Genomic DNA, 72,089 nt, shown 5'->3' on the forward strand with positions numbered 1-72,089 from the left:
AAGGGAAAAGGTTTCTTCTGGAGTGGGGAGGAAACACAAAACAACAACAAAAGAAAATGTTTCTTCTTTTTTGGATGAGAATAAGAGTAGCCTTTGAAATTTAAAATTGATCTTTGTCAATGAGTCATTTGGAATTCAGGATCAGGCAAACTAGCTTGAGAGGCTGGGGTACTCGCCTAGTGGAGAGACCTAACAAGTAATATTTAAATAATGTAGCTGCAGCCTGAAGTCAAGGATACCAAAGATATTGGCAAAAGTCAACTGGCTACCATCATAAAGGTGTGCAAAGGTCAACTATGGAATCAGGCTGTGCTGTTTATTGCCCCTGTGGCCCCGAGAAAGATACTTAATCTTTCTGTGCCTCCGTTTCCTTCTTTGCAAATGGAGATAACAATGGTACCTACCTCATAATTATTGGGATGATTAAGTGGGAAAATGCATATAAAATGCTTAACTGGGCCGGATGCAGTGGCTCACGCCTACAATGCCAGCACTTTGAGAGGCTGAGGCAGGCGGATCCCTTGAGCCCATGAGTTTCCAACCATTCTGGGCAACATAGCGAATCCGGACTCTACAAAAAGTACAAAAATTAACTGGGCGGGGTGGTGTGTGCCTGTGGTCCCAGCTACTCAGGAGGCTGAGGTTGGGGGGATCACCAGAGCCTGGGAGGCGCAGATTGCAGTGAGCTGAGATCTGCCTGGGTGACAGAGTGAGACTTTGTCTCAGAAAAAAAAAAAAAGTGCTTAACTGACTAATCTAATGTAGTGCCTAATAAATGGTAAGCCAGTGTGACCATTATTATGAAATTATCAGTATGCGCTGATTACAAAGATCAAGGGAGGCTGGGTGCAGTGGCTCACGCCTGTAATCCCAGCACTTTTGGAAGCTGAGGCTGGTGGATCACCTGAGGTCAGGAGTTTGAGACCAGCCTGGCCAATATGGCAAAACCCTGTCTCTACTAAAAATACAAAAAATTAGCTGGGCATGGTGGTGTGTGCCTGTTATTCCAGTACTCAGGAGGCTGAGGCAAGAGAATCGCTTGAACCCGGGAGGCGAAGGTTGCAGTGAGCCAAGATCGCGCCACTGCACTCCAGCCTGGCGCCAGAGTGGGACTGTCCCCCTCCAAAAAAAAAAAAACAAACAAACAAACAAAAAAAACAACCAACCCATCAAGGGAGCAGAGAATCACAAGCTGAAGAAGAAAGCAGCATGGTGGTGCTGCTACGTTTTGAAAAATCTCCTACAACCCTGGAATTTTCCACTAGGTACTTGGCTATGGTTATAGTTCTCTCTCCATGGCAGTCTGTAATGGAAAAGACTTTCAAAGATTCAGAGAAGAGACTCAGAAAGGACTCAGAAAGGTGGAGGACTGAGCAGTTAAGTGGAGGAATGGGGCTGAGAGATGAGCACCAACTTGACCCGGGGTAAAGCTGCGTGGTCAGCTTCTCCCGCTGGCAGGTATGGATAGAACAGGAAGCGGACTGTGCTTCAGCAAGGAGGAGCTGGGACTTGGTGATACCTGATGATCATTAAACCTACGAATTTATGCCAATGTTAAAGACCATTGGACATTATGGTGGGGAGTGCTGGCTCACACCTGTAATCCCAGCACTTTGGGAGGGCAAGCGGGGCGGATCACCTGAGGTCAGGAGTTCCAGACTAGCCTGGCCAACAGGGTGAAACCCTGTCTCTATTAAAAATAGAAAAATTAGTCTGGCGTGGTGGTGGGCTCCTGTAATCCCAGCTACTCAGGAGGCTGAGGCAGGAGTATCGCTTGAATCCGGGAGGTGGGGGTTGCAGTGAGCTGAGATGGAACCACTGCACTCCAGCCTGGGCAACAGAGCAAAAACTCCATCTCAAAACAACATAAGTAGGCCGGGCGCGGTGGCTCATGCCTGTAATCCCAGCACTTTGGGAGGCCGAGGAGGGCAGATCACCTAAGATCAGGAGTTTGTTTAAGACCAGTTTGGCCAACATGGTGAAATCCCATCTCTACTAAAAATACAAAAATTAGCTGGGTGTGGTGGTGGGCCCCTGTAATCCCAGCTACTCAGGAGGCTGAGGCAGGAGAATCGCTTGAACCCGGGAGGTGGAGGTTGTAGTGAGCTGAGATTGTGCCACTGCACTCCAGCCTGGGCAACGGGGAGAGTCTGTCTCAAACACACACACACACACACACACACACACACACACACACAATAGGCCATTGAACATTAAAATGGCTTTTGGATATTTTTTAAAAGACTAAATTTTTCATCTTTCTGTCAAGGACTTTCCTGACCATCCTTTTTAAATATGCACCCTCCAAGTTTTCAATCCCCCTTCCTTACTTTGTTTTTCTTCTTAGTAATTAGCTCCCTGTAACATATTCTACTACTAGAGTTTCATGTTCATTGCTTGTCTTCCTAGTATGTAGATATAAACTCCGTCGAGCAGGCTGTTTTTGTTCTTGTTGTTCACTGCTATCTCCCTAGCACTTAGCCCAGTGCTCAATCAGGATTATAGCAAGTGTTCAGTAAATGTTTGTTGAATGAAAGGAAAAATTCTCATTTAGCTTAGGGCATTTGTAGTGGGGCAACCAGATGGCTTCAGGAGGCACCTCTGAAGATTCTGCGTTGCTCAGATTATGCATAAGGAATAAAATATCGTTAACAATTTGGTTTTAAATTTTCTGTATCCTTTTAACTCATCACGACAATAAACACATGACATTAGAATCCTCTGAGTGATGTGTGAGCTTCTATGACTTTATTCCACATGAATTTGGGCCCTGCCAAAGCTTTCCAAATTTTGCAATTCAACAGTTGCTATTTAAAGAGGGGGTAGGGATGGAGGGGGAAAAACTCCAGAAAGCAAACGTCCAAAACAGGAGTGGCTAATAACAGCCACTATGTATTGAGTATTTACTGTATTCCAAGCACTAGTCGGCTTTTTTTTTTTTTTTTTTTAAATAAAACTCTTCCAAGTTAGATATTATACCTGTTTTGCAGATGGGCAGATCAGGGCCTCATCTTTAGTAATAAGTGGAGCCAGGATTCGCATCTTGTTTTGTCTGAATCCAAATTTGTATTTCTCCAAAATTTCAGATTGCCTTTCAGTGTAAGCTTCAACCTGTTCCCTACAGAACAGAGAGGAGATCTGTTATTTTGAAAAGATGGCAAGTTAACACTCGGTCTGCCCTGCCTCACAACTGAAATGTTTGCAGCGCCCGCTGTGAGCAGATGTGCTGGGTTGCAGTTACCCTGTGATGTTTGTGCTCAAACTGAAGATCCCTATCAATGCAATGAGTAAGACATGAGTTTGAGAAGAAGCAGTGATGACCTTCTTCTTCACTCCTCCCGCTGATGAATTTCTACATCACTGTGCGTGTCCTGTGCTTTGCAGTCATTCCCTAGGAACTCGAACACTTGACCCAAAGATACTGCTCTTACTAACACTACATTTTAAACTCCTCCTCTGGACTCACTCCCAGAGCCTGCAGCACAATCTTTAAAACCTTGTCAATGATGGCAAAATCTTTTCCTTTTAGAATGGATTTGATTTTGGAGACAGCCATTCGGAGCTACATCCAGTGAATAAGGTGGGTTAAAAAGCCAGGTACTATTTTGAGTCAAAAACAAGTTGTGAACAGAATGCAGAGATACTGGTTTTGTTTTGTAGTTTATTAAGCTGTCTCTCAAGGATATTGTAAAAAGGGTCTAAATGCACTTTGACTAATGTCTGCAATGTTGCCAAAGTGCATCAACTATCGAGGGACTGCTTTGAAGGGAAACGGTCATTTGACTACATTTGCTCTGCTCTGACAGGCTTTTTTAAAAAAAAGGTGTATCATAACTTTAGAGCCACAGCTTGAATTATCACTTCGGATGCTATCATCTTCCACAACAAGACCCTGTCTTCTTACGAATTATGGCTCTGCAATAAAAAGAACCAGGATGTGAATGTTTGCTAGATCAACACAATTATCCAGGGCAAACAAACCAGAATGAACACAGCAGCTGAGAATCCTGAGAACCGAATATTCACGGAAACAAAAAGCAATATGTTATGATACATTAACATATTTAAAGAGAAAATAGATGATGAGAATAACAGCAGGGGAAATGATGTTTTTATGGTTATAGCAGTAAGAGGGAAGCTAGAAGATGCTTCAGACGCTATGATCTGGTTAGGCAGGGAGTTTTTACAGTGAATTAAATGCATGAGGAGGGAACCACCCGAGATTTGTAGCCTGTGGCATTTTGAAGCTATTTCAATATTCTGAATTTAGAAAGTGTTTATATCAATGTATTTTTACACTAAACGTTACATCAGAATTAAGATCATTCTCTTAACCTTTTGTAGTTTCCATCATGAAATCTCTCAATCAGAAAGAAAGGATATTTTGTTTTAATACAGTTGTTCATCATCCAGTGGGGAGCTGGGTGAGAATAACTGCCATATGACTAATGGCCTGGGTTTGAAATTCAGAGCCTTCAGACAAGGTTTCAGTACATATTACCTATCTTCACAACGCACTGAAATATTTTATTAGGTGGCATAAATGAGGGTCCGTATAAACATTAAAAGCTACCCACTGAATCAAAATCATTTCAGTTAATATGCCAATAGCGAGGGGGAGGGAAAGGCATCTTACTAACCCAGCGTTGAAATAATTTAGTAGATGAATCACATCTCAAGGTTTCTAAGATTTACTATTCATACAATTACAATTGTCATTAAGAGTTTTCGCTGGCGTAAGTGGCATAACAGCTTTGCAATGAGCAAACATAGTGCTTATGCATGAGTTCAGGGTACACAGGTAGTTGTCATATTATTTTAAAAACCTCAGTAAAAGAGGTCTTTGTTCACAGGAGACTATTAAAGTAAAAGTAAGCTGTTCTTTTGCCATATCAGAGAACATTTCTGATGCAGGTGGTTTTGAGAAAGTCAGTCGTTGCTTTTTCACCTTGACCTGACTGGGACCATTTGCACAGGGAATCCTGGAGGGGGCATGTTCAGGGCCAAGAAAATGGGCCTTGGGCCTCGGGGCTCTGGCTGCTCCTCCTTGCCCGCACTGGTTCAGTTCTCTCTGTGGGGAGGCAGTGGGAGTGATAGCCAGAACAGATGAATGGGGTGAATCTGGGTTCTGGTTTTCGTAGGCCATAGGGTCTTATGCAAATCATTTAACCCGTTGAAGTCTCTGTTTCCTTGGCTGTTAAAACAGGGTTTAAAGTGTTTACCGTAAAGGGCAGCTGTGAGGCTGTGAGATGGAAGAATCAATCTACTGGTCAGAAAGCGGTTGTTGAATGACTGTTCAGTGCCTGGGATTTCTGAGTGAGCAAGGCTGGACCCCGAGCCCTGGGACCTCTGAAGTGAACACCACAGGGCCATTTGGTGAGTGCTCCGGCTGTGTTAACACAACGTGCAGTGGAGCCCCTGGGAGGGCACCTCACTGGGCTTGCAGGGGAGGTGGGTGGTGGCTACAGATGGCTTCCTGGAAGATGGCTCAGAGGGGGCCTCTGATTCCCGGTTAGGGACTGCGGACCCACGGTTTCCTTCCTCCTGCCACTCTGAAGTCCCCAGGATTTCCCCCTACCCCATCCCAAGGACCGACCACACAGCATCCGAAGGGACACGCTATGGGGCTCGGGTGCGGGTGCGTGTGTGTCTGTGAATGTGTGCATGTATTTTCAGCGTTTGCTTCCTCCTCTCACCGCTACCCCTGTCGGTTAAAAGTCTGTTAAAAGAATGAGAACAAGAGAGAGAGAGAGGAGAGGAGGGGCGGGGTGGGGGAGGAGGGGAGTGGGGAGAGAGAGAGACACCAAAAAGACATTTTCAAGAAAGGAAGAAAATTAGATGGTGACCCCCTGTCCCCTCTGTCTAAGAAAATCCTCTCTGAGATTAAACTGTGTGAAGATTAGAGGCGTGTAAGTCAGGAGTAGGAGGAAGCCCAATGCTGGCCTGTACGAGATCATCTAAAACTGGCAATTCCAGGCACAGAAAGCCAGTTCTTCAGAAGCAGAAAGGTGGTCAGCCATGGGGTGAAAGGGACAGGGGTCTCGCAGCCCAGGCATGACAGTGCCCTTCCTAGTCCCTTCCAGGATGGGGTGGGAGTGCTTGTGCCTGAGGACACACCCAGTCCATCCTGACTCTGGAGTATGTCTCCACTTTCGTGCAGAAAATGGTACAAGACCTGAGGCCTGGAGCTCATGATAAATCATGCTGGTGGCGCTTCTAGCTTTGTTTCCCAAAGGGCAGAGCCTCACCTCCCTTTCTACTTAGGAGATGGAGGGGGTCTGTCCGTACAGGAAGCCGTCCTTGTGTGACTCCTCTGCTTTCTGAAGGGGAGACAGTGTCCCCCTTAAAGGACACTGGATCTCTTGTTGGAGGGGCAACCAGTTTTGAACTCTTTGCCTCTTTAAATCTTTTAGAAACTTGAATGAGACAAACTTTTTATCCTGAATTTTCTGAAGCATATCTGAAGTCATTTTCTTTATTATTATTATTATTATTATTATTATTATTGCTGAAGTCTCACTCTGTTGCCCAGGCTGGAGTGCAGTGGTGTGATCTCAGCTCACTGCAACCTCTGCCTACCGGGTTCAAGCAATTTTCCTGCCTCAGCCTCTTGAGTAGCTGGGATTACAGGAATGCACCACCATGCCCAGCTAATTTTTGTATTTTTAGTTTCACCATGTTGACCAGGCTGGTCTCGAAATCCTGACCTCAAGTGATCTGCCCTCCTCTGCCTCCCAAAGTTTTGGGATTATAGGCGTGAGCCACCGCACTCTGCCTATTATTATTATTATTATTATTATTTTAGAGACTTGGTCTCGCTATATTGCTCAGGCTGGTCTTGGACTCCTGGCTCAAACAATTCGCCTGCCTCGGCCTCCCAAAGTGTGGGGATTATAGGCGTGAGCCCCTGTGCCCGGCCCATGAAGTCATTTTTCATCTCTGGATAAAACTGGAACATCACAGCGGTGTTGTGGGGTGGCACACTCTGTTAATCTCCTGCTGCACTCTCCCCGCTGCATGCCCTGGAGTTGCTTTTAGTGAACAATTTGGTGAGATGCAATCAGCATACATGGAGGAAAAGTGTAAGGAACCACCTCACAGACTTGTGGCTGGCTGCGTGGAGTCTAAACATGGTGTTTCACTTCAGCCATGTTGTCTCTCTATGGGAATCCAGGGGGCAGAGTTCCTCTTTAATCTCAGCACTGGGGAGCCAGGGAGACCTCATAGTTCTGAGCTCTTTGTTTATGTTTCTCCCGTGGGCAAAGAGTTTTCTCTGTGGTGGTGTTTCCTGCTTCATACCCGTTGCTGAAGAGCGCAGAGCCACATGGCACACATTCTCTGTAATTAACCTTACCCCCCCGTTTCAGTGTCGCTTTTGTCTTCACTTCTCTTGGCCTATTTTCATATTTCTTGTTTTTAATTGTTTCATTTTGCTAAGGTGTAAGTATTTCTGCAAGATGCTCTAAATCCTTTGATGAACAAAACCAGAAGTAAATAAAATATCCACAAGCTTATGTTCTGCTCAGCCGATAACATCACCATGGTGATCTGGCTTTCCACAGAGGATTTTCCCTTTCTTTCCTTTCTTTCTTTTCTTTCTTTCCTTCCCTTCCCTCCCTTCCCTTCTTCTGTCTGTCTGTCTCTCTCTCTGTCTCTCTCTTTTTGAGACAGAGTCTTGCTGTGTCCCCAGGCTGGAGTGTGGTGGTGGATCGCAGGTCACTGCAACCTCAACCTCATGGGTTCAAGCAATCCTGCCTTGGACTCCTGAGTAGCTGGGACTACAGGTGTGGTTGCCCAGCTAATTTTTATATTTTTGTAGAGATGGGATCTCACTATGTTGCCCAGGCTGGTCTCGAACTCCTAGGTTCAAGCAATGCTCCCCCCTCAGCCTCCCAAAGTGCTGGCATTACAGGTGTGAGCCACCACCACTGCACCTGGCCTCCCACAGAGGATTTTCTAGGAGATAATGTGCTCTTCAGAAGGCTCAAGGATCTCAGCTGGCAGATTGAGTTCTTACTATGCATCAACAAATTGACACTTGGGTTCATATGAAAGTCTTGTGAACTTGGTAATTGTGTGTCTATTGATAAGAATGCTCACCTTGTGCCATTGATTCCCTCTACAACTATGCTGCAAGCACAGTCATCTGCTTTCACTTCTTTGAACATGCCAACTTCTTTCCTACCTCAGGGCCTTTGCATGTACTGTTTGCCTCTGCTTGGAATGTTCTTTCGTCCTTCTCATCCATTAGAGTGGCAGCAGCACTTTAGAATAATCAGAGGGGTTTAAAATAATATTGATGTCCGGTCCCCACCCAGCCCAATTAAACCCAAATCTTTGAGTGTGGGGCTGATGCACTGATAAAATGAAATAAAAGGCATGGATTTGATTTTATCCTTATGGCCAGCAGGTATTTTGACCAAGCTATCACCGTGAGCGGTAGCATCAACAGTTACTCAGGGATTCGGGGCACAGGGGGTTGTGACCACATCACGAAAGTTCCATTTGTTGGGTTAGGCGTTTAGCCATAACCTAAGTAGTTGCAGATGGTCTCTACACCTGGATTGCCCATTAGGACAAAACAAGTAAACTTGTGTTTTTAGGCAAATAATGAAACTCTGAGGAGTCTGAAAAAGCAACTCATCGCCAGGTACCTCCCAGCCCAGGTGCCCATCCACACAGGTGTGAACGCACGGCAGGGGCTGCTTGAACTCTCACTAAACCTGCGTCTGTTCTTTGCAAAATATTATTTGACAGTTTTTAATGCAGCAAAGCAAGGCAGACAACCCACCTCCTGTTTTCCCCGAGCTGATGTGAGGAAAGTTCTAAGGTGCTGTTTCCTAAGCTCGGATTAACCAAGACAGATCAGTGGCATGGACTCTTTGTTTTTGGTAATTTTACTTCCATGAGGAATCATTTGGACTCTTCAGTCTTCCATTCTTCAGTTTTACGTAGGGCTTTGCTGGAGGAAAATGGGGTGAAGCGGGAGAGAAATACAGTCTCGGAGTGGGGTGGGAGATAAATTCAACGCAAACCCAGCGGTGCAGCAAAGGCCTTATTCTGCCTCTGATCTGGGGAAGTTTCATATTCTAATGGAGAGAAACGCACGTGCACACACACCCCCCTAAACCCACACAAATGAAACCCCCTCTGCGGAGAAGCCAGCTACAGGAAACTGACTTAGGCACAGGAACTTGCTAATCTCTTTTGTCACATTCGGATTGCTCCTGCTGCCTCACGCACACTAAACCCAACCATCTTGGGGTGGACTCCCTGCCAGCCCAACTCTTGTATTTTCAGTTCTTCCAGTGTGAATCAGTTAATGTTCTCGGGAGCGAGGGAGAGGTTGATCCTAGGAGGAAATCAACCACAGTGACAAGGCTTGGGCCGCTTTTGTTTTCACATCCTTTTGCTGAACAAATTTGATTTCCGGAGTCAGTCATTTTACTGTCAAGAAATTCCTTCGGCATTCTGCAACAGGTAAGGATTTTGCTTCTTTAAAAGTATTTCTTTGGTGTCAAAAGAAATTTTTCTAATTTTGTTTAGGTTTTACTCTAGGCCAAACATTGTAATGACTCTGATCTACCTGCTATAAGGTGTAGAACTAATTCATAGTGGGACGGCCGGGGGGTGTTCCTTTGATATTCACTGCCCCTCACCACAGTCCTAACAAGATTTTTGAAACATTAAAAGTTACAACCATTGGCTTTTTGATTTTCCAGATATTCTAGAGAATGCATATGCTTGTGACTGACGGTGGCTGGGTTCAACTGTATGGGTAGTTTAAATACTACCCAAGGTTTGATGAAGTAAATCTAAAGACTAAGTTGTGCAAATCTGAACTTTAAACTTGTCTAGTTCAGAAAAGAAACAGAACAGAAATTCTAAATGACGTAGATTTCAATCTGGAACTTCTAGCTTGTGTTTTTCACCTCTCGCCAATGCTAATGCGCATTTCCCAAAAGTGCTCTATGATGTATAACATGTAGTTTTTAATTAAATTTAGTTTTCTTCAGAGGTGGTTTGATTTGGAGATATGCTACGAGGTACCAGTCAGTAGCCTGAGTTGTAACTAAACAAAGTTTGGGAAATCACCGATTTTAGGTGCTTTACTAAATGAAAGGTGCCATTGAAGTACTCAAGCAGGCAACAAGTAGTTGGTGATCCCTTACTGATTCTAAGCTGGTGCTGTGTAGGATATAAGAGAATTATTTTAAAAATCTCTACTTCGAAGGGCTGTATAATCTAGTAGTCGTGATAAGAAGTAAAATTTAGGAAGCAGTGCAAGATGAGAATTCAGTGATGAGTGGGGAGCACAGGCTTGAAGAGTTCTGTGAATTCCGTGCAGGTAGTCTGGGGGCAAACTGGAGTCGTCCGGAAGATCTGGGCTTTGGAAGGATGCGAAGTATTGGTAGAAGAAGAAGGGGAAGGTGATTTCAGACTAGGAGGACCTTGTGGGCAAAGGCACAAAGGCAAGGCTGACGTGGAGATGATAAGGCCAGTTGAAGAGACACTGGAGAAGAGAAGATAGTTTGTTTTACACATTGCAGGAAATCAGATTAGACGGTTAGGGTGTGGATGCAAAAGGGAGGACCTTGCAGGCACTGGGGAGAAGTGACCCCATTCAATAGTCACTGGTCTCCCTCTGCCCTGGGCTGCGCCTCCTCGGCTCTCACGGCACTAGCAGAATTCCATGTGAGAGGAAGCTTGTCGAGTGTGGCCTCTTCCCACTGGGGCTGCTTTCTGCATCCGTACACCTGACTGTGGGCCTCCATTTGCCGTCTACTGTCTTCCCTTAGGACATCATTTACGCAGAGAAAGGTTCATGTGGCTCGGGGTACAGGTAAGACCTCCACCTCTGGTTTCTACATTTTAAGGAGGCCCTTCAATTATCCGGGAATTAAAGTGGTCTTCCTCTTGGGAGGACGAGTTGGTTGATGAATGATAAGCAAGTCTCTATTCCTCAAAAGCCAGTGCCCAAATTCCATGAAATATGTGTTACTTTCTTTGCATGTCTAAATGAGATGACACGGGTATGCTTCTGTTCTTTTTCTGGACGTTGTTTAGAGAGTCAGTAGATCGTAATAATTCAGACACTTTTTTTCTGGACCATAAAATATCTGAACCCATATAATTACAAACATACAGCATGGTGAATAAGAACCCAACTTTTGAACCAGATCGCTTTGCATCGAATCCCCATTCTATCATTTCTGGCTGTGGGAACCTCAGACAAGTTACTTCACTTCTTCAATGCTCAGATTTTTTAAAAAATTCACAAAATAACTCTAATAACACTAATAATAACTGAAAATACCTACCTCACAGGGTTGTTGCAGAGATCAAATGAGATAAAAACATGTAAAGCATGTAGCCTAGTGCCTAATTAAAAAAAATCTCTCAATAGATACAACTCTTACGATTCTTCTTAAGGACTTGGCTATTGACACAAATGAAGGTGTTATGAGCCCTGGCTTAAGAGCAAGAAGCCTGCAAATCCCAACATTCCCCTAATCCCAACATTCCTTTCCAGGGAAAGTGGGGGGTGACAGGTGGAGGCTGGGGATTAACATTTTTTGAGCACCAAATATGGACAAGGCACAGGGTTGGATGTTTTTCTAGTGGGAATACATATGAAGAAAGGAAAACAAGCTTGGAAACTGCTATTTCAAGCCTTTCTGTAACAGTTTCTCTAGCTTATGAGAGAGGTCCTCCGAGTAGCTGCTGCATTACTTGTGGGTCTCCTTGTTTGATGTTGCTCTCTGAATGTTTGAGTGGAATTCTAGAGGTGATTTTCATTAGAGGCAGAGAGCGCGACCTTTCTTCCTTGCCCAGTTTAAATTAAATTATTCTATCTTACAATGTGTTAATTTTGGTGCTAACACACCACTAAAATTCCATTTCTACTTAGGAGTGGGGATCATTGTGGCATTAAGTGCTTATTTGGGTTCGGGATGCTTGGATCTGGGTGAAAGCCAAGATTAAAAAGCATCCTGCTTCCCCATTCCACTCTCTAGGTTATAAATATTTTTTGGATTAAAAGCCTCCTATAAAAAATGGAAATCCACCTGGTGTGTTAATTGTGCAGGGGATTCCTAATTATGTGCGCAGATGACTTGAGTCAAACGGTGGTAGTGTTCCTTCTAGAGTCCCACTGGTGTCCTAAGGGAGGAGACTCTGGAGCTTTGTGTATGAAAAGGGATGGGCACAGGTCAGGATGGGGTGCACAGGTGGAGGCTGGGAGGCAGCATGACAGAGTGGGAGGCTGGGGTGGGCAGTGAGAGCAAGGAGGGTGTCAGAGATGGAAAGGATGACCCCAGCGGGGTGGTAGGGTGCCAGAAACTTAGGGCTCCTCCGTGGCCCTGTAGCCATTTGACTCTAGCAACTGCTTGAATGCCCTGAACAACCTTTTGACGACTTGCACAAGAAGTTGTCATGCTGTTGCCCGGATGTGGACAGTTGTTCAGCGACAATGATCATGTTTCTGGTGTTTCAGTGTGGAATAGTGGTTTCTAAAGCTGGCTGGACAGCAAAACCACTTGGGGAGCTTTTAAGAAACTGAAATTCCATGTCTCATATCCCAACCCTCACATGAGATCCAGGAATCTGTGTGATTAAAAAATGCAAGCCCTAAAACAACTTGGAAAGTGGTCGTTTTACAGGTGGGGATTTAGGAACCAAAAATCCAGAACTCTCCTACCAGGGCCCCAGAAACTGTAAGCTGACTAGTGCTGAAATGAGGCAAATTGATCTATTCTCTATTGTGATTAATATCTTTACACAGAAAGTATTTTCCTTTGTTTTGAGTTTATTCCTTGGGATGAGTTACTGGGAGTAGGGTGACTGGGTCAAGGGTGTGAGGATGTTTAGCTCAGTCATACCTACATTTTAACGTGCAAACATAGGGCGCCACTAATTTAAAAACCAAAGTGTTGTATACATGTAGAAGCTACATATTGTTCCGGGGCAGTCCAAAGAGGGGAAGCTGCTTTCAAGCGAGAAAGTGCCAAATCACACTCTTTTCTGGTAAAATAGAATGCTAATGAATTGCTTTTGGAAGAAATTTCCAGAGCATTGCTAAATGTTCAAGTGTTTCTTAGAGCACAAGTTGAACCTTTCTTATCTCTGCACTCAGTTTCTCGTAAAACTGAAGTCACAGTGACCTCTTCCTCATTTCATAGAAAAGAAAACCAAGGAAGAGAGTGGTTAAGAAACAGAAGATACGGGTCTCATCACATTTGCCTGAGAACTACATATAGTCATCCATTCAGTGCCTCATTAAGTAAATAAATGATCGAATCGTTTGTATACATGACCTCACGGAAAAAACACCGTACAATGAATGCTTGAGGGTGGGTAGACGGAATTATTCAACCCAGACAGGCATTAGATGTTCACTGTATCCCCCTTTTTTTGCATTAGATTTTGTTTATTATTTGCATCATCTATGGACCTAAAAGCATGCTCATTGTTTGTCACACAGATGGGAACAGGGTGAAATTTCAATTAAAAAAAAAAAAAGATGTGCTCTTGCAAAATATCAAGGGAGATGTTTACAGCGGTATTCTAGAACAGGCTTGCTTACAAGTGCTGATTGTCATATTTTCAGAAATTTTCCAAGCCACTGAAGTTACTGACTTCTCTTTATCTGTATTATGGAAATGCTATATAATAATGTGCTATCTGAGCATCTCTTTTCAATTTTGCATTCAGCGATGTCATGTTGGTGGCTTGAAACTGGCTATGGTAAAAGTATTTACACTGTGAAAATCAGCAAACACAGTAAATCAGGCTCCCCACTTTTTTTTTTCGGGGCGTGTGGGGGCAAGCATGTTGTTAAACATTTACTAGCATACTACTGAGGAACTGTGTAAAATACAAATATGGCGATTTGACAATATGTACCAAGAGCCATTAAAGTGTTCATACACTTTGATCCATTCATTCCACTCCTGCAAATTTATTCTGAGTAAATAATTCAAAGAAGAAAGAAATAATATGCATGAACATATTCATCGTATTATCATGTATAGCAGCAAAATCTGAAAATAACCGAAACACTAAGCAATAGGGGTTCTGGCAACAATAACTCCATGAGATTTTTTCTTTTTTTTTTTTAAGACACAGTCTTGTTTTGTCACCCAGGCTGGAGTGCAGTGGTGTAATCACAGCTGACTGCAGCCTTGACCTCCTGTGCTCATTTGATCCTCCTGCCTTAGCCTCCCAAATAGCTGGGACCACAGGTGTGTGCCACCACACTTGGCTAACTTTTTATTTTTTGTAGAGACAGGGTCTCACTTTGTTGCCCAGGCTGGTCTCCATCTCCTGGGATCAAGTGATCCTCCTGCCTCGGCCTCCCAAAGTGCTAGGATTACAGGCACGTCACTGAGCACAGCCCGTGGGTTGTTTTAAAGTCATTAAAAATCATAGTTATGATGGTTATGAAAATATATTTGATATGATATTAGGTTAGAAAAGCAGAATTAAAATTTTTAATTACATTCTGATTTTGTTATGAATAAGAATTAAATGTGAGCTGTAAAAAAAATGGCAGCATTTGGTATGTTAGAATGGTGAAATAGGAGAACTTGTTTTTATTTCGTTTATTGTGGTCGTGGTGTGTGCATTTAAGAAATTTGGAGAACCCCCGTTAATAAGTGATCTTGAGTAGCTGTAATATTTAGGAGGAAGGCTATGAGTTTTGTGAACCACATGGGGCTTACCTTTAACCGATAGATGTTACTGTGAATCCCTGGGCAGGGTATTGTAAAGGGAGTTTGGAGCTGGGCAGTGTGAGCTGTGGATGCTAAAGGGGTTTCTTTAGAGCAGCTTAAGGAGGAGGAAGAAGTAAGTAACTGTGTCCTGAGGACTTGCTAAAGTAGACTGCAAGGCCTGAGAAATAGCCCAGAGAAAAGCTACCATCAAAGGCCAGAGAGACGGGGGAGAGAAGGTTTCTTAGGAAGAGACAAGGAGATGCCGATCTCAGAGGTAAACAAGATGGATAAGAAAATAGCTCCATTTTGACCCGAAAAAAATAGGGGCTGAAACCAGAGAAGAAATGATTTTTGTAAAGCAACGGTTCTCAAGTTTTATTTATTTATTTATTATTTTTTGAGACGGAGTCTCACTCTGTCGCCCAAGCTGGAGCGCAGTGGCGGGATCTCAGCTCACTGCAAGCTCCGCCTCCCGGGTTCACGCCATTCTCCTGCCTCAGCCTCCCGAGTAGCTGGGACTACAGGCGCCCGCCACCTCGCCCGGCTAGTTTTTTTGTATTTTTAGTAGAGACAGGGTCTCACGGTGTTAGCCAGGATGGTCTCGATCTCCTGACCTTGTGATCCGCCCGCCTTGGCCTCCCAAAGTGCTGGGATTACAGACAGGCGTGAACCACCACGCCTGGCCGGTTCATTTTAGTGTGTTTAAGAATCACCTGGATGAGTATGGGAAGAGTTAACTAATTTAGCATCCAGGTTCCATCTCCATGCATTCTGATGCGGTTGGTCTGGACGTTGGCAGGAATGTGCATTTTTAACAAATCCTCCCACCCTATGAAGACTGCGATGTGAATTACCTGAAGATTACACTTTGAGAAACACTAGTGGAATAAAGGTAACAGTTTGGTTTTGTCCAGGGAAGGTATATCTGTGAGTGTGTGAGTGTGTGTGTGTGTGTATTGTGGGTGAAGTGGTTACTTAAAGGCTCAGAATTGAAGGACTTATAAAAGGGGAATGAAAACAGAGAAAGCCCAGAGGGACAAGTTATTTATTTGTTATAGAAACAAACAGCACAAAACAGGAAGCTGTACTTATGATATTCCTTAAAGGAATATAGTTTGTGGCACAAAATTCTCTTGCATATTTAAACAGTTTTGTCTGGCATCTGAACAAATTAAAAGTAGCCATGGCCAGGGGAACTACGAGCACAGAGAAAGAAGGTCATGGGGAGAGTCTGGGGCCCATAAACAGTCTCTTTCCGGCCATCGAGAGGTGGTTGTTAAACCCGTAGTAGAATATGGGAGTGCTATGGACAGAAAACACTCTGGACCTTACTGTATGATAACATTATGTTAAAGAAGAAAAGAAAGTATATTTTTTGATGAAATGTAGTATTTTATATACAGAACTCAGCACTAAAAATAGTCATAACAATTAAACGTACGCCATAACAACCTTATATCACAAAATAAACATATGAAAGTGAATGACATTGCAGTAGCCACAGTTCTGAGATTATCTGCTTCACCTGGCTTTGGAAATTTAGTGATTGTAATAGCTTTCAAATAGCCTTCAATGTCTTGTGCTTTTCTTACGGTGGAGATGATTCTTTTACTTTAATCACATTCCGCATCATCAGGGCCTCTAATCTCTCGAGACATGGTGTGGTAAATCAAGGATAAGTTAACGACCCATCTTAACACTGGAGGCGCAACTCACAGGGTCTGTTGGATGTGCAAGGGTCTAACGCCTGAAATCAGACCTCTTTCTACAAGCACGCCCTAACTATTCTATTCCCCACCTAACAGGGTTTTTTATGGACTGATTGGCTTATGCTTTGGAGCAATGTTTCCTAATCACTATTTTTGGTCACGGATTCGTTTGACGATGTAATGAGAGCCAAAGACTTTCTCATACAGGGACATGAACATTTGCTGCAGAGGCTTAGGGGATATAAGGACCCTCTAAAACCCATTCACGGACTCTCAGGGATCCAGAGGCCTCATGTGAGGAGCTCCGGCCTCAGCAGAGGGATTATTGCAGAGGAAGTTCTGGTTATTACTGACATCAGATTAAGCTCCTAAAGACTGAAATGCTGCTTCTCCAACTGATGGCTGAAATGAGGGTAAGATGGCAGATACATGTGTAGATTTATAGCATCAGATCCTTAAAATGAGTAGCATGTGGGGCTAGAGTTGGTTCCCTTCAGATAACATGATTAATGCTCTAAATTGTTAGTTTTGAATTCTCTCAAGTGAAGCCAGGGTTGGTTCTCATTTGGGAAAGCAGTCTCTCAAGATGCCACTTTAATGTCTTACTTATCAGCTCGTGATGCCTTGGGTGGCACAAGAAATGCAGGCAGCGCCAGGTGAAGTGGCTCACGCCTGTAATCCCAGCAGTTTGAGAGGCCGAGGCAGGCAGATCACCTGAGATCAGGAGTTCAAAATCAGCCTGGCCAACATGGTGAAGCCCCGTCTCTACTAAAATTACAAAATTAGCTGGGCGTGGTGGCACATGTGCCTGTAATCCTAGCTACTCCGGAGGCTGAGGCAGGAGAATTGCTTGAACCCAGGAGACAGAGGTTGCAGTGAGCCGAGATAGTGTCACTGCACTGCAGTCTGGGCAACAAAGCGAGACTCAGTTTACAAGAAAAAGAAAAAGAAATGCAGGCAGGTTGTAAACACTGGTTTGGCCAACTCTAGAGTGTAGTGAGTAGTGTGGGGTCACCTGATGCCCCTAAGCAACATACTGGATACCAGCCCGGCTGCTTTTAGGGTGAAAGGCATTAGCATTAGCCAGTGGGTAACATGCTTGCTTCTGAGTGTAAGAGGTAGTTGTCCTATCTGAAGCTGAACATCTGGTTGGGCTTTGATAACTTTGAAGATAGTTCTTTTCCTTTTGATCACAGAAGCCCAGTTGGTCATCTTCCATTAGTGGGTATCTGACCTGCAATTTGGGGAACTGAGTGTTTTCAGCTGAAAGCTTTGTTCATTTCCTGTCCTCCCAGACTGTAGTATCAGGCACGGTATGGAGACTTACCCCAAACCCGTCTGTTTAAATTAGCCAACCCTGCTGGAAGTGGTAAGATGAGGCCACATTCTCATGTCACGGTCATACAGTGGATTGACACAGGATGAGAAAGAGAAACGCACTCCCATCTCCATCCCTCCAGAGAAAAAGAATGTGAAATTGACTAATTACGTTGTGAGTCAAGGTTCTCTTGGTGTGAGATAGCATAAAAATTGGAAATCTGTCTTTGAGATAGAAAGGGAAAATCTATAACAGATATGTTCCTGTAATCAGTGTGCCTTAACTTCTATAACCATTTTAATTATTGCACATCCATGACTAGGTTTCTTGCAAGTTTCAATATCTATTTTAATAATAATATTGCATCATACAGTCACAGCCCTCAAAACGCAAATATTCCATGTACACCAAAGTTTGGTAGCAAAGTCTCTCTACTCCTCTTACCTCCTGGAGATTACTTTCCCCTGCCAGGTCATTATGTCTAGCAACCTAATGCAGAGAATGGACTGGCACACATCTTTTCCTTGGCTCTTTTCCTTTCTTTCAGGCAGGACCCCTACTTTTCATTTGTCTTCCTTCCAGGTCAGGCTGTCACCTTCTTGAGAGCCTCTAAACATACAACCCTTACTATGAACCTTTTTCTCCCTTTTTCGCATTTTTTTTCTCAGTTGCCACAAAAAATTCTCCTGGTCTTTGTTCCAGTTTTGAGCTGAAAATGATCCCAACTGTGGTTGAGAAGCATAAGAATGCCTGTAATTATTCCTTCTAACAAGGAAAAGGAAACTCAATATATTTAGAGTCAAATTTAAATGATGTAAAATCAACTACAAAACCTTTAAGGGACCTAAAATCCCCTTTGGTATACTTTTCTTGATAAAACCTGATTTTCCTCAAGTTCTACTATTTGGGCAGTAACTTGCTGAAATTTATATCAATAATAGTCTTTCTCTGTCTTCTTCACGTGATAAGGAAGTAGGAGAGAGGGTTGGAGGCACATACAGGAAATAGGAGGGGAAAAGCCAGAAAAACCCTTACTTATTGACAATACCACAATTTCCTATATGTGCCAAAACAATATTGTCATATATTCCTAAACACAGAATATCTGTCAATATCAGAGAAATGTCTATAATAATATCTACTTTAGAAATATAATAGCAATGGATATTTGTTGTAGCAAATAAAGCATATGACTTTTAGGTTAAATACACTTGTATACATCTTATTTGTGAGTCTTTAAGTGTTTATGTATTAAAATTGCCATCAGGCCGGGCGCAGTGGCTCATGCCCGTAATCCCAGCACTTTGGGAGGCTGAGGCGGGTGGATCATGAGGTCAGGAGTTCAAGACCAGCCTGGCCAAGATGGTAAAACCCCATCTCCACTAACAATACAAAAATTAGCCAGGCGTGGTGGCAGGCAGATGTAATCCCAGCTACTTGGGAGGCTGAGGCAGGGAATTGCTTGAACCTGGGAGGCAGAGGTTGCAGTGAGCAGAGATCGCGCCACTGCACTCTAGCCCAGGCAACAGAGTGAGACTCCGTCTCAAAAAAAAAAAAGAAAGTTATCATCCCAGTGTTTTCCCTCCAAGATGTGCAAAATCTACGGAAAGAAGCTTAAACATTGACATTGCTTCCTAATGTGATAGAAATACAGCTAATAACTTAAAGGATCATTTGAAGTAACAAAAGGCAACTATGAGTATTTTATCTGAGTCCTATAGTTATCTTTTCTTTTTTCATCCTCTACATTTCAGGAAAAGCAATTGAAATGTAGATTGTGGCAGTGTTTCTATTACATTCTAGAGCTATGAAAACACATGGATAGTTTTCAGGATGCAACAGGAGGGCTCTACGTAAAACTTGGGTCCAGAGTTCAAACCCCAAACTAATAGTTTTGGATTTCCCCAAGTACTACCCACTTAATATGTCACCAGGAAAGACCCATCACACACATATATGGAAGGAAAAATTAAAGTTTCTCCTCCAGCAGGGGCTAGATGCTTGTGGCTTCTGTTTAAAAACTAGATGGTGGCCGGGCACTGTGGCTCACGCCTGTAATCTCAGCACTGTGGGAGGTCGAGGCGAGTGGATTATCTGAGGTCAGGAGTTTGAGACCAGCCTGGCCAACATGGTGAAACCTGGTCTCTACTAAAAATACAAAAATTAGCCGGGCATGGTTGCTCACGCCTGTAATCCCAGCTACCTGGGAGACTGAGGCACAGAATTGCTTGACCCCAGAAGGCGGAGGTTGCAATGAGCTGAGATCATGCCACTGCACTCCAGACTGGGTAACAGAGTGAGACTTGGTCTCAAAAAATATTAAAAACAAAAACAAAAACTAGATGGTACAGTTGTGTTTTTTAAAAAATCACCAGTGTTTTCAGCCTGTGTTTCTATCTACTTTTTTTTGGACCTGTGACAAACCAACCTTATAAAGTTATATTATCCTCTAGCTTCCTCTGATTTACTTGTCCTTTCTTTGGAGGACTGAAATGGTCATACTCTGTTTATTTCCCTACACTCACTCGGACTATTTGGAATTTCAATGTTAGTGCTCCTTCCTTTATAAATTTTGTCATGATTGGTTTTATTTCTCAGCAGGTACATAGCTCATTATTTTATCCATTAATTATAGTTACTTTTTGTTTCCTTTGCCAATTTTGGGATTGCTTAACAACTCTTAAGAACTATTTCATTAACAAACTAGTAACCAATGTAAAATGCAGAATAAATAACAAGTTCAGTTGCCTTTATAGTCTTTAAGGTTTGCTTAGAAACTTTAAAATTATAATCAAGTTTTTTCTTTTCCTACAAAATATTGGCCAAAGAACAATTTATGAACAATATCATCAGCCAGTCAGGAAAACGAGCCAAATAATCCCTTCTTCTCTCCACTTAATATGCTCTATTCTAAATTATTATTTGGAATTGTTTTAGGAGATTTTAGAAAGGCCTCTTTTCAGAAAAATTGTGAGTTGTTAGGCAACAACATGAATGATCAGCTTTAAGTTGTTAATGGTCTTTTACCACATTTAAGAATTATTCCTAAGAAAACAATGCAAGGTGTTTTATTATAAAAGCAAGACTTCTCAACCAAATGGTGTCTGCTAATAATAGAGAAACCAAGAAACAACTTAAAATGCCCAACAGAAATGTATGAGGTGATAAAGGTGACAAAGTGAGACCCTGTCTCAAAAAATATATATATATAATATTTGTATTTATAATATAAAAGGCCTATATATGTATTCATTATACTTGAATTCAGAATATGGGAGGTAAATAAAATGTTAAAATTATCTAGTGTGTATAAAGATACATGATTTAAAATGTTTTTCATTTTTTTCCCTGTCTTTTCTATAAGTAGCATATATTGTTTGTATATTTAAAAAAAGGCCAATAATCTTTATTAAAAGAATGTCAGTTTTCGGTGTGAAGTTAATAATGAAATTAATTAAAATGATTCTGGCATGATACTTTTTTTTTGACATTTTAAAAGAAACCTAATGCTTTGAAAGCCCTAAGTCTATAATTAAATTGTATCTAATAAAATTTAGAGGCTCTTTAGATTTAGAGGGGTTTTGAGTTTCTCAAAGCATAGAAAACCACTTTTAGTGAGAGATGTTGGAATTATCAGTTAAGTTTGTGAGTGGTTTCTATTTTTAAAATATGAGATAATTAGCATTAGCTAGTATCATAATTTAAGCAAAATATAAAATATTCAAGTGATGAATACAGATGATTATTTCTCCATTTTAACCTGTAAAAAGGTTCCCAAAGAGATTTTTTTTTCTTTTTTCTTTTAGTGAGACAGGATCTCACTCTGTGGCCCAGGCTAGCGTGCAGTGGCACGATCATGGCTCACTGCAACCTCCACCTCTTGGGCTCAGGTGATTTTCCCACCTCAGCCTCCCGAGGAGCTGGGACTACAGGAATGCACCACCATGCCGGCTAAGTTTTGTATTTTTTTGTAGAGATGGGGTTTCACTATGTTGCCCAGACTGGTCTTGAACTCCTCAAGCAAATTCACCCATCTTGGCTTCCCAAAGTGCTGGGATTACAGGCCTGAGACATGGCGTCCAGTTAAGAGATCCTTTAAGAAGCACATTTTCCTTATGCATCTTAAATATTCAATTAGAAAAGAATTGACTTTCAAATATTTTGAAAGACATATCTCCTAGGTAAATCATAAATATATCCATTTTGTGTAAAGTAGGAAAATAAAGGAAAATTATCTTGTATCTTTTCATGACCATTTTTCTACACAGTAATACCAAATATCTAAAAGTTTGTTAATTCCAAATGCCAAATATTAGTTGGAATACCATATAACTCTTTGAAATGTTGATTTGTTTAGTGAAAAATACTTTTCCTCTTAAATGGGAGTGAAATCTCGTGTCTGATTTGTGTAATATTCCTGATTACATTTGTGTGTGTGGGGGGGGTGTGTGTGTGTTTCTTTCCGGCTTGGTTTACCAATAACTCGTGATCATAAGAGGACAGCTATTGCTTGTAAGGCACCCAGCTGATCAATTAACATGCTTTGTATAACGATTGTATAATTGAAAGTGATACAATACCTACCAACGGGAGGGCTTAAAGCAACCAGGATTCATTTCTCCACGTAACAGGAAGGTCGGAGGTCTGTGTTTCCGGCCCTGGGCTAATGGCTCAGTGAGACTGCCTACCATTCTGTTGTCTTTCGTCATAGCTGCACGATGACTGCCGCAGCTTCTAGCTATGTGCTCCATTCAAGATGCACGGGAAGGTTGGAGTGGAAAGGAGGATGAGTTGGCAGTGGCTGTTTGATTTTCCAGGAAACCAAGAATGTTCCCGGAGACCTCCCAAACAGATACCAGCTTCCCTGTCATTGGTAGAACAAGGTTACACAGCCACCCCAACTCCCATGAAGGTGGGAAACAGGAGATAGGCTTATTATTAACAACTCCCTTAGACCACACATTGCTAACAGAGAGAGTGGGTGGGTGTGGGGAGCATGGTGGAGAACAGCGTGAGTGTTGGGGTAGGGTGTGGATAGGGTGGTGCTGTTGATATCATCCCTTACCGGAAGGATATTGCTTTTGTGGGAGGGAAAAGGCAGGAAAAATATCTCACTCTTTATATGTATAAAGCACAGTCATACATACAGCATATATACAGACATATAATTTATCTATGGTATTAAAATTTCATGGAAGGGGTAATTAGGAAAAAAACATCTAAAAATGCTCTTGAGGAGATGATGTTGAAAAAAAAGTTGAGAAATGCTGGGCTAGACCAAACATGATCCACTGCCCGAAGCTTGCATATTATCTATGACTGATGACAAAGAGAGGCACAGGTATGGAGCAGAAAACTAACAATGCCTGCTATAGAGAATGTCATAAATTAATGAACAGCTTACTTTATGTTGTCATTGTTGGTCTTCTCTCATCGTACTGTAAACATCTTAAAAGTAGGAACTGTGTCTTATTTGGATGTATATCTTTGTATATTAGCACACTAGTCCCTCAAGAGGTATGTTTTGTAAGTTGAATGGAACAAATAACATTTTATTTAACATATATTTTATTTCTATTTTTTTAAAAACATTTTATTTATTTTGAGACAGCCTTTCGCTTTGTCACCCATCCCAGAGTGCAGTTGGTGCAATCTCTGCTCACTGCAACCTCTGCCTCCTGGGCTCAAGCGATTCTCGTGCCTCAGCCTCACAAGTAGCTGGGATTACAGATGTACACCACCACGCCTGGCTAATTTTTTTTGTATTTTTAGTAGAGATGAGCTTTCCCTAAGTTGGCCGGGCTGGTCTTGAACTCCCGGCCTCAAGTGATCTGTCTGCCTCGGCCTCCCAAAGTGTAATGTTGACTATTTTAATGGCAAAATGAAGTGATGCAGGAAGACATTTAAGTGTCATAGGTGATGTCTTGGGGGTAGTTTCATTGGGTTTTTAGCGAGCTGTTTGATTGCTCTTATGTGGATGGTACAAAGACCGAAAGAGGTTTTGCAAACAGTGGAGTCATAAATGATTGTTCATGAGATAATTTGTTCTGATAGTTCCGTTAGTTTGTTTGTAACAGATGAAAAGGAAATAAAATGGAAAAAGAGAGCAGATTTGTTTTGTTTTGTTTTACGTTTTAGCCGGATTGTTTTTTCTGTGCCTAAGCTGCTTCAACTGTGAAATGGGAATTACAATGTCACAGTCCTTCCTTCTCGAATTGTGACGGTCAAATGAAAAGCTGTCTGAGAAAGCTGCCCTGAGCTGTCTAACAGTATTCCTCCAGCTGGACTGTGCTTCTGAGTCATCCGATGCTTTAAAAATACAGCTTCCCAGGAAAACATTGTAAACAACTCCCAGGGCATATAATGATTTAGATGATTAAATTTGGAGGCTGCCCTGACTTCACTACCCTGGGCCTCGACTGCTGTATAAATTATGATAGAGATACTTCCCAGGACTGTGGGGTGGATAGCAAATGAAGCAAATTAACTGCCAAATCCTTCCTTAACATCTTCGTTATGATGAATATTACGAACCTAGGCAATCTTCATCCATACATTGGACACTTGACCCTTGGGATGGATTAGAGTTCCTCAGTTTACTTCGTCCTGTGTGCTAAATCTAGAATATTCCCCAGCCTGTCATCAGAGTGCAACACATATTTGAGGAATGATTGCATGATTGATAGTTGTTGAGAGTTCAGATTCATGTCACTTCAGATAATCCACAGATGACATGGCAAACTGGTGGGCTACCAGTGCTGTTTGAAGTCATTGAGGGCTTACACTTATCTGGGAATGGGCCAGAGAATAGGATCAACGCCCAGTAAGGTATATCTTCTGATCCTCACCTCTCTTTTGTATATAGGTGATTTTTTTTTTTTTTTTTAAACTTCCTTCTCCTCCAATCAAAACTGGCTTTGAGGAAAGAATGGGACTGGATGCACATTTGTGTAAACGTGCTAATGGTAAAAAAAAAAAGTCTTTACCTTCCAATGATATTTACATTTCAACGAAGTACCAAACCTCAGGAGAAAGGGCTGCTCCAAGGATGGAAGATATATTTGGTAGGGAGAGGACTTTTTATCACCCTTGATTCACTCCATGTAGGCAGGGACCTTCTGGTAAGATGCTCCCTGATGGGGACTTGTTGGATGCTGGCCGTGCCAGCTGGCTGAAATCCCGAGAGTCAGACTTCCTTGCATGGGATCCTTATCATGGGGGTGGCAGCCACTGCTGATAGATTGGGGAACTGCTTCCTTTGCCATCTCCCTGTGGGAAGGGTTCCCCTAAACTGGGTCTCTAATAATCTCAGAGCAAGACACGTGCTGTAGGGATCTTATCATCTTATCAGATTTTTCTAAACTATAGTCCTTCTTAGAAGTGAGAGGCCCAGAACACTCTATTTTATGCAGGAATAGCAGTGATGACTCATGGTTAGGAAGACACTAGAATTCAGCCAGGAGAATATCATTAAAGGAGGGAGAAGGGAAAACAGACTTTTTGTGTGGTAGAGAAACACACCCCTCTGTATCATTATGTGAACAAAGGTGCATGTAAGAGGGGACACAGTTTACCCACCGGTAACTAACTATGATAGTGAAAGTTGCCTTGAACCTTGTTTTAGAAAAATGGCAAGTGTGGGTCTCACTCTTCTAGTTCCTGATTCCTCTCTCTCTCTCTCTCTCTCTCTCTCATTTCTCTGTTTCTCTCTCTCTCTCACACACACACCCATCTTGGGCCAGGTTCGTAAAGCCTCATGGGAAACGGAACACGGAAGAGTCCACTGGGAGGTTTTAAAATTTAATTTTAGTAAGATTTTTTAATATAAAACAAAACAAAAATTATTTAAAAAGAAATCCTTGTTAGGGTCTGGTTAAGACAACTAATATCAACAGATGTGAGGCCGTAGTTCCTAGTTACCAAAGAATCGCTCTGGTGAGAGAGGTGTGGAGGCAAAAATTCCAGATGGTACCCGGGTAGTGATTGCACTCAGCTAGGTCACCCTAGGACAGCTGCCCTAGACCATGGTGCCTGAGCCTCTCCATTGTAATTTTCCTTCTTCTAGTTTCTTTTAAACATTTTTTCTTTTTTGTTAAGGTAGAGTCTTGCTCTGTCACCCAGGCTGGAGTGCAGTGGCACGATCCCCACTCACTGCAACTTCTGCCTCCCAGGTTTAAGTGATTCTCCTGCTCAGCCTCCCGAGTAGCTGGGATTACAGGCGTGTGCCACCGTGCCCGGCTAATTTTTGTATTTTTAGTGGAGATGGGGTTTCACCATGTTGGCTGGGCTGCTCTCAAACTCCTGGGCTCCAGTGATCTGCCCACCTCAGCTTCCCTTACAGGTGTGAGCCATTGTGCCTGGCCTAGTTCCTTTGTTTTAAAAGCTTAAATGCACGAAGCGTACAGTATTGTGAAGACTTGCTTGATGTAATGCAGGTTCCTCAATCTCTTCCTTTGCTATTTGGTTGGCGGGTGGTGGTACGGGTGGCACTTTGGGGATGGCGGGGCAGAAGGAAGCTTTCTGATGAATGTTTGCACGCTACACGAGAATGTTACAAGATATGGGCATCATGCACAGGTGGTGAGAGGGCTAGAGAAAGGTGGATGGTGTTTGAGGATTACCCTCTGGTACATTTCAATTCACTTTGGGGTTATGAGATTTCAGAAGGTTAGCTAATGCTCATGTCCTGGAGTGGGCTCTTTTGTATTTCTTTGTTGTCTCTTTTTTATTTTTATTTTTTAGAGACAGAGTTTTACTATATTGCCCAGGCTGGTCTCAAACTCCTGGCCTCAAGTGATCCTCCCACCTCAGCCTCTGCGTTACAATTGTCTCTTGAAAGTAATTTCAGGTAGGCTTGGGGCTACCAAGGCAAGCCTAGGGAAGCCTGGTACATGAAGAGGATTAGAGTCCTCCGGAGAAGTTGGATTTGTATGAAGAGATACTAACCAGAAAGTTGGGAGTTGTCATCCATGGAAAACAGGCATGTTTGAGAATCATATTCTGGCCGTGCCCATCCATGCATTGTCAGTGGAGAGAGGACCTTGGCTAATGGACTTCCCCAGTTATGACCCCATGGATGAGACCATGGGGGAGAAGGTAAGGCTTAGGCTAAAGCATGTTCTTGTGTCCTTCCACTCTGGGTCCCTGTTGACCAGGGAACATCTTGGTGTCAGAGCTTGTCTTTCCGATAGCTCTCTCCATGGGGAAAGAATACAGAGGCCGTGTTGATGGTGTTCTAGTCCTCATGAGAGCTGCGTTTCTCATGGTCAGCAAATGAATTGGCATCCCGATATATAAGCAAATCTTGTGACCTTGGTTAAAGTGAGTTTCGCTCTGTAAAGTCAGATACTTTCTTGTTAGTTGAGGGAATCAGATTTCTGAGGGTAAGAGGTAAAGCCAAGAACCATGGCAAATTCATTATCTTGATAAAAACTACCTGGTAAAGCTGCCCATTTTCTTTCAAACTGCAACACCATATGTCCAGTGAGGTTTCTCTCATGAGACATCAGGAGTATCAGGAGTGGGTGCCAAGCTGGAGTCCTGAGAATGAGGGAAAGAGGAGACCATGAGTTGTGAACACCACAGCAATTTCTCTTCTCCTTTTGTCCCTCTTGCTTTAGGTAGTAATGCATGCCTTAAGATAATAAAAGGTCTGTCTTTGTGGGCTCTTCATTGCCATAGAAAAGTGATTGGTATGGGTTTCCCAAGGCCTAGGATAAAAATATTTCTTCAGGGAGGGTTTTGAAAACTTAGGCTAGTTACCCGGGTGGACTCTAGTCTTTCAAGCATTGTATGTCTTTCATGGTCCTCCTTCTCTCCCTCCTTCCTTTTCTTCCTTCTCTAACCAGAGCCTAAGGTAATGTCCCTCTCCAGTTTCTTCGGATAGGGAAGGGGGTGGAATTACTTCTGACTCACACTTACCCTTACGGTGTACCCTTTGGGGTTCTGGCTAAAATATATATATTGGGAAGCCGGACGCAGTGGTTACGCCTGTAATCCCAGCACGTTGGGAGGCTAAGGCAGGTGGATCACCTGAGGTCAAGAGTTCAAGACCAGCCTGGCCAACACCGGTCTCTACTAAAAATATAACAATTAGCCTGGCGTGGTGGTGCATGCCTGTAATCCCAACTACTCAGGAGGCTGAGGCATGAGAATCACTTGAACCTGGGAGGTGGAGGTTGTTGTGAGCCAAAATCATGCCACTGCAGTCCAGCCTGGGTGACAGGGCGAGATTGTATCAAAAACCAAACAAATAAGTAAAATATATATATTGGGGTCCATTAGTTTTTCCACCCTGGGTGGACTCTGACCTTTGACTTCTGTCATCCTTGCCCCATGAGGCCATCGGAACTGCAGCTCGTTTTCCGCTTTTTCATCTCCTTTTCTTTCAGCTGACAAATGCTGTTTACCTCACTGGCTTCTCTTTATTCCTAGACTTTGGCCTGACAGTTACTGTTTTTTTTTTTTTTTAGCTCTTTGATACTTTTAAGAAAATGGTTTTTAGGCCATGTCCAATGGCTTATGCCTGTAATCCCAGCACTTTGGGAGGCCGAGGTGGGTGAATTGCTTGAACCCAGGAGTTTGAGACCAGCCTGGCCAACATGGCGAAACCCCATCTCTATTAAAAATACAGAAATTAGCTGGGCATGGTGGCGGGCACCTCTGTAGTCCAAGCTACTCCAGAGGCTGAGGCAGGAGAACCGCTTGAACCCAGGAGGTGAAGGTTGCAGTGAGCCGAGATTGCACCACTGCACTCCAGCCTGGGTGACACAGTGAGACTCCATCTCAATAATAGTAATAATACTAATAATAAAACACAAGGACTTTTCACAAAAATATGAGTCTTTAGGCAAGAGGTTTATTTCTCTAAGTGTCAGTTTCTCTGAAAACTTTGAGGATTGGGTTGGATATAAATTTCCGCAAGCACAATGTGGGCACCAATGGTGGGAAACAAGATCTTTTTAGGGCCAGCATTTAAAACATGTTTTCAATAGGTATATGTTTCTTTGAATGTTTTCAGAAAAAATTATAAGTGACAATCGAATCTATGATTTCATCTATTTAATTGCTTAGGACAAGGCCATGTGAGTTCATTTAGAGTTGATTTTTAAAACACATCAAATAAATAATAGTTCAAATATGGTTATCAGATGACTGAAATTTGGGGGCAGGATTAGAAGATGATCTTTCAGATTTCGACCAACTTGACTATTCTGGTCTCAATGACAAAAGGAAACAAGTTCCTATGTCATTACAGTGGAACCCAATCATATTATCCAAGAAACCAATATTCCTAGGATCTTAGTTCTCCTAGAAATCTTTCTAGCATGCTGAGCAGGATGGGCTGGACACAATCCAAATCACTGGAATGTTACAAATTAAAAAAATTTTTTGAGGGGTGTGTGAAAGAGCCCCGCTCTGAGGAGTTCCAGAATGAGTGAGAAGGGAACTTACAGACCTACTGAGACTTGCTCCTCTGTCACATGTGGCAGGAGGGTCGGGGGCCTCGGAGTTGTTCAAGTAATTTCATCAGTTAGGGGCCAATCCTGATCCAGGACCCAGTCCTGCTGGCCGTACTTTCTTAAAGTGACTATCCAGTGACACTAGCAAATGTTACCTCTTCCCAGGAAGAAATTACAGGATGTGTTTATATTTTCTTTTACAAAGGGTCATGAGATTTTATTTTTATTTTTTTTTTGTTATAGAAGAGATGTATGTCTATGAAGGAAACTCAGAAAACATAGATAAGCACACACACAGTTTGTAATTGTACCAGTATATGAGCATTGTTAAAATCTTGGTTTAGTTTCTGACTTTTTTCCCCTATTTTTACTAAGAAATCAGGATTATGTTGCACATACCAATTTGGCCTTGCTTTTCTTTTATCTATGTAACAATGTTGCCACATACTTTCCCCCACATTATTAAATATTTTTTCTACAATAGTAAGGAATTCAATGATAAAAGAGGCGTATTGTCTTCCCCCCACCTTATAAAAGTTACTTTGTGTGGCAGCTTGACTTGTATTTTAGAAGTAGAGACAAATTAAGGCAAGAATGAATGGAAATGGCAAATTAATCCCACAAGGAGTATGTTTTCTGAAAGTCCCTGCTGCTAGAAACGGAGTTAGGATTATGCCTCCTGGTTTCAAATATGCCGATAGTAGCTGTGTGGGCTACTCGAGTTGGCGTCAAAGATGGATGTCCAACTCCATATTGGAGCTGTGGGTAATTTAATGAGAGCCACAAATCATCGTTCTAAGAGCAGGTGGTTAGTGAGCACCTTTCCAGTTTAGGGCATATACCAGTTGCTCTCCTGATGGACATCTGGTCCATGATATTTGACTCTTTTAAGGTGTGGAATGCTTTGTACAAGGTCCAAAACTTCTGTCCTTGGTGTGAACATTTGGGAGGCAAATGAGTGATATGACCATGGCTGCCTTTTTGTCCGGCAAAGCATAAGGATGCTTTGGAGAACAGAAGGATTTCATCAAGCCCAAATGACACTCACCTCTGGGCCTCTCAGCCTCCTTGGCCACATGGTTGTTCTGCTACTGAGAGTCTGCAGATGAGCTGGTGGTTTCTCCAAGCTTCCGAGAGCTCTCTAAGGCATTTATTATATGCACATTCGCTCTAGAATGAGGCCAGTGGACTCTAAACTGGGCTGGCATATGTTCCCAGGAAAACATGCCCAAATTCTGGTCTACCTTGTGTAAATCTAAGGTAGGGGCTACTGAACACAGTCTTGGAAATCAGGCACCTGCTAGGGCCCCTTGTGCTTAGCTTGGCTGATGAACCCAGGCTGAGGGCTTTTTTGCAGGCATGCCTCTGGGCCGCGGCTGGGGGTGGAGAGGGAAGGCTAGGGAAGTCAAGGAAGGCATGAGGAACAGCCTGGGAGCAGGAAAAGGTCATCTGGTGGCAGGAGCTTTAGGCTCTCTGCTCCTTCACCCTTTTCTCTATTCAAATCTGCTCTCAAGGCAGTATATGATATCGATGGTTCACAGAAACGTGAACTACCAGCCTTGGAGGGGCCCTGAGAGCCCGTCTAGTTCAATGCCTCATTTTGCAGATGAGAAAACAGGTTTGGAGAGGCTAAATGGCGTGAACCAGGTCATATAACTAGTGGTAGAGCTGGGATTCAAGCCTGACAGTCAGTCCAGGGCTCTGATCACCACAAGCTGCCTCTATATACAGTATAGTGAGAAAGTCTCAGCCTTTTCACATTGACTTTTCGTTTATATTTAATATTATATTTGTATTTTAAGATTGATCCATAATGGAAGGAATTGTTTAGTCTTGTACTAAAGGAATTTAGAAAGAGTTGGGTGACTCAATCTACTGATAAGGAAAAAGATTTGCAATCTATTACTAAGTGAGAAAGGCATCACGGAGTATAGTATATAGTATGCTGTAGTTTGTATATAAAAATGTGTGTTGGCCGGGCGCAGTGGCTCATGCCTATAATTCCAGCACTTTGGGAGGCCAAGGCAGGTGGATCACTTGAAGTCAAGAGTTCGAGACCAGCCTGACCAACATGGTGAAACCCCCTCTCTACTAAAAATACAAAAATTAGCCGGGTGTGGTGGCACATGCCTGAAGTCCCAGCTACATGGGAGGCTGAGGCAGGAGAATCACTTGAACCCAGGAGGCGGAGGTTGCAGTGAGCTGAGATTGTACCATTGCACTCCAGTCTAGGCAACAGAGTGAGACTCCATCTCAAAAAAACAAAAAAAGTGTGTGTGTGATAATTACACACGTACATTCATACATATGTGCATGTGAATTCATGTAATAAAGTAATAGCTTTGCAAAAGTGCATGAGAAACTTAGTCCGATGGTTGCCTCTGGGAAAATGGCCTGGGCACCATAGAAGGGAGGTATATTTTTTCACTTTTATACTTTTAAAATGTTACCATAGGCATGTAATCACTATTCAAAAAATGTAAAACATTTAAAGATGACATGTGAGCTCAAATAAGGGAGAAATATATTGCTTATTGAGAAGGCCTCATGCAAGAGGTAGCATCTGAGCTGGGCTCTGGGATGGGTAGAAGTTCACCAGGAAGAGCCGGGGCAGGAAAGCCTATGACAGCAGGATTAAAGCTGTCAAAGCAGAAAAGCCCAGGGAGAGTATCAGCGATGTTGCATAGTCTGGAGAAATTGCAGCAGAGTAGTATGCTGCTGTTTGTATATAAAAATGTGTGTGTAATCATTATATGCATTCATACTTACAGGCATGTGAATTTATGTAATAATGTAATAGCTTCAGAAAAATGTATGAGAAACTGTGTTGGCTAGGTAAAGCAGGGACAGGGCTGAGGAGAAAAGTAAGGAGAGAGAACTCGGCTGGATGCAGGTTATTTTATACTTAATATGGCATAAAGGGCCTTTTACAAATTGGACCCACTGTCCCTTTCTAACATCATCTTCCACCTGTGCTTCAGCCATCATAGCCCCCCATCTATTCTCCAAATACCCACGTGCACACCTGGGCACCAGCCACTTCCTCTGCCTGCATGCGGTCCACCAGTCCTATTTTCTTTCTCTCCTCCAAGACCAGGTTCAAATGTTCCTCCTCTCCCCCTCCCCACCCCACAACCCTGGAAGATTTTAACACTCTGTCCTTAGTGTTCTCTTGGCATTTTGCATTTACCTTTATTATAGAACTTGGCTGTTTAAATTTTAATTTTTTGCAGGATGAACCAGAGTGAGGTCATTTATATGCAGAACATTGCGTCTCCTCTCTCTAATTTAGCATTTTATTCTCTGAGGTCCTAGCTATATGGTACTTTATGGTGATGAAGTACAGCCACACCATTCTGCCTTTGTGTGGCCATTGCATGACCTCTCCAAATGAAATAATTTCTTCTATAGAGAAAAAAAAGTGAGGGCCAGAGACATTATCAACTAAGTAAAAAAAAAAAAAAATTTTAAACCTTTGGGCCTAGTCTAAACTATATTAACATTTTCTTTATTATCTTCTGTCCCATTAGGCTCCTTTAAAGTAGGCCTAGTTTAAAGACAATTAAAGGCAGATATTGTGTCACTTTTTTATAGACTTCTGTGGATTTGAAATGTCATGTTAACAGAACACTATATATGCGTAAGCAATGAACTGAACCATTAAAAAAGAATTTTACTCTGGAATATCCTGGTAGTTTCAGGGTCATTATGTATTTGTTTTGTTCAGTTTCTTGATCTTTCTGATCCTTAATTAGAAGCTGAGCATCTAGGGAAATGTTTTATCCTATTGCTCTGTATCTACAATATTATCTGTATAAAAAGTACCTATGTCTATATTTCAAAAGAAGATTGAAAAAATCTAAGAAAATCTGAATAAACTTGTGTTCTTAGATTATTCCTCTTTGTTCCTCTTCTCCCTTAGGCAATTGAGGGAGTAACTGCTGTGTTCCTAGTACAATTTATTCTAGAGAGGGACATGTGACAGGTGAGCTGAGAATTCCCAGTAAACCTCGATTTGCCCATCATTGCAGAGACTTTTCCTCTGCCTGGGCCGATGTCCTTCTTAGCAAGGGAAGATAGATCTCACTAGACTAAGTTTGCACATTTATCTTTCTACATAAATGGAAAACCCTTCCCAGATGGTTCGACTGGTTGCCTTTTTTCAGTTACTAGTACAGGAATACCTCATTTGATTGCACTCCACAGATATTGCATTTTTTTACAAACCGAAGGTTTGCGGCAACTCTGTGTTGAGCAAGTCTATCAGTACCATTTTCCCAACAGCATATGCTCACTTCATGTCTCTGTCATATTTTAGTAATTCTCAAAATTATTGAAATGTTTCCATTATTATCGTATCTGTTATGGTGATCTGTGATCAGTGATCTTTGACGTTACTATTGCAGTTGCTTTGGGGCATGGTGAATCATTCCCATATAAGATAGCAAGCTTAATGGATAAATGCTGTATGTGTCCTGACTGCTCTGGCTGTCCCCCACCTCTCTTCCTCTCTTGGGGCCTCCCTATTCCCTGAAACACAGCGATATTGAAATTAGGCCAATTAATAAACCTATAATGGCCTCTCAATGTTTAAGTGAAAGGAAGAGTTATGTGTCTCTCACTTTAAATCAAAAGCTAGAAATCATTAAGTTTAATGAGGAAGGCATGTTGAAAGCTGAGAGAGGCCGAAAACTAGGTCTCTCGTGCCAGTTAGCCAGGTTGTCAATGCAAAGGAAAATTTATTGAAGGAAATGAAAAGTTCAACTCCCGGGAATACATGAATGATAAGGAAGCGAAACAGCCTTATTGCTTGGACAAAGCTTTAGTGGTCTGGATAGAAGATCAAACCAATTTCTTTAAGCCAAAGACTAATCCAGAACAAGGCCCTAACTTGCTTCAATTCTATGAAGGCTGAGGGAGGTGAAGAAGCTGCAGAAGAAAAGTGTGAAGATAGCAGAGGTTGGTTCACTAGGTTTAAGGAAAGAAGCCATCTCCATAACACCAAAGTGTAAAGAGAAGCAGCAGGTTCTGATGAATAAACTACAGCAAGTTATCTAGAAGATCTAGCTACGGTCATTGATGAAGGTGGCTACAGTATACAATAGAATTTTCAGTGGAAACAAAACAGCCTTCTATTGGAAGAAGATGCCATCTAGGACTTTCACAGCTAGTGAGAGGTCAACACCTGGCTTCGAAGCTTCAAAGGCTTCGAAGAGAGTCAATAGGCTGACTCTCTTGTTAGGGGTTAATGCAGCTGGTGGCTTTAAGATAAAGCCAGTGCTCATTTACCATTCCAACAGATCCTAGGGCCTTAAGAATTATGCTAAATCTACTCTGCCTGTGCTCTGTAAATGGAACAACTAAAGCCTGAATGACAGCACATCTGTTTACAGCAATGTCTATTGAATAATTTAAGCCCACTGTTGAGACCTACTGCTCAGAAAAAAGATTCCTTTCAAAATATTACAGCTCTTGGACAATGCACCTAGTCACCCAAGAGCTCTGATGGAGATGTACAAGGAGATTAATGCTGTTTTCATGCCTGTTAACACAATATCTATTCTGCAACCCATGGATCAAGGAGTCATTTCAACTTTCAAATCTTATTATTTAAAAAACACATTTTGTAAGACTATAGCTGCCGTAGATAATGATTCCTTTGATGGATCTAGGCAAAGTAAATTTAAAATCTTCTGAAAGGATCTACCATTTTAGATGCCATTTGTGATTCATGGAAGAAGGTCAAAATATCAACATTAACTGGAGTTTGGAGGAAGTTGATTCCAAGCCTCATGAATGACTTGAGGGATTTAAGATGTTAGTGGAGGAAGTAACTGCAGATGTGGTAGAAGGAGCAAGAGAGCTATAATTAGAAGTGGAGACTGAAGGTGGGACTGAATGTCTGCAATCTCACGACAAAATTTAATGCATAAGGAGTTGCTTCTTACGGATGAGCAAAGAAAGTAATTTCTTGAGATGGAATCTACTTCTGGTGAATATACTGTGAAAACCATTGAAACGGCAACAAAAGATTTAGAATATTACATAAACTTTGTTGATAAAACAGTGGCAGGGTTTGAGAGGATTAGCTCCAATTTGCAAGAAGTTCTGCTGTGGATAAAATGCATTTCATGCTACAGAGAAATCCTTCACGAAAGGAAGAATCAATCAATGTGGCAAAGTTCATTGTTGTCTTGTTTTAAGAAATAGCCACAACCACTCCAACCTGCAGCAACCACCACCCTGATCAACTGGCAGCCATCAATATTGAGGCAAAAAGATTAGGACTTGCTGAAGGCTCAGATTATTGTTATACTTTTTTTTTTTTTTTTTTTTTTTAAGGAGGCCTTGCTTCTGTTGCCCAGGGAGTGCGTGATGCATCATAGTCCTGAGCCCCCGGAGTCAGTGAATCCTCCCACCTCAGCTCCTGAGTAGCTGGATTACAAGGGTGCCTCCACAGCGGCTAATTTTAAAATTTTTATCTAGACAGAGCCCACTGTGTTGCCCAGGCCTGTATTGTAGCATTTAAGCAATAAAGTATTTTAAAATTAAGCCATGTAGACTTTTAGGCATCATGTATAGTGTAACATAACTTTTTTTTTTTTTTTTTGAGACGGAGTTTTGCTCTTGTTGCCAGGGCGATGCAATGCACATCTTGCTCACTGCAACTTCTGCCTCTTTGATTTCAATGATTCTCCTGCCTAAGCCCACAAGTACTGGGATTACAGGCATGCACCACTAGCCTGGCTAATTTTGTTTTTTTTTTTTTTTTGAGAGGAGTCTCGCCCTGTGTCCCAGGCTGGAGTGCAGTGGCCAGATCTCAGCTCACTGCAAGCTCCGCCTCCGTTTACACCATTCCCTGCCTCAGCCTCCCGGGAGCTGGGACTACAGGCGCCGCCACTCGCCCGGTCTAGTTTTTGGGAGTTTTTTTTAGTAGAGACGGGTTCACCGTGATAGCAGATGGCTGCTGACCTCGTGATCCTCCCGTCTCGGCCTCCCAAAGTGCTGGGATTACAGGCTTGAGCCACTGCGCCCGGCCAATTTTGTATTTTTAGTAGACACAGGATTTCTGCATGTTGATCAGGCTGGTCTCAAACACCCAATCTCAGGTGATCCGCCCGCCTCGGCCTCCTAAAGTGCTGGCATTACAGGCATGAGCCACCGCGTCTGGCCAACATAACTTTTATGTGCACTAGGAAACAAAAAAATTTGTGTGACTCACTTTACTGCAAGATTCACTTTATTGCAAGATTCACTTTATTGCAAGATTCACTTTATTGCAAGATTCACTTTATGGCAGTGGTCTGGAACTGGACCTGCGATGTCTCTGAGATATTCTGTACATCATACCTTCTCTGCACAATACAAAGAGGCTGACCTAATTCTTTCTAACGCTGAGTGGATTATCTGGAATAGATATGGCATAATTAATTTAACCCCTGCTTCTTAATGGACCTTTCAGTTCTTTCCAGTTCTTTTTTTGCTGTCATGAATAATGTAGCAATGGAAATTCTTGCATATCTTGCCTACTTGTGCAGACACATCAGTACAATGTGTTCAAAGAATTGGAAATGCTAGATTAAAAGGTCTATGCATTTAAAAGTGTAATAGACACTGGCAAGGATTTAAAGGATGGAGCGGTGCAAGGGGTCCCCCCTAAGTACAGGAAGTGAGGGGGTGTATCATTTACGTAGAATTTTAAAACAGTAATAAAACCAGTGCGGGTCTGTTTTTATTATCACCATGTGCTGGCAGTGATAAAGTCAGAGTAAGTTCTTAATGGTGTGTACAGCTTTCACTAGAGCTTTGGGGCCAAGCTGCATGTTCAGCTCCTGTGGCACAGCACAGTCCTGAGTTTAAGCTGTAGATTAGACATAAACAATGATAGCACAGTGATTGCAGAAACCCCGGAACAGAACTCGAGTTACTTCAATTCTGTTATTCTCTCAGAGTTTTGTATTTAAATTTAAAATAACAAAGCAGAATGCAAACTACAGAGTATAATTAATTTTGATTGGTAAGTACAAATTTTAATTCATACATGAAATATTTTACTGAATTATTGTTATCATTTCTTAGAGACAGGGTCTCACTCTGTCACCCAGGCTGGAGTGCAGTGTTGTGATCATGACTCACTGCAGCCTTGATCTCCTGGGCTCAAGCCGTCCCCTGTCTCAGCCTCCTGAGTAGCTAAGGCTACAGGTACATGCTACCATGCCCAACTAATTAAGAAAACTTTTTGGTAGAGATGTTTGTCTGTTTTTGTTTTTTGTTTGTTTGTTTTCAGACAGAGTCTCACTTTGTCACCCAGGCTGGAGTGCACCGGTGAGATCGGCTCACTGCAACCTCCACCTCCCAGGTTCAAGTGATTCTCACATCTCAGCCTCCCAAGTAGCTGGAATTACAGGCATGCACCACCACACCTGGCTAATCTTGCTATATTTCCCAGGCTGGTCTCAAACTCCTGGCCTCGAGCAATCCTCCTGCCTCGGCCTTCCAAAATTCTGGGATTATAGATGTCGGCCAATACACCTGACCTGAATGATTTTTTTAAAGTTCAATTAAAAAAAAAAAAAAAAAAAGGAACTTGTTCGTTTTAAAGCTAAAGAATGAATAAAAAAATAAAAAGACTATTCCTGATTCTTACACATTACTAGGAAAATAATTTTGTCACCTAGAGGAGAGAGGTTGATAGATGATCAGTTGTGGGTGTCAAATACACTAAGGATGCTCTGGATTCTATTCAATTGCCCTCTACAAAGATGGTGGTCTTGTGCTTATCAAATGGTGTGTGAGTGTCTGATTCTTTAAAATGCTGTAAGAAATCAGGCTTATAGTAAGAAGGAAATCACCTGCCAGCAGAAAAATTTATTTCCAGCCTTTCTTCCTCACCCTCTGCCATTGCTTTAGGATTGCTTAGTTTCATCAAGGTTTCAAGGATAGGCAGGCTCCCGCCAAGAGAGAGGTAGGGAGAGGGGAGGTAGAGACCTATGAGTAGGCTCAGAGGCTGGACTGCCAGAGCCTGAACCCCAGCATCTCTTCTCACTAGCTTGTCATCTTGGGCAAGGTACATTACTTCTCTGTGCCCTAGTTCCCCCAGCTGTAAAATGAGACAAAAATGGTATTGACCACATGCAGTCTTATTGTAATGATTAAAGGAGGTAATTTTTATAAAGCACTTAAAACAACGTCTGGCAAATGTGTGTGTTTATTGTTATCCTTATCCGCTAAGGATCGGGCATTCATCTAGGCATAGGAAATAGATTCTTTTCAGTTGCCTTAAAAAAAATCCTACAAACGATGCATGATTATTCACATTTTGCAGTTGTAGTTTTGTGACTTGCCCAAGGTTATACTGCTGCTCAGTGAGGGAGATGAAAATCTAACCGTGACTGGCCAGGCGCGGTGGCTCACGCCTGTAATCCCAGCACTTTGGGAGGCCGAGGTGGGTGGATCGCCTGAGGTTGGGAGTTCAAGACCAGCCTGACCAACATGGAGAAACCCCATCTCCACTAAAAATACAGAATTAGCCACGTGTGGTGGTGCATGCCTGTAATCCCAGCTACTTGGGAGGCTAAGAGAGGAGAATTGCTTGAACCCGGGAGGCGGAGGTTGTGGTGAGCTGAGATCACACCACTGCGCTCCAGCCTGGGTAACAAAAGTGAAACTCCATCTCAAAAAGAAAAAAGAAAAATCTAACCATGACTGTCAACTCCACAATGTGGGCTTTTTGCAAATGATTGCATATCTGCAGTCTTACACATTGAAACTAAAACTAAAACACCTCACTCCTTCCAGTGCTCTGGGCTGCATATCCAGAACAAAATATTAAATGCCTCAACTTCTTTTATAGCTTAAGCAATCTGCAAGTTAGGGGTTTATCCTACTTCTAGAGAATGCTGGAAAGCCTAATGATTTCTCCTAAAGAGAGATGATCCATCTCTAAGCAAGTGGATGAGAAAGGGAACAGATGTTTGAAAAGTATTTTTATATTAAAACTGGGAGCTGTGGCCGGGTGTGGTGGCTCACGCCTGTAATCTCAGCACTTTGGGAGGCTGACGCAGGCAGATCACTTGAGGTTAGGAGTTTGAGACCAGCCTGGCCAACATGGCGAAATCCCATTTCTACTAAAAAGATAAAAATTAGCTGGGTGTGGTGGTGCATGTCTGTAATTCCAGCTACTCAGGAGGCTGAGACACAAGAATCACTTGAACCTGAGAGGTGGAGGTTGCAATGAGCCGATCTGGCCACTGCACTCCAGCCTGGGTGACAGTGAGACTCTGTCTGAAAACAAGCAAACAAAAAACAAAACAAAACAAACAAAAAAAGCATTGGGAGCTACCTTTTGAGTAAAAACCCATCAGTACACAATAAAATCTCTGGGAAAAAGGCAAAGAAATAAAGGTTGCTACTGTATGAATAATTTGGCGTATCTATCTAGCTATATGAGCATTGTGCTTAAAATATTAAGGAAATTAAGTATGGGCTATACGATGTAGACATAATGTGTATCTGAAAAAAATCCTGTGTAGATGGAAAGTGTGCTGACTCAGCTGGCTCAGTTTCTGGGCCTCGTGTGGGCCCCCAGCAGCTTAACCACTTCTCTCAAGTCCTTGGTTTCCTCATGGGGGAAATGAGTATGTTGAATTAGATGACCTTTCAGCCATCTCATCATGCTGAGTTTTTTCCGCAGCAGGGAACATGCTACTTTACATTCGGTTAGGGCTTGCTTAGTGAAGGGGGAGTACCAGGAATTTGGGAAATTCCCAGAATACATGGGCACACACACACACACACACAAAAAATATATATATGTATATATATAAAATATTTGCCACACATTGAATCCTTAACCTCTAAAAGGATTTTAAAAGTCATTAAGAAACCATAACCATCTTGCTGGAAAAGTAGGTAAAACCGATGACTTACAAAAGAAAAAATATATGTTGTCAAAAAACAGATGAGCAAATTTTAATCTTCACTAGTTGTAAATGAAATGCAAATGAAAACAAATCAAACTTGCAAATATTATACCCAGTGAGAGTTGATAGTGATGAGATGATAGGCCCATACATAGAATATAACTTGGTTCAATTTTTTATCTCTTCTGTTCCAGCAGTTGCTCTCATATCTATTTATCCTAAAGAAATAATCATATATTTATATTAAAAATATTCACTCAATGTTATTGTAGTGAAAATGAGGAATTATTAAACTATCCAACAGTAGGCAATTGGTTAAATAAATGATGCTATGTTTATATAATCAAATTTTATGCAGCCATTTTCTATGTCAAGAATCTTGACATAGAATGTTAAATTAAGACCTAAATGTTAAATTAAGAAAAACAAGATGCCAAACCACATATAAAATATGGTATTCTTAGTTTTGGAAAAAAATGATGCACTGAAAAAAAACCCCAGAAAAATGTACGCTAATATTTTACAGCTTTTGATTCTAGGTGGTAACTGATTTTCGTCTTCTTTGGATTAGTGTTTTTGAAATGTTCTATAATGTGTATGTACTACTTTTATAATCAGAAAATAGGATATATAGAAATGGTCTGGAAAAAATGAGGAGAGAATTTAGCCAGAATAGGGAGGTCATCTTCAGTCTGTTTGGACCAGCAAGTAAAAGCAGGAAATGCTGTCCACCACCAATGGCTTGAATATGTGTGTTGGATGGTGGTGGTGGTTGGTGGTTCTGGGGTTAGGGATGGGGGAAACCCTGAGATGTGATGGTTTTCTTAGTCACAGATGGCGCTTTACAGCTGGGGAGTATCTTGGACTTGGTGGAGGTCTATCCAGACATCAGGCAGATTTCATATTTTCACAGACAAAGGCTACGTTTATGTCTAAGGGGAAAACACAAAATACTAAGATAGAAAACTCCCAAAGCCCCCTCACCTTTTCAGACAACAAGAACCCCCAAGGCAGAGGGTCTTCCCCACTCTCAGAGTTACTTTGACTTCTCATCTGGTTTCATGTGGGTAATGCATTTTCACTCTTGAGTTTCTTTTCTTTTTAAGGCATTTTCATTACGACATTTGTTCTTTTGCAAAGAGCTAATTCTGCAGAATTCTATCCAGGGAGAGCCAAGGGAAATTAGTGAAGGTAATGATACCAGTTAGAAAGTTGAGTTTGGGTCATCTCAGGGGCCTCCTTTGGTTGGAATATATTCTAGAGATGGCCCTTACTTCCTCAGAATAGATAGTGATGTCTTACTGAGTTGCAGGTAGAGTCTGTATTGAAGTGCGAGATTTTCTTCCCTGACTTGTCTGGGAATCCTTACCCAGGACTGTGGCTTTCCTCTTCCATATCCCTCCACCAGGAGGCAGGCTCTAGGCTTCTGGGCTGTCATCCTTTTGCCACTTCCACGCACATGCCTTCAAATACTTGAAAAAGTCACTATAGGCCAGGCGCGGTGGCTCAAGCCTGTAATCCCAGCACTTTGGGAGGCCGAGACGGGCGGATCACGAGGTCAGGAGATCGAGACCATCCTGGCTAACATGGTGAAACCCCGTCTCTACTAAAATACAAAAAACTAGCCGGGCGAGGTGGCGGGCGCCTGTAGTCCCAGCTACTCAGGAGGTTGAGGCAGGAGAATGGCGTGAACCCGGGAGGCGGAGCTTGCAGTGAGCCGAGATTGCGCCACTGCACTCCAGTCTGGGCGACAGAGCGAGACTCCGCCTCAAAAAAAAAAAAAAAAGTCACTATAGCGTAAAGTATACTTTTCTTTTTTGGTGATGCTTTTCTCCATTTTCTCTATAACCAGATAGTAAGAATAAAACTACAGCTTGGGACCTGGCACGGTGGCTCACACCTGTAATTCCAGAGACTTGGGAGGCCAAGGGAGGGTGGATCACCTGGAGGTTGGGGAGTTTGAGAAACAGCCCTGACCACTGGAGAAACCCTTGTTCTGTACTAAAATACAAAATTAGCTGGCGTGGTGGCACATGCTTGTAGTCCCAGCTACTTGGAGGCTGAGGCAAGAGAATCGCTTGAAACGCCGGGAGGTGGAGGTTTGCAGTGAGTCGAGACCTTGCCATTGCACTCCAGCTGGGCAAAACAAGACCTGAAACTCCATCCTCAAAAAAAAAAAAAAAAAAAAAAAAAAAAAAGAAAGGAAGAAACCAAAAGGCCCCCACCCTTAAAATTTTAACACAAAAAAGTTTGAAGCTACACAAAGAAAGGGAATAGGCTAATATACTCCGTGTACCGCCACTCAACCTCAATATGTTTTAACACTTTTCTAATCTTATTTACCATCGTTTTTACTTGTTGTTTTCTGGAATAATATAAAATAAATCCTGACTCTTATTTATTTTCCTATCAATACAATGCAACATCTCTATCAGATAAAGGGCCTTAAAATATTGACAAATTGATAAATAAGGGCCTGACAATACAGTTATCACCTAACAAAATTAGCAATGGTTCTTTAATGCCATCCAATACCCAGGCTATATTCAAATTTATTTGAATATCTAAAAGAATATAAAAAGGATTCTTTTTTTTTTTTTTTTTTTTTTTTTTTGAGACGGAGTCTCAAATCCTGTCATCCAGGCTGAGTGCAGCTGGGCACAATCCCCCTCACTGCACCACTGCAGCCTCCTAGGTTCAAGCGATTCTCCTGCCACAGCCTCCTGAGTAGCTGGGATTATTAGCCACCCATGACAGGCTAATTTTTGTAATTTTTAGTAGAAAAATGGGGTTTCGCCATGTTGGCCAGGCTGGTCTAGAATTCCTGACCTCAAGTGATCACGCCAGCTTTGGCCTTCCAGAGTGCTGTGAATTACAGGCGTGAGTCACGGCAACCCAGCCTGGACCTTGTTTTGAGTCGAAGCCTCACCTCTGTTGTCCACGGCTGGAGTGCGGGTAGTGTGATCTCAGCATCACTGCAGCCTCTGCCTCCCAGGTTCAAAGCAATTTTCCTGCTTCCAGCCTCCCGATAGCTGGGATTACAGGCACCTCCACCAGGCCCAGCTAATTTTGTGTGTGTGTGTTTTTAGTAGAGCTGGGGTTTCGCCACGTTGGCCAGGCTAGTCTTGAACTCCTGATCTCAAGTGATCCACCCCCCACGTTAGCCTCCCAAAGTGCGGGATTACAGATGTGGAGCCACCAACGCCTGGCTCTTCAGCCTGGACTTTCAAAACTCTTACGAGTAAGAAGAAAGGAAGAGATGGCTTGGGGCTGAGGATAGCTATGGACAACTGTGGATTCAGGAGGCAGAATTATTCCAGCTTTGCTAATCTCTTTTGCAAGGAGGAGAGAATGAAACAGACCATTTTTTTTTAAAAGGGAAATCAGAAGTTGGGAGTTGGCTTCTAGGAATTGGTAAACGAATTCAGCATGTGTAGACCTAGAAAAATTTTCAGAAGTCAACTGATAGAGATTCCCAGAAAATTTTCTGTAGCTTCAAGGCACCACCCAGCCTTTTCGTTCCTTCTAAGCCAACATTTAAAAAGCAAAAGCAACATACAGGAAGCACTTCTTCAAAACTGCACAAAATAGCACATGCATATCGTGGACACATTTTTAATTGCACGTGACAAGGAGAGAGAAATGGGAATCACATACAACCCCAGGACCCAGAGACAAGCCAGCTTCACATGGAGGTAGGCAACACTTAGATGTTTTCACAGCTCTGGAATCTCCTGTTACAGAAAATTTTGAAATCTGCTTTTCAGCCGGCGCTGGTGGCTCAACGCTGTAAATCCCAGCCACTTGGGAGGCTGAGGCGGGCGATCACAAGGTCAGGAGATCGAGACCATCCTGGTAACATGGTGGAAACCGACCGTCTCCTACTAAAAATACAAAAAATTAAGCCGGAGCGCGGTGGCGGGCGCCCTGTGGTCCCAGCTACTCAGGAGGCGAGGCAGAGATGCGTGGGCCCGGAGGCGGAGCCTTGCAGTGAGCTGAGATCCGGCCACGCACTCCAGCCTGGGCGACAGAGCGAGACTCCGCCTCACAAAAAAAAAAAAAAAAAAAAAAAAAAAAATCTGCTTTCCACCCATTTAGCTTAGGAAGCCTTTTCCTGTGTCCGTGAATAGACTTGTACACTGTTATGTTAATGGTTTCAATATAGGAACAAACTGGCTTGTGCAAGACCCACCTATTCTTAGGTGATTTTTTTTTTTTGGCTGTACATAACATAGAGGAGAACATGTTTCTAGCTAAAGATTCCATGTCAAAGCTCATGGGAGAGGAAGACGACCCTGGCTGCCCCACTTCTCTTCCCCTTTATTCGGTAAACGATAGCCTTGTCATTGGCGGCAGCCCGGTGGCGCTCCTGAAAGCGCTCTGTCTCTTCAGCAGGCCCCCCAGTGGGAAACACCCACCTCTTCATGGATGTCACAGGTCCGTCTTTCTCCTCTGGTGCTGCCTGGGTTTGCCAGCAGCTTCTCCCAGGCGCCCAGGCCTATACACCTCGGAATCACCTTGTTTCAGGCCTGCACGTCAGTTCCACCTTGTGGATGTTGCTGGGGCCCCTCTCCCCGTTTCTTGTCTCACAGCATCTGCTCTGGATAAAGCCATCCTTGATCCCAACGGCAGGAGCCTCCCACTTGCCTCTTTGGTCTTTCCCGCCTGCAGTCCAGCCTACCCTGCCACAAGAATGAGTTTCCTACAGCCCAGCTTGATCTCCCATTTTGGGCTCTGCCTTTTAGCCCAACTGAGCTGCCTCTCACCCTTCTAGGTGCCCCAGATTTTTCCTTCATTGCTCATGTTTCTCTTTCTTCTCTGTGCATCTCAAGCTCAGTGGTTTTAAGGGTCATGTTCTAATATCATGGCCTCCACAAAGCCTTTCTTGATTCCTGCTAGTTGCAAGTAGCACTTTTTCCCTTTGTTGGCACTTTATTTGTTCCTACCTTAGATCCTTGCTGAAGTTGATGTCTAGTGTTGCCATTAGACTGTAAGTTTTTTGAAGGCAGAAAGTGTGTCTTCTTTAACTTGACTTCAATGCCTGACACAGAGTAGGTGCTCAAAGAGGCTAGTAACATTTAAGTTAAAAGAGAGTGGATTGGTAACAGTTTTTTTGTTTTTTGAGACAGGGTCTCGCTTTGTTGCCCAGGCTGGAGTGCAGTGGCATGATAATGGCTCACTGCAGCTTCAGTTTCCTGGGCTCAAGTAATCCTCCTGCCTCAGCCTCCCAAGTAGCTGGGACTACAGGCATGCTCCACCATGCCTAGCTAATTTTTTTTTTAAATGTAGACTTGGTGGGGGCGGGTCTCACCATGTTGTCCAGGCTGGTCTTGAACTCCTGGGTTCAGGTGATCCTCCTGCCTTGGCTTCCCAAAGTGCTGGGATTATAGGCAGGAGCCACTGTGCTTGGCTAGTAACAGTTTTATGTGCCAAAGACCCGGGGATTTTAATTGGCTGTTAACCAATTTTAATTGGAGTCAGTTGGAGCTAATAGTGTGCTGTGGCTGCTGATGAGCAGAAGGCAACCTTGGATTGTGTTGAATCACAGTCTCATCTCCCATAATCCCTCCACCTGCCATGTCTTGCTCCCCACTGAGCAGCCCACAGTGCAACCTCCCTGAACTTCTTCTACTTCCCCAAATCAAACATGCATTTTCATGCCCCTGGGCCTTTGCGCAGGCTTCTCCCCACCCACAAAGGCTTTCTTCTCTTTTGCTTATCAAAATCTTACTCATCCTACAGATCAGCTGTCACCTTTCAAACGCAGGGCTCCCGAATCACCACTCCTTTCTCCCATCTCGAGAATTAATGCTCCCTCTCCTGTGTGTCTTTAGTACTGGTTCATATCATCATCATCATAGCAGCTACTATTTGCTAGTGCCTGTTTTGTTCCAGGCACTGTTTTCGGCTCAGGACATACACTAGCTCAGAGCCATCTTACGACAACCCCTCAAGGTAAATGATAATAATGGTAAATACTTCTACAGTACTCACTCTGTGCCAGGCACTATGCAATGTGGTTTACGTGCACTACCCTTTTAATTCTGTACAACCACCTTGTAAGGTAGGTACCAGTATTTTATTTTATTTTTATTATTAAAAATAATACCATCAACCAACTCACACCAGGTATGTACCATTCTTATTGCCTATTTACAATTAGGGAAGAGGAGCTTAGAGAAGTTAAGTGACCTTCATGAGATCACAGAGCCAGTGGGGCTGAAAGGCAGTATGGCTCCGGAGTCAGTCATGCTGTAGACATTATGCATAGTTGACTTTGTTGTCAAAGGAACCGAAGCTCAGAGAAGTTAAGGAACTGCCCCAAGGTCATGCATTTAAGTGGCAGACATTAGAGCCAAACCAAGCCTGCCAGACCCCAGGTCTATGTGCCCCTTCTTACTCTGAACTACCTTTCTGTCTAGTAGGCGTTGGCAAACTTTTTTGTGTAAAGACCAAATTGAAAATATTTTAGACTTGGTTGCAACTTTATGTTGCAGCAAGAAAGCAGTCATAGGCAACATGTCAATGAATGGGCATGACCGTGTTCCAATAAAATGCTATTTATGAACCCTGAAATTTGAATTTCATGTAATTTTCACGTCATAAAATATTTTCCTCCTTTGGATTTTTTTCAACCATTAAAAAATGTAAAAACTCCCTGTAATCCCAGCTACTTGGGAGGCTGAGGCAGGAGAATCGCTTGAACCTGGGAGGCGGAGGTTGCAGTGAGCTGAGATCATGCCACTGCACTCCAGCTTGGGTGACAGAGTGAAACTCCCTCTCAAATAAAATAAAATAAAATAAAATGTAAAAACCATTCTCAATTTATGGCCCATACAAAAACAGGTGGCGGGCTGGGTTCAGCCATGGATGAACCATAGTTTGACAACCTTAATTTATAGCATCGTGACGTTACAGAATGATTAGATAGGCATGATTTGCCTTTTGCTCTCTTTTCCTAGAATAGTTCAGCTCAGGCCCCAAAAATGGATACCCAACTGAGAAAACACGAGTCCTTTGGTAAACAAGATCCACATTCCCTAAAAGAAGTTCAGAGACCACGTGTCCTTCCCTGAGCGTACCTCCTGGGGTTGCACCCTCAACTCCAAGCAGTTTTTCAGGGTATTCCAATTATTTTGAGAAAAGTAGTAGGAAATGCATTTCCCCATCACTTTAGTTTTGAGATGAGGTTGTAAGGGTGCTCTGGGCAGTTGTCTAGCTGGCTAGTCTTGTATTTGACTCTGAAATTGAACCAGGCTAAGAACTCTAGACCTCAGGCAATGATTCCTTGATCATGCTCCTGGAGTGGAAGAGACCAGTCAGGGCAGAGTTGCTGGACCAGAGGAGGGGAAGGGGACCACGGTCCTGGCGTGGTTGGAAGTCAGAGGGCAGGACACACGGCTCAGAGAGGTTTCAGAGTTTAATATGTTGAACTAATAAAAGGCTTCAGGACTTGGCAATGTTTTGTTTGAATTCAACTACAAAGGGGTTTAATATGCTTCAGGCTTAGGAATATGAATACTGCTTAACATTTTTTATTCTGGTGAACTTATGTTAAAAGTTGCAAACCAGCTTTTTTTTTTTTTAATAGAAACAGGGTCTTGCTATGTTGCCCAGGCTGGCATTGAATTCCTGGCCTCAAGTGATCCTTCTACATCAGCCTCCCAAAGCACTGGGATTACAAGCGTGAGACACTGTGCCTGGCCAAGCAAACCAGCATCTTGCAAACAAACTTTCAGAACAAAATCTGTTTCAGAGATGATCTATGTATGAAAATACACTGACTTATAAATGATTTCTTTTTGTGATTTTGAGAGAAAATTTAGTGATTATTTGTAGCAATTAGCAACACAGTAGGGGGAATTATTCAGATAGGATTCAGATTAGTGAAATAAACTCTTGCAAATAAAACTTATAAAATACCACTTGAGAAGATGTTCACCGCAAAGGTGGTAACCTTATTTTTAAAAATGTTTTTTATTGAAGTTTTGTCTAAGTGAACACCTCATGGGTATACAGCTTGGTGGATTTTCACAAACTGCACACACTTGTGAAACCAGCATCCAGATCAGGAAGCAACAGATGTCCTTTAAAACATAAAGCACTTGAGCCGGGCATGGTGGCTCACACCTGTAATCCGAGGACTTTGGGAGGCCAAGGTGGGCGAGTCACCTGAGGTCAGGAGTTTGAGACCAGCCTGACCAACATGGTGAAACCCTGTCTCTACTAAAAATACAAAATTAGACGGGCTTGGTGGCATGCACCTTGTAATCTCAGCTACTCGGGAGGCTAAGGCAGGAGAATCGCTTGAATCCGGGAGGTGAAGTTGCAGTGAGCTGAGATCGCGCCATTGCATTCCAGCCTGGGCAAAATAAGTGAAACTTCATCTCAAAAAAAAAAAGAAAAAAAAAAAAATCAGGAACTGGTTTATTTGTAGGAAGAGGAGTGGAGACCTGATCTGAAGAGCTGGTTACAACCTGGAGCGGTGGCTCACGCCTGTAATCCCAGCACTTTGGGAGGCTGAGGCAGGTGGATCACGAGGTCAGGAGATCGAGACCATCCTGGCTAACAGTGAAACCCCGTCTCTACTGAAAATACAAAAAATTAGCCAGGCGTGGTGGTGGGCGCCTGTAGTTCCAGCTACTCGGGAGGCTGAGGCAGAATTGCTTGAACCCGGGAGGTGGAGGTTGCAGTGAGCCAAGATCGCGCCACTGCACTCCAGCCTGATGACAGAGTGAGACTCCATCTCAAAAAAAAAAAAAAAAAAGTTACTTACCTATACCTTACATATATAAAGTTATATCTCTACACATACACATATGTACATATATGTAGCTAATTATGGTGAAATACGGAACTAACCCACAGACAATGAGGAATAGCTGTGCAGTTAGGAATTGTTGAAACAGTGGAAATCTATTTAGCTGAAATCTAGCAAGTGTGTAGACAATGTTGAAATTTAAAAAAGCTTAAATCTGAAAAATATTTAGAAGATACATACAAGTGTCTATTTGTTAGATAGTGAAAACCGGTAAGATTTTGGAGTGAAAAAGTTTAGAGATGGTTACACTGCTTTTTTCTAAAGTTGCTTAAGATTTTTGGAATTGCTTCCCTTCCCCCACAAGAACAAAGCACTGGCTGGGCATGGTGCCTCACGCCTGTAATCCCAGCACTTTGGGAGGCCGAGGTGGGTGGATCACCTGAGGTCAGGCGTTTGAGACCAGCCTGGCCAACATGGCGAAACCCCTTCTCTACTACAAATACAAAAAAACTAGCTGTGCATGGTGATGGATGCCTGTAATCTCAGCTACTCAAGAGACTGAGGCAGGAGAATCACTTGAACCCAGGAGGCGGAGGCGGCAGTGAGCCAATATCATGCCACTGCATACAAGCCTGGGGGACACAGTGAGACTCCGTAAAGGAACAAAGCACTCAGCCCCACTTCCCAGTTGGGGAGCCCCCTGCATGGGCTCACCCATCCTGAGAAAGGCTGGCTTTTGCTGTGATGTCCCTGCTAGGCTAGGAAGGGGCTATTGAAGGTGCAGGCTAGAGATTGCTAGAGGTTGCTGAGGAGCGTGGTGACTTCCTGGCCATTTAATTGTGTTAGATTCATAGTGGAATCCATTTCCTTACTGAACGAATCGGCTGCTACCAGCACAGGTCCTTTGTCCAAAGCTCCTTGAGGAGGATGACATTTAGATATATTGTCTATAATTGATAGGTCACCCCCAACTGGTGATGGACTCATATTTTTTAAAAAGACAGCTGAGGATTCCATCAGCATTTTGAAGTGAGCTACCTCCACCAAAGCCCAGCTAACTTCAAACCTGCAATAATAACAATCAGTTAATAGTAGTCATAATTTCACTTTAGCTCTATATTATGCTGTATTGTTATAAAAAGACTTTCTCGCAAAACCAACAAGAGAGCATTTCCAAACGTACAAAGTATTGTAAAAGTACAAACCGAAATTATTTCCGTATTGTTACCATTTCCACCTAATCCTTATGAGCTCCCAGTGAAGAAGGCAGCGCAGATCTCATTCCATTTTTCAACTGAGAAGATGAGCCATTTCGGCAGGGTGGTAGTTTCTGTGTCAGATGTACGTAGAGGTATTTTGGGAACACAGCAGGGGGCATCTGATCTGGCAGGGGCTGGGGAGCGCTGGTGGTCAAGGAAGGCTTTCCAGAAGGAGTGTGAGTTGGGGGCTGAGTGAAGAGCGGGTCTTTCCAGCCAGTAGGATGGCACAGAGCGAGCCTGTGGAGGGCGTCAGGTGGAGAATGAGTGTCTGTTAGCACGGCCGTTAGAATTGAGTCCAAAAGGAAACCAGGATTTCCTACTGGACAGCCCTCAGCTCTCCGGAGGAGGAAATGGGTTAGGATGTCTCTTCCCCTAATCCCTCACTTGTGTGTATCTTGGTCTGTTTGCCAGAGTGGGCAGAAAGGCCCAACCCTGTTGCTTTTGCAACATGAAGCCTCCCTTCCCTCCTCTGTCTCTGTGCGTGTGAACCCTGGAGGCCTGTTGAGGGACCCTTTTCTGTGAAAATGGTAGAAAGAGAAAAAGGGCAAGAGCATCAAATTACAGAGACCCCGGAGGCTCTGGAGGTAAAGGCTCATTGATTCTATCTGATTCAAGGCCTGAGAAGAACAGCCTGGAGAGCCACTCAGTGTCGTCACCCATGACGCTCTCGTAACTCTTCCGTACGAAGAGACATACTTGGGCCACTCTTGCCAGTTAGCCACTTGGGAAATACCATGGAAGACTCACTTTTTTCACCCAGAAGCCCTTCTAGGGAGAATTTCTTTAGGAGAAATTCGCTGAAATCAAGCCCATCAGACTCACATGCTGATGATGTAACTCGAGGCGGCTCACTCCTGGACACATGTGACCCATTCTGAAGATTATCTGTCGTGTCCATATAGGGTATGGCTCTGCCTCGGACCGCAGCTCCTCCCTTACTTCCCCTCCTCCCCCAGCTCCATATTTAGGCATCTTCCAAGGCTCCTCCTGTCCTCAAGGCTTATCATCCATCTTTACTGCCGCACGGTAATGCAGTGGTTTATGTTTTGTATTCACAGCAGCAGGTACTTTGGCTTCAGTTTTAATAAAACTGTCAAGAACTACTTTACAGTTTATGAAACTGAGGCCCTGAAAGCTGACTTGATGAGCCACTTGGGGTCAGAACTGGCTGGCACCTGAGGGTCACTTGATTGAACAGAGATGTTTTCACCTTTCTGACTCGCTGGGTAGCAAAGCTTAGACAGGAGTCTCTCTCTTTCTCTTTCTCTCTTGTTGTAGCCATGTCTGGGTGTGATACACACAGAACACCCTTTGTTGGAGAAACCTCTTTTGTGCTACTTTAAATTCCCTACTTAGCGTTAATAACTGTTTATCATTATATTTAGTAATTGTTATTTCAGAATATTATTAATAGGGACTACTTACTGTGTGTTTACTATGTACATACAGTATGTTTATATTACGCACCTGCTAAGAATTTTGCACTCTAGGCCAGGCGCAGTGGCTCATGCCTGTAATCCCAGCACTTTGGGAGGCTGAGGCAGGCAGATCACTTGAGCCCAGGAGTTTGAGAGCAGCCTGGCCAACATGGTGAAACCCCGTCTCCACTAAAAATACAAAAATTAGCCAGGCATGGTAGTGGGCGCCTGTAATCACAGCTACTCAGGAGGTTGAGACAGCAGAATCACTTGAACCTGGGAGGCAGAGGTTGCAGTGAGCCGAGGTCACACCACTTCACGCCAGCCTGAGCGACAGAGCGAGACTCAAGTCTCAAAAAAAAAAAAAGAAAGAATTTTGTGCTCTAAGCTTTAAGCTTTAAGCACACTTAAATACTCTCAACAACCTGTGATGCAGATATAATATTATTGCACTGATTTTACAGAGGAGGAAACTGAGGCTTAAGGAGGTTAGAAAAATCTTCCAAGTTCGTCACATAGGTAGTCGGTTGGGCAGCTCGGATTCAATGCCAGGTTTACCTGACTTTAAAGCCCATGACCTTAACAATTATGCCTTATTAATTTCCTTTTGCAGATATTCACTCAGAAAATTTGGCTTTAGCTCAGTCAGTTTATTGGAGAGTTTATTCAAATAACTGAAAGGACTGGGTGTGGTGATTCATGCCTATAATTCCAACACTTTGGGAGGCTGAGGCGAGAGGATCACTTGAGCCCAGGAGTTCGGGACTAGCCTCAGCAACATAGTGAGACCTTGTCTCTGTACAAACTAAACAAACGTAGCCGATCACAGTGGTGAGTGCTCGTAGTCCTAGCTACTTGGGAGGCTGAGCTGGGAAGATCACTTGAGCCTGGGAGGTGGAGGCTGCAGTGAGCCACCATCGTACTCTGTCTCCAGCATGGGAGATAGAGCAAGACTCTGTCTCAAAAAATAAATAAAGGTGGCCAGTGGTTGGGTGCGGTGACTCATGCCTGTAATCCCAGCACTTTGGGAGGCCTAGGCGGGTAGATCGTTTGAGGTCAGGAGTTCAAGACCAACCTTGGCAACATGGTAAAACCCCATCTGTACTAAAAATACAAAAATTAGCTGGGTGTGATGGTGCATGCCTGTAGTCCCAGCTACTCAGGAGACTGAGGCATAAGAATTGCTTGAACCTGAGAGGTGGGGGTTGCAGTGAACTGAGATCGAGCCACGGCACTCTAGCCTGGGCAACAGAGCAAAACTCCATTTCAAAAAAATAAAATTAAGATAAATAAATAAATAAACAAATAAATGCCTGAAGTGTGTACATTTTTCCTAATTCTGGCCCTGCTACACTGGGGTCAAATAAAACTTAAGGCCAAATAAATAAATAAATAAATAAAATATGGAGGAAATAGGCAATAATAATAATAAAAATAAATAATAGCACAATATTTGATATTTAAATGCTCGTTTAAATTCTCAAAAATGAAATATTAAAACACACAATGCAATAATTGCGCTCCAAAAAAAACAAAAAACTTAAGGCCAGGCGTGGTGGCTCATGCCTGTAATCCCAGCACTTTGGGAGGCTGAGGTGGGAGGATCACTTGAACTCCGGAGTTTGAGACTAGCCTGAGCAATATAAAGAGACTGCCAACTCCATTTATAAAAAATAAGATAATTAAATTAAATAAAAAAACGTAAAAATATCTTAAGAGTTCTTGGCTCTGGACTAAGTCACAAATGCATATATTTAAGTTGCCACTTGGTCTAAGGATCTAATGTCTAACTAAAGCCTATGGAGCCCTCAAGGAGTCCTTCCTCAAAAGTCTAGTCTCAAATGGGGTCCATGACCATGGTGTGTGACAGTAACCTGGTGTCAGTCTGGAGAAAGAGTCCAGGTAAACATTTGGCAAAGTGGTCCCTCCACTACGGACATTCAGTATTTGGTGTTTCAGATGGTAGTGAAGTGGATAACTTGATGGCTTCCTGTAATTCCCAGATGCCAGGCTTTGTGCTAAATCAGACTCTTCACATTCTGAATCCTTACAATGATCACATGAAGAAAGTCCTTTTCTTATTTTCATTTCTATGACAAAATCAAGGTTCAGAGAGGTTAAGTAATTTGGCCAAGGTCACTTGGCTTACATGTGAATTTTTAAATAAAATATATTTAAAATATATTTTAATGAATATATTCACATATTCATTAAAAACATGAATATGTGAATATCATGTGAATTATTTATTTGGCTAACTCATTTGCAAAGGCTATTAGGTATAATTAAACAACAGAGACCGTGGGTTGACAAGGATAAAAATGTCTTGGCTGCCGGGCGTGGTAGCTCACGCCTGTAATCCCAACACTTTGGGAGGCTGACAGGAGGGTCTTTGAGGCCAGGAGTTCACGACTAGCCTGAGCAACATAGTGAGACTGTATCTCTACAAAGAAAGCAAGAAATTAGCCAGGTTGGTGGCACACACATGTAGTCCCAGCTACTCGGGAGGCTAAGATGGGAGGATCACCTGGGCCCAGGAGGTCCAGGCTGCAGTGAGCCGTGATGACACCACTGCACTCCAGCCTGGGCAACAGAGTGAGATCCTGTCTCCGAAAAAAGAAAAAGAAAAAGAAATGTTTTGGAAAGGAATGCCAGGATTTAGAGAAGTGACTTAAAAATTATGTCTTACATCAGACTTGTAGGTTTGCTTTGTATTGTCTTGCATGACACATGTCAGGAAGATCGTCAAGGAGGGGAGTTTATAAGCCCAGATCGCAGTAATAACCTTTACTCTGAATTTTGGCCTGAAAGACTTTTCCTTCGTCTGGAGCTGGGCTGGCTTTGTGATATCGTGCCGCAGCAGACCCGACAGTGTCTCCAAGGCAGAGCTCATTGCCTGGAGTTTTCCCACTGCACTGAACGAGAATTTATTTGGCCTTTCACGAAATTCAGATTGTTCCATTTATGCAGTCCTGTTTAAGTGACAGGCACTGAATATGGCTGCTTTCAGGCAAGTTATTTTGTTTGACTAGGGGCCTAGCAGAGTTCGGGATACACAGATGGCCATCCAAAAATATTAAAAGAAAGAAATAACTTGATCCTCACAGCATCTCTGAGAAGTGGTTCCTAAATTTATCACAATCTTGCAGATGTGTAAGCTGAGGCGTGGAGTTCAAGCAGTGTGCTCAAAGCCATGTGTAGGTGACAGTACCTGATTTCAGATGCAGATAACTCTAAGGCCAGTCTGCTGCATCTCTTACCAGTTTTGGAAAACCTCAAGGGAAAACCACAGCAAATTTTAGAGTTCTAGTAATTTCTTTTCCCCTATTACAACACGTATTCCCATAAACCAAGGACTGTGTGATTAGTCAATAAACAAAAAGAAATGCATAAAGTATCTGTCACTCATAACATTCTTGTTTCTTGCAGTTTCCAAGGTGGCTAGATCCATCAGAAACTGAAGCCGCGGAGAACGCTCTCAGGGGCCTTTGCCACTTCTTGGAGTAGAAGCCGACAGAGACCTGTTTGGAAACGTCTCCTTCACACACCAGGTTGCTACCGAGGTCTTTTTCATGTTGCAATCAGAACAGTTGCTTGTGTTTTTTAGGGCTTGAATGATTTTAGAGATAAAGTCAGCTTCTGCTTCTTGACTGGGAGGCGTTGTGTGTGTGTGTGTGTGTGTGTGTGTGTGTGTGTGTGTGTGTGTTGGGCGAAGACAGATCTAAGCTCTCCCTGAGAGGGGAAGAGTAGATTGCACAAGTGGGGTTGGTTGGCTATACAGAGATTGCCCCACATTTAATCTGTTTGCCAATGAGGAAGCCTCTTATCTTCAAAAAAGGCAAGAAAGAAAGATTTCATTTTCCCCCTTCTCTTTCTGTTCCAGTTGAAGACTGGGCTTTGGAGGTTTTCAAAGTAGACAGTGCTTGGATGGGCGGGGAGAAGTAACATTCTGCAAATCGCCGTCAGAGGTCCTGAGGACACAGACCTACCTGGCTTGCCTTCCCCTTGCTGAATGGCGTGTGCTGCAGCCGCCCACTGAGGGCTCTTTTCCCTGGGATTCTGGACTTGCGAGTAGGACAGCAGGCTGGGAAGATGCTGAGTTCCATCAAGTGCGTGTTGGTGGGCGACTCTGCTGTGGGGAAAACCTCTCTGCTGGTGCGCTTCACCTCTGAGACCTTCCCGGAGGCCTACAAGCCCACAGTGTACGAGAACACGGGGGTGGACGTCTTCATGGATGGCATCCAGATCAGCCTGGGCCTCTGGGACACAGCCGGCAACGATGCCTTCAGAAGCATCCGGCCCCTGTCCTACCAGCAGGCAGACGTGGTGCTGATGTGCTACTCTGTGGCCAACCATAACTCATTCCTGAACTTGAAGAACAAGTGGATTGGTGAAATCAGGAGCAACTTGCCCTGTACCCCTGTGCTGGTGGTGGCCACCCAGACTGACCAGCGGGAGATGGGGCCCCACAGGGCCTCCTGCATCAATGCCATGGAAGGGAAGAAACTGGCCCAGGATGTCAGAGCCAAGGGTTACCTGGAGTGCTCAGCCCTTAGCAACCGGGGGGTACAGCAGGTGTTTGAGTGCGCGGTCCGAACTGCCGTCAACCAGGCCAGGAGACGAAACAGAAGAAGACTCTTCTCCATCAACGAGTGCAAGATCTTCTGAACCCCAAGAGACTTCACACAACACTTATGTATGCACCCCAAAGACTAATGGGGAGAGGGAGGGCCGGGAAGCCAGGAAAGCTTGGTGTTTTCTCTGGGTACTCCCCAAGCAGTGTCTGCTTTAGGATACAGTTATTGATGAGGCCTGGCCACTGGATGTTTTCACTAACTACACTCTACAAGTGAACTCCTTGCCTGGGCCGGTCAGAAAATCCCTTGGGGAACTGTAATGACTATTCCTTTTTTGATTAAAATAGTGAAATAGTCTCCATCATTTTGGACGATGAAGTGAGTTTTTCAAAGAATTCCATATTTAAAGACACATTTTATTTAACTAATAACAAAATGGATTGCTTTTGTATATATTTAGTTTTCACACTCGGAAAATCTTCTCCTACATCCTCGAAAACATAACCTCCCGTGTGAGTGAAATACCTGTACGGAGCTCTGCCATATGCTTGTGGTGTTATTATTTTCACCTCAAGTAGAAAGTCTGTTGAAACCACTTGGCTGCTGGATTTAAATGGGTAATCAAATGTAAAAATGACCATAAATGAATCTTTGCAATTTGTTTTCTACCTACCTGTTATTCAGAGTTGGATATAAAATACAGTTCCATAGGATATCCTAATACTGCCTAATAATTTTAAAGTTATCACTGTATTTTTCTGAAATGATAAAACATCATTCATTTATTTACAATATTGTCTTTCACTCAGCTCCAGTTATGCACTAAATATTCTCCTCTCATTCACCATGACTGATTGAAACACCATCTTTCAGGTAGAGAATCAGACTGCTCCAAGCAATAGCAACAGAACTTGAAACAGAAGCGAGAGAGTGTCATTTTCACCTCTGGTAGGGTGGTTCCCAGGTGACTGCAGGTCCTGTGAAAGACAGTGGGCTCAAAGTTCTGTTAACTTGACAAATTTCTTATAAATTTGTCTAAACTGAGCTGTTGTGGCAATATAATTTATGAATTGTAGGATCTAATTAGGATTATTGGGAGGGTATCTACATATATATGTGTATGTAAGGGAAAAGGTAGAATTTACAGCCTTCAAAAAAGAAAAATCAAATTCCAAACCCAGGAAAAAGAAAGCTCTATAGCAACTGCTCAGATAACAGGAAGTTATCAGGGGAAATACTGAATAAATAGATACACACATACTCACACACAACCTGCTCTCACACACACAACTCAAACCCCATTCTATCGAATAGTTTAAAAGCAATGGTGTTGCTCATCTGTTAAAGTTGAGAATAGAGGACTACATAACTTAAGGTAGAAATTGCAAAGGCTGGGCTGGGTGCGGTGGCTCGTGCCTATAATCCCAGCACTTTGGGAGGCTGAGGTGGGTGGATCATGAGGTCAGGAGTTCGAGACCAGCCTGGCCAGCATGGTGAAACCCGTCTCTACTAAATATACAAAAATTAGCTGGGTGTGGTGGCACATGCTTGTAGTTCTAGCTACCTGGGAGACTGAGGCAGAAGAATTGCCTGAACCCGGGAGGAGGAGGTTGCAGTGAGCCAAGATTGTGCCACTACACTCCAGCCTGGGCAACAGAGGGAGACTCCATCTCAAAGAAAAAAGAAAGAAAGAAAGAAAGAAAGAAATTGCAAAGGCTGGAGCCTAGATAGATCAATCAATTACTGCTCTAATCAAAACTTAGAAACACTCTGAACCACCTTTATGAAGGTACATCATTGTTATGGGTTAATGTGACTATTACACACAAAAGGTAAGGTGGCTGGCATAAATGACTTTGATTAGAGTTATGTTGACATAGCCAAACCAGTTTCTCTGTTCCCTTGTGTGGTCAATTCCTTACAGCTATAATCAGTATCAAAAACCAAATGTGTGCTCATTCACACATTGCTTTCTCCTTCTCTCTCTCCTCCTATCCACAGCCAGTAAAAGGCCTGGGACTGGGGTCTTAATCTCCGGTGGCAGGATTGCCTCGGTTCCCTGGGGCTGACACAGTTGCCTTCACCCAGACTTCTCAGGACTCCAGGCTTGTACTCACCTCTGAGTCACCTGCCTCCCTTGATTCGAGAGCCCTGTCTCTAGTTCTCAGCCCAGGGTGGGGAGGGGGAGCTTGAAAGATGACTGAGCAGGGGAGGAGAAGGGATCTCATATCCTCTGATATCCCTGGGATTCTCTTCTTCTCTCTCAACACACAGAGTCTTAAATCACGAAATGCAGGTGTTCAGGGCCAGCCTTTGTGGTGAGAGGTATTTAACATGTCAGTGGGAAGGAATTTCTATTCACTGCAGTGGGCTGTCCCCAAGGCTTTTCTTTCTCTCTTGTTGAAGAGAGACAGGGGTGGGTATCTGAAAGTGGGAAGGGCCACCATACATGATCCTAAGTAAGGGAAAAGGAGGTGGTTCCACAGTGGCAGCACAGCAGGAAGGGAAGACCAGAGACAGCACAGTCAAATGGCTTTGCTGTCACCTGGCCAAGGACACACAGGTGAGACCTCCACCTGTTGGCAGGAGCCAAACTTAACAGCTCCCTCTGAGAAGCCTCACACCTGAGACCAGGAATCTATGTGTAAACCCTTTCCAGTGGCGGAAGCTGGCAGAAATGGAGCCAATAAGTGTCTTTCTTCCTGCTAGACTGCTGTTCTTGAAGGCAGCACTGGCTCCTGGTGTCCTCAGTGTCCCCAGGGCTCAGCACAGGGAAGGCAATGGAGCTAAAGTTGTGTTGAACTAAACTGGAAAGAAAGACAGTAATTGGGCTTCTGTGCCACACAGTGGTTATAGAAAGGAAGCAGACGCTCACTAGCCTTGCAGGAGTAAGAAGAAAAACAGGTCATCTGGGTAGAATCCATGTGTTGTGTGTTCTACATGAGCACATACTTACTTTTGCCTGCCTAGATGCACACACAGGTTTCTTATACTTCAAAATTTGTGGTACCTTTCTGTAAACTATTGCATATTGATTCTTAACTATTCCAAGTAGCAACATTAAATATGTTCTTGATGACATTAAAGAGTTAATTTTCATGGTCAGGTAATTCATTCTTGCCTCTGTCAGTCTGGGCTGTTATAGTAGAAAACCACAGACTAGGGGGCTTCAACAACAGAAATTTCTCTCTCACAGTTCTGGAGGCTGGGGAGTCCAAAGCCAGGGACAGCATGGTTGGGTTCTGGTGAGACCCCTCTGCCGGGTTTGCAATGGCTGTCTTCTTGCTGTGTTCTCACATGGTGGAGCAAGAGATCATCTTGGCCGGGCGCGGTGGCTCAAGCCTGTAATCCCAGCACTTTGGGAGGCCGAGACGGGCGGATCACGAGGTCAGGAGATCGAGACCATCCTGGCTAACACGGTGAAACCCCGTCTCTACTAAAAAATACAAAAAACTAGCCGGGCGACGTGGTGGGCGCCTGTAGTCCCAGCTACTCGGGAGGCTGAGGCAGGAGAATGGCCTAAACCCAGGAGGCGGAGCTTGCAGTGAGCTGAGATCCGGCCACTGCACTCCAGCCTGGGCGGCAGAGTGAGACTCCGTCTCAAAAAAAAAAAGAGATCAACTTTCTGGTGTTTCATCTTCTAAGGACACTAATCCCATTCATGAGGGCTCAACCCTCATGATCTAATACTTCCCAAAGTCCTCACCTTCAAATGCCGTCACACTGGGGATTAGGCCTCAACATTTCGAGATTTGTGGGGACACAAACATTCCATCCATAGCAATTCTATTCTGTCTAACTTTACACTGACTAGTTAACTGGGCAGCAGAATCCAGTGTGGTAACAAGAAATCTAGAAGCATCCTGATTAAGTTTGTTCAGTGCTTCAGATGTGCTGTGCCAGCCACTGTGTGAAGCACTCTTTTGCCACATGTGTGTAGGCCCACATTATACCGAGTCCCATCTTACATGAGGAAACTGAGGCTCAGCATGTTGATGTGACAAGGCCGAGCCCATGCAGCAGGTGAGTGGCTGCCCCAGGAGTCTCAAGTAGGTCTGTGTGACTCCAAAGCTCTGCTCAAAACCATCTGCCCCACTTCCTCCCAGAGCAGCTTGACTGAATGGCTTCGCCACATCCGACCTCATGTAGCTTGCGGCCCTGCCCCCGTCAGTCAAGTAGCCTGTATTTTTAAAAATATATTTTTAAATAAAATTTTCCAAGTCTGACCTTTGTCCTCCCCTTTTCTTTCTGGCAATGAGAATGGGATCCACCTATATCACACAACACCATCATTTGCAAAGGTCTCCATTCCAACCCTTGGTATTTAAAGCATGATTCCAAAGGCTGATTGGATGTAAATTGGCAGAGATGAAATACACTATGATTTAATGTTATAAAAAGCTTGGGAAATATTGTCTTTCTCTTTTTTTATTAAAAAACTTTTTTTGAGATTGGGTTTTGCTCTGACACCCACAATGGAGTATAGTGGTGTGATCATGGCTCACTGCAGCCTCAACTTCTAGAGCTCAAGCGATCCTCCCACCTCAGCCTCCCAAGTAACTGGGACCACGGGTGCACGCCACCACACTTGGCTAATTTTAAAATTTATTGTAGAGACGGGGTCTTGCTATGTTGCCCAGATTGGTCTTGAACTCCTGGGCTCAAGCGATCTTCTCAACTTGGCCTCCCAGAGTGCTAAGATTACAGGTGTGAGCCACTGTGCCCAGCCAGTATTCTCTTTCTCTTCGTTTTTTTGTTGGTTGGTTGGTTGGTTGGTGTTTTTGTTTTTTTGAGGTGGAGTTTTGCTCTTGTTGCCCAGGCTGGAGTGCAATGGTGCAATCTCGACTCACTGCAACCTCTGCCTCCTGGGTTCAAGTGATTCTCCTGCCTCAGCTTCCCAAGTAGCTGAGATTACAGGCGTGTTCCACCATGCCTGGCTAATTTTGTATTTTTAGTAGAAACGGAGTTTCACCATGTTGGCCAGGCTGGTCTTGAACTCCTGACCTCAGGTGATCCACCCACCTCGGCCTCCCAAAGTTTTGAGATTACAGGCATGAGCCACTGTGCCTGGCCAATATTCTCTTTTTCTTATCTCACTTTTCCACCCCTCAGGTTTCAGGTATTTCCTTTGAATAAAGGAGTGACAGGGGAGAGGAGAGTCTGCCTCTTTTCTTTCAAGGATTTGGTACTTAGGAGGGGCCCTTTACCCAGAATGAGATGTGATGGAAGGACCCACTTTGGCGCATCTGTAGAGTGACATGACAGAGGGGACTGGGCTCTGTGAGTGCTCAGCCCCAGTGTGAGAAAGCAATGCTTACAAGGTGAGTGGGATCAGTACAACTCAATAGTAGGAACCTACTTTTCCTGAGACTGTATCTGTCTGGATAAAGCAAAGAAACATAATCAATGGCAAAGATGTCAAGCAGGTTTTCACAGGAAATGATAAGCTCAAAATTATTTGTGCTGTAAGTTCATAAAAGTTATTGATTAAACCTAAAGTCTACATTAACTTTTTGATAGATTCTAAAATGCATCCTGACCTAGAACTCAATATTAATGGTGGATAGAAAGCCATGATGAGGGAGTGGAGAGACCATACAATTGTGATGTATTTTGGGGTCAGAAAATCCGGGTTGTGTGTCTTTCAGCCTTAGTGTCCCTCTCTTAAAGCAGAGATATGAATTCCTAGGATACTCTATAAATATTGGTACAATAATGATTGTGGACCAGGCTCGGTGGCTCACACCTGTAATCCCAGCACGTTGGGAGGCCGAGGCAGGTGGATCACTTGAGGCCAGGAGTTCAGGACCAGCCTGGATAACATGGTGAAACCCCATTTCTATTAAAAATACAAAAATTGGGCTGGGTGCGGTGGCTCACAGCTGTAATCCCAGCATTTTGGGAGGCTGAGGCGGGTGGATCACGAGGTCAAGAGATAGAGACCATCCTGGCCAACATGGTGAAACTCCATCTCTGTAAAAATACAAAAATTAGCCGGGCGTGGTGGCGGGCGCCTGTAGTCCTGGCTACTTAGGAGGCTGAGGCAGGAGAATCACTTGAACCGAGGAGGTGGAGGTTGCAGTGAGCCAAGATTGCGCCACTGCACTCTAGCCTGGCGACAGAGCAAGACCACGTCTCAAAAAACAAACAAACAAACAAACAAACAAACAAACAAAATTAGCCAGCCATGGTGGTGGGCACCTGTTATCCCAACTACTCAGGAGGCTGAGGCAGGAGAATCACTTGAACCTGGGAGGCAGAGATTGCAGTGAGCTGAGATCGTGCCATTGCATTCCAGCCTACGTGACAAGAGCAAAACTGTCTCAAAAAAAAAAAAAAAAAAGAGAGAGAGAGAGAGAGACAGACATATAGAGATATTTCCCCTTTACAGTTACTTTTCAAAATGTCCCAGTTTTGGCCAGGAGTTTGAGACAAGCTTGACCAACATGGCAAAATCCTGTCTCTACTAAAAATACAAAAGTTAGCCAGGTGTGGTTTCAGATGTCTGTAAACCCAGCTACTCTGGAGGCCAAGGCAGGAGAATCACTTAAACCCAGGAGGCAGAGATTGCAGTGAGCCAAGATTGCACACTGCACTCCAGCCTGGGGGATAGAGCAAGACTATGTCTCAAAAACAAAAAACAAAACAAAACAAAACACAAAATGTTCCAGTTTTACCACGTAATTTTGGCATAATTAAACTTGACCAGCTAAAAATTATATCTATAATTATATTAAGTGTTCATTACACTTGCTAATTTAAGATGGTGACAACGATCCTTGTTACATACTGCGGGGAAATGGTGATGATGCGAACTTGGCAGTCTTCCTACAGGAGCTTCCTTTTGTCATTCTTCCCATAATAAAGTCTCAGGTAATTCACATCCCACTGTCCTGGCTGCTCTCTGCTTGCTGCCCCCACTTCCCCATTTCCATCTTCCACTTTTCCCTGCCCTCCTCTGCGCCTGGGAGGCTAAGCCTGTGGACTGAATCACCTGGATCTCTTCCTGCTTGTCTTCCACTTGAGTTCAACCAGTAGGACACTGGCAGGAAATCAGAGGGTAGTAGGGGAGAACAGCTGGGTGTTTTATCACTATACATTTCTGGCTTTGGTGCTACTTATTTGGCAATAGTCATGAGTCCCTCCGTGGCTCCAGCTCCTACTGGGAAGCTTCTCTTCCATGGCTCCAGCTTCCACTGGGCCCTAGGGCGGTACTTCCTCTCCTCGCCTTCAGCCCTACGCGGGGTAATGGCTTCCTGCTGGTCCTCGTCTTTGGATGCAGCAGCATCCTTGATGTGGTCCCTTGACCCTGACCTAAGTAGTGATTTCATTCAAGTCTCTTCATTCGAACTACCTGGAATAAATTTCATTTCCTGTAGAACTCTGAGTGATGCACTCATTAGTTATCTACATAGTCTGTCATTAAATGATTACTCAAATCCCTACTGAAAGATATGAGTTAGAGGTCTGGGCAATTGCCTTTTCCTGAGCCTCAAAACCTAGGAAATACAACTCAGTATCTATTTGCTTGGAAGAGAAAGGAGAAGGTTGGTTAATTCTAATCTGAATGAACAAAAGAATAGTTCTGGGATAGCAGCATTCAAAAATTGTGGATCTTCTAACAATATATTTATATTCAAGAAGCTCTGCTATTATCCATAATATATAAAGAATAACCATAAATCAATAAGAAAAACAGCCCAGTTTTAAACCAGATACTTCCCAGAAGAAAAAATATACATGACCAATAAACACTAGAAAAGATGCTTCATTTCACATGTACTCAGGGGAATGAAAACAAAACCTACCCATAAAATATCATTTTCAAACCACCATATTGGAAAGAGAATTAAAAAATATGACATTGGCTGGGCATGGTGGCTCATGCCTATAATCCCAGCACTTTGGGAAGCTGAGACTGCCCAACATGGTGAAACCCCATCTCTACTAAAAATACAAAATTAGCCTGGCATGGTGGCGCATGCATGCGTGTAATCCCAGCTACTCGAGAGGCTGAGGCAGGAGAATTGCTTGAACCTGGGAGGCAGAGGTTGCAGTGAGCTGAGACTGCACCACTACACTCCAGCCTGGGTTACAGAGCAAGACTCTATCTCAAAAAAAAAAAAAAAAAAAAAGCCAGTGTGGTGGCATGTGCCTGTAGTCCTAGCTACTGCGGAGGCTGAGGCAGAAGAGTCACTTGAACCTGGGAGGCAGAGATTGCAGTGAGCTAAGACCACATCATTGCACTCCATCCTGGGCAACAGAGCAAGACTGTCTCAAAAAAAAAAAAAAAAAAAAAAAAGGAAGGGGAAAGGCATGACACTATTGAGCATTAATAAGGAAATGAAACAATAGGAACTCAGATGCTGCTTGCGGGAGTGTAAATTGGTATAAAATTTTGGCATTACCCAGTAGTGTTGAATATCCTATACTCTTAACCCAGAAATGTCATGCTCTAGGGATATGTTGGCATAGATTTTCTGGGAGACATATATGAAAATGTTATTAGTAGCATTGTAGGTAATAGCAAAAACTAGAAATGACCCAATGGCATCAATAGAGAATGGCTAAAAAATGGTGTATTCACACAGGGAATACTATGCAGCAATAAAAAAAGAATAAATTTTAGATATACATATCAATACGAATGAACATAGACAATGTTGAAGGAAAAAAGCAAGTCGTAAAATAATATATGGAGCATAATTTCAGTTATATGAAGATCAAATGCAAGCAAAACATAATAGTATTAGGGTTAAAAATTGTTTTCCGCCGAGTGTGGTGGCTCACGCCTGTAAACCCAGCACTTTGGGAGGCTGAGGGGAGCGGATCACTAAGTCAAGAGATTGAGACTATCCTGGCCAACATGGTAAAACCCTGTCTCTACTAAAAACACAAAAATTTGCTGGGCATGGTGGCATGCACCTGTAGTCCCAGCTCCTCAGGAGGCTGAGGCAGAAGAATTGCTTGAACTGGGGAGGGGAGGTTGCAGTGAGCTGAGATGGTGGCACTGCACTCCAGCCTGGTGATAGAGCAAGACTTCATCTCAAAAAAAAAAAAAAAAAAAAAAAAAAGTACAGAAATCATTAACACATCATTCAAGTAAGTGATTACTTCTTCTGGGGGAGAAAGGTGATCAGGGGCCCACAGGGGTGTCACAGGTATTGGTAATGTTCTATTTTTAAGTTTGGGACATGGGTACTTGAGTGTTCATTAATTTTTTTCTATTATTTATTCTTCAAAATATCCAGATATATTTTATGTACTCTTTTGTGTACATGATACAATTACTTTAAAAAAATTTAAAGTTCAAGTTCTAAAGCAAAATTGTCTGAACTTGAATCTCAGCTCTGCCACCTTCTATCAGTTAACTAACCTCTTACACAAGCTCTGCAGCCTTGTGTAAGTTAACTAGCCTCTCTGTGTGTCAGTTTCCTCATCTGTAAAATGGAGAAAATAATACAGTGAGCATTAAAGGAGCTAATGTGGGTAAAGGCTACACTATGTCTAGTACAATAAATGGCAGCTATGCCATTCCATTGTTTTACACCTCAGAGCTGGCAGGATTCTGCTGTTTATGGATGAAGACACAGGTATTGAGACCATTGCCTGACCTGCCTAAGCTCACAAATTTGTGGCAGACCCAGACCACCTCACTCTTCCTACTCTTTGCTTCTCTTTTCTGTAAACTTCCTAAGAAGAGAGGAACCTGGGGTTTTTACTTGTTCACTTTTCATATATTTGCCTTTCAATCCATGTTTGCTGTACTTGAATTATTTCTAGTATTGTTTAGCACAAATAGGCACCTTTGAGTATCTCACAAAAGGGATCAACGGAGGCTCAATCCCTTATTGTATGTGAAGACATCTCCATTCACCAGTTTATTCATTCAGAATGTACTGAGTTCTTTAGGTTCTTTACGGGGTTGATTCGGGGAAAGTGGAGGACTCAATGACTAACAGAGCATCTCTCCATAGCTGGACTTGCTGCATTGTTTCCTAACTATTTACTTGTATTTCTATCATTGCACCTTGGCCTTAGTGTCGAGCTGTGCAATAGCCAAAGTTCCCACTTTCATGGAGTTTAAGGATTTAATTAGGGATAGGGGTTCAAACAGTAGTTATAAAATAAATAGATAAGATCAATGTAGCTGGGTGCGGTGGCTTACGCCTGTAATCCCAGCACTCTGGTAGGCCAAGGTGGGCAGATCATGAAGTCAGGAGATCGAGATCATCCTGGCTTACATGGTGAAAACCTGTCTCTACTAAAATATAAAAAATTAGCTGGGCATGGTGGCAGGTGCCTGTAGTCCCAGCCACTCTGGAGGCTGAGGCAGGAAAATTGCTTGAACCCGGGAAGTGGAGGTTGCAGTGAGCCGAGATCATGCCACTGTACTCCAGTCTGGGCCACAGAGCAAGACTCTGTCTCAAAAAAAAAAAAAAAAAAAAAAAAAAAAAAAAAAAAAAAAAAAAAAAGAGCAACGAACAATGTAGATGGATGATGGGTGCTGTGAAGAAAATAAATTAGGAAAAGAGAGAGAGGATATTTAGTATTTTGGTAGGAGAGAGAGGCCTGATTGAGGAGAGGTCTGAATGATGTTGACAGACTGCATCAGTGATCTGGTTTTTTTTTTTTTTTTTTTTGAGACGGAATCTCACTCTGTCACCAGGCTGGAGTGCAGTGCCTGTCTCCAGCCACGCAAAGCTCGCCTCCTGGGTTCAACACCATTCTCCTCGCCTCAGGCCTTCCCGAGTAGCTGGGACTACAGGCGCCCGCCACCTCCGCCCGACTAGTTTTTTGTATTTTTGTAGTAGAGACGGTTTCACCGTGTTAGCCAGGGGATGGGTCTCGATCTCCTGACCTCGTGATCCGCCCGTCTCGGCCTCCCAAAGTGCTGGGATTACAGGCTTGAGCCACCGCGCCCGGCAGTGATCTGGTTTTAACACAAACAACCCCTTTGAAAAAGAAAGCAGGCTTCGGTTTTTCCCTGTTGCCCTGAGAGGGACACACGTGCTTTTTGCCATGATGAGTGTTGGGTGTTGCACAGCGCCCTCCAGCAGCGACTGCCTTCACTGGGGATTCTAATCCATCTGTCTGCCTGCTGGGAACCACTGAACTGGGGCGGTTTCAGGGGATGGATTACAAATAGACCAGAACAGAAAATTGGTATGATTCATAGAAGCAGGGTGGTGCTGGGGGTTACACAGGCAAGCGGTTTCTAATGGATTCTGGACAAAAGGAAGGAAATGACTAGAACTCCGGGCCTACATAAGACTCAAAGTAGAGTGAAGAGCTCGCCTGCAGGGCCCTGAGAAGCGATTCCAAGAATCTGCGGGCTGAGCATGTATGTTTGTGGCAGCACAGGCTTGAGAAGCAGCGAGGTTGCAGCTTGCTGGAGCCCAGCTGTTGATGCAGTGGAGCGTCCTTCATAGCCATGTTTAAATAGAACATAGTAAGGCGGCCCAATCTGTCTGTAGAATTTTTTTTTTTTTTTAGACGGAGTCTCGCTCTGTCGCCCAGGCTGGAGTGCAGTGGCCGGATCTCAGCTCACTGCAAGCTCCACCTCCCGGGTTCACGCCATTCTCCTGCCTCAGCCTCCTGAGTAGCTGGGACTACAGGCGCCCGCCACCGCGCCCGGCTAATTTTTTTGTATTTTAGTAGAGACGGGGTTTCACCGTGTTAGCCAGGATGGTCTTGATCTCCTCACCTCGTGATCCGCCCGTCTCGGCCTCCCAAAGTGCTGGGATTACAGGCTTGAGCCACCGCACCCGGCCTGTCTGTAGAACTTTTACACTAATTGAAACAGATAGGGGTGCAATTTTCGAGTTAGTCACCAGAGCTAACCCAAGGGCAGTCGTTGCATCCTTGCATTGTAGATCTGTTGTCTCGGGGAATTGACTTACTGGGGTGTTGGACTGAAGATATTTTTTAAAAAAGTTTTCAGACAGCCCTAGATAAATCACTGCACATGTGTACTTCTCAAATACATCTCCTCCCTCTCCGCTTTCTCTTCCTCCTCTTCATGGCTTCTGTCTGCAGCCTGGGGGTGCCTCTCTTACCCAACTTTGATTGCTCTAGCATCAAACGGTGCTGTGCCCATAGTAATGCTGAACCACATTTCTTAAGTGAATCAGTCCTCAGTCATCATCTCCGCACATTAATTCATTTAGTACTCTAAAATTTTCCAAAGTGCTCTTCCTTGTCTTATTATAATAATTGCCAGTATTTGCTCAGCACTCTAGAGGTTATAAAGTACTTTGTGTACGCTGTCTCCTATGACATCACAGCAATGCTGTGGGTTATCATTACTTGACTCATTTTGCAGGCAAGGAAGCTAAGGTTCAGGAAGGCTAAATGACTCATCTGTGCCCACGTAACTAATGCTTGGCAGAATCAGGATTTGTACTTAGATCTTTCGCTTCAAACTCCCTTTTTTCCATTTGATGATGCTTTCATCTGAGGCTCAGGATGACCCTGTGAAGTGTTAGTGTAAGAGATGAGGTCCAGGAGGGAGACATGGCTCATCCAGGCCACACACATGCCTTCACTGACCAGAAGTGAGATCTTCCATCCAAGCCTTGCCTGTCACTATTTTCACCCTTACCGTCAGAGCATATTTTTTTAACTGAACCCACTTACTGTGTGGTTGTCTGCTAGGCATTCATTGAGTAAACAGATATCGATGCTATCTCTGTTTAACAAATGGAATAGTCAGAAAGAAGGAAATAATCCATAAATCCAGGCCTCAAACTGTATTTGCCTTACTTCTCTGGATACTGCATGCAAACCCATACAATTTTTTTTTCCTCTCTAGTTAGTGTAGATCCTTTCATTGAGACCAAACCTAAATCAACATGGCAGAACATTTTCCCCTGCTTCTCTGTTATTTACTGGACTCCCATTTTCTGGAGTTGAAAGGGACCTCAGGGAGGATTTAACCCAATCCTATCATCTTACAGATGAAGAAACTGACTCTTCTCATTGCCCAAGATACACAGATGGCTTCGGGCAAGTCGGGACTTGAGGGCCAGGCTTCGGCTCTCAAGGGCCCTCACTTCTTCCTGCAGGCCTCGGAACTTCCAGCCTCTGACCTGGAGCTTTAGAGTCTGCCTATTCATTTCAGGTTTCTGTGATGGAAGTTTAAAGCCTTCTGGGCATGGTGGCTCACGCCTGTAATCCCAGCATTTTGGGAGGCCGAGATGGGCAGATCACCTGAGGTCAGGAGTTTGAGACCAGCCTGGCCAACACTGTGAAACCCCGTCTCTACTAAAAATACAAAAGTTAGCCAGGCGTGGTGGCAGGTGCCTGTAGTCCCAGCTACCTGGGAGGCTGAGGCAGGAGAATCACTTGAACCTGGGAGGGAGAGGTTGCAGTGAGCCAAGATCATACCACTGCACTCCATCCTGGGTGACAGAGAGAGACTCCATCTCTCAAAAAAAAAAAAAAAAAAAAAAAAAAAAAAAAAAAAAAAAAAAAAAAGAATGAAAATGTCAGAGACAAAGGCCAGCACATGAAACCAGTAAGAGTAGAGAACAGGAAGACACAGGACATGCTAGTCAGCCAGAAACACTACCTGGCTTATTAGCAATAAGCTCAACCGCTAGAGCTGTGGGTCCCGAACAACTCAGGCTGGGGCTTTGTGTGTTCAGGGGCACCCCAGGGATCCTCTCCCACCCTTCTCCCCAAATGCTCCTCAGGAACATCTGCAGTCTAACCTGGTTGGCACAAGTGAAAGAAATCATAACAGAAAGAGATTCTTTATATTGATGTTTTTCTAGGTCTATCCTAAGAAAACCCACAAATATTGCACATTCATTGGTGAAAAGATTAGAAGCAATGAAACAAAAGATGATAATAAAATCACTTCAATAACCACTGTTACATCTTTTTTTGTCTCTACCCTTCCAGACTTTTTCTTATCCACATATGTGTGTAGTTTTACAAAAATAGGCTCGTATGTTGCAATCTGATTTGCCATCTGCTTTTTTCATTTATTCTATTGTGAACAGCTTTCAGTATCAGTATGTTAACGAACATACATACTCCTACACTGTGTAATGGCAGTGTGTTAGTTAGCCTAGATTTTTTCAAGGAACCTGTAACTATGTTTGTTTACTGTATTCATGGGCTTCTAAGGTGGGTGTGTGTGTATGGGTGTGTGCATGCACATGTGTGTATATATATACACACACATATATATGGATACACATATATATAAATAGCCTTGCTTAGGCTCTTAGTAATAACTTCAGACATATCCAGCACTATGTATTTTACATATATTATTTTATTTACTTCTTGTAAGCACCCAAGATAAAAGTACAATTTTCATCCCCACTTTGCAGATGAGAAAAGTTACTCAAGGTTAGACACTGCATGTGGTAGAGTCAGGATTCAGTCCAGGCAACCTGGCCCCCAGCCTGGCCTCCTGACTACCACCCTTCCAATAATGGGCCCACCTATTTGGTTACACACTCTAACTCCTTGGTTACATAAACTGGGAAGGCCTATAGGGAACATCCAGTCCCAGAAAGAAAAATTTTAGTATGACAGATGTCCATACTAAAATGTCATAAAAGTATGACAGATGTCCATACTAAAAGAAGTCCAGAGAGTTCTTTTTTTTTTTTTCTCTGAGATGGAGTCTTGCTCTGTTGCCCAGGCTGGAGTGCAGTGGTGTGATCTTGGCTCACTGCAACCTCTGCCTCCTGGGTTCAAGCAATCCTCCTACCTCAGCCTCCTGAGTAGCTGGGATTACAGGTTTGTGCCACCATGCCTGGCTAATTTTTGTATTTTTGATAGAGACAGGATTTTACCATGTTGGCCAGGCTGGTCTCCAACTCCTGACCTCAGGTGTTCCTCCTGCCTCGGCCTCCCAAAGTGCTGGGATTACAGGCATGAGCCACTGTGCCTGGCCTTATCTCTGTTTTTCAAAAGCTCCATAGTGATTTAAAAGCACAGTGAATTCTAAGCAGGGGGAAAAAAAGAAAAGGACAAAGAGTTAGCAGGAAAAAAAATGAAAAAAACAAACAAAAAACAAAAACAAAAACCAAGAGCATATTAAAATGTAAATCTATTTTTTAAATTATTATTATGAAGCGGCATCGCCTGGGGTAAATACCCAGGGTTCATCATCTCGTGCCAAGAAGATTTAGGATGTGCACACACACAAGGAATTTAGGAGTGGAGGTTTAACAGGCAAAATAAAGAGAAAGGAGAATAGCTCTTCCTCTAGTGAAAGAGAGTGCCTTCCATAAGGAAAGACAAGCCAGTGGCAGAGTGCATCGGATTTTATCGGCAGGCTTGAGGAGGTGGTGTCTGATTTACGTAGGACCCACAGATTGGTTTGATCCGGTGTGACCTTTACACAGTGCTCAGTGAAGCCTGGCCACCCCACCCTAATCTTACCATGCCATTAAATGGACTTTCCACTTGCCTGGCACCATATTGTCTGCTTCTTACTATACACGCAGCTGGCAAAGAGAAGGGAAGATGGAGCTGTCATTTTGAACATGCCTAGTCCCAGGAGCTTTTTTCCTGCTGGCATTCACTCGTGCAAGCTTTCCACTTGCTTGTCTATGTCTGCAGCTCGATTTTACAGGCTGTTCTTTGTTAGAAAAAGATTTGGGGGCTACTTTTCATTAAAAAGGAAAACCTTACCAAAGATTCCCATACCCTCATCATCTGCTTAAGCAGTTTCTTCTTAACTCCTTTATTATTATTATTACTGTTTGAGAAGGAGCTTCGCTCTTGTCACCCAGGCTAGAGTGCAATGGTGCAACCTCGGCTAGCTGCAACCTCCGCCTCCTGGGTTCAAGCGATTCTCCTGCCTCAGTCTCCCAAGTAGCTGGGACTACAGGCACCTGCCACCATGCCCGGCTAATTTTTGTATTTTTAGTAGAGACGGGGTTTCACAGTGTTGGCCAGACTGGTCTGGAACTCCTGACCT

At 43.3% G+C, this 72,089-nt stretch overlaps 1 protein-coding gene across 5 annotated transcripts; it reads left to right on the top strand.

The window, feature by feature from the left end:
- The first annotated feature begins 5,206 nt into the window (after positions 1–5,206).
- Positions 5,207–56,861, top strand: RHOH (ras homolog family member H). Of its 5 annotated transcripts, XM_017854350.1 has the most exons (4): positions 5,207–5,376; positions 9,301–9,480; positions 54,993–55,114; positions 55,447–56,861. In XM_017854350.1, exon 4 carries the CDS (start codon positions 55,656–55,658, stop codon positions 56,229–56,231), a length of 576 nt encoding a protein of 191 aa, XP_017709839.1. In that variant the 5' UTR covers positions 5,207–5,376; positions 9,301–9,480; positions 54,993–55,114; positions 55,447–55,655; the 3' UTR covers positions 56,232–56,861. The 5 variants fall into 5 exon arrangements, with proteins under 5 accessions (XP_017709839.1, XP_017709844.1, XP_017709829.1 ...); XM_017854355.1 differs by lacking the exon at positions 9,301–9,480; XM_017854340.1 differs by lacking the exon at positions 5,207–5,376 and having other exon boundaries at positions 8,717–9,480.
- Positions 56,862–72,089: the final 15,228 nt, after the last annotated feature.

Source organism: Rhinopithecus bieti, unplaced genomic scaffold (genome assembly GCF_001698545.2).
Source record: "Rhinopithecus bieti isolate Rb0 unplaced genomic scaffold, ASM169854v2 scaffold_2339, whole genome shotgun sequence".
NCBI lineage: Eukaryota > Metazoa > Chordata > Mammalia > Primates > Cercopithecidae > Rhinopithecus > Rhinopithecus bieti.

What these genes read in the sequence shown, in the direction of transcription:
- RHOH (XM_017854350.1), top strand. Translation starts at nt 55,656, where the DNA reads ATGCTGAGTTCCATCAAGTGCGTGTTGGTGGGCGACTCTGCTGTGGGG.